Here is a 70,447-nt window from a genome sequence, read left to right on the forward strand (position 1 = left end):
ATGCCTCCATGCCTAATTACTGATTGAAAGGGAGCTCACTAACTTTTTGGCTGGGCTGGTGTTGAGCTATAATCTTCCTGATCTTTATCTTCCAAGTACGTGGAATTACAAATGTCATCCACCACTCTCAGCATATTTGTTGACCTAGGGTCTTACCTTTTGCTCCACTGACCTTGAATCACAGTCCTCTCCCCAAATCCCATCTTTGTACGAACTCCATCAGGTTTTGTCCTCTTTGAGCAGGGGTGGAAAGGCCCTTTGTCTGAACATGTCTGTGAGTGAGAGCATGTGCAATGGGAACCCTTTAGTCATGGCTCACCAAAGTACACCTAGTGGGTAGTTACTGTGTCTGAAATGTGTTTAACTTTCCAGGGCCTGTGGGGAGTGGAGTCCAGGGCTGTGGGATGGGGCTGAGCTTGGAGGGAGGAGGCAGAAGAGGCTCAATGGGACTAAGGGAGTTCCATCCACTTTAGAGGCAAATGGAGGAAGACAGGACAGTCACAGGTTGAGAGAAAGAACTTATTAAATACATAAGCATCAGAGACTGGGCCAAGGGCTCATGGTGTCATTTCATAGTCACAATTATGTCACCAATTAGTGTGTGTGTGTGTGTGTGTGTGTGTGTGTGTGTGTGTGTGTGTGTGTGTGTGTGTGTGTTGCTGGTCCTGGGCTTGAACTCAGGGCCTGGGCTCTGTCCCCGAGCTTTTCCTGTTCAAGGCTAGTGTTCTACCACTTGAGCTATAGCTCCACTTCTGGCTGGTGGTTAGTTGGAGATAAGAGTCTTATGGAGGGCTAGGAAGGTGGCTCAGTGGTAGAGTGCTTGTCTTGCATGTATGAGGCCCTGGGTTCAATTCCTCAGCATCACATAAGCAAAAAGAAAAAAAGCCGGACGTGGCGCTGTGGCTCAAGTGGTAGAGTGCTAGCCTTGAGCTGAAGAGCTGAGGGACAGCACCCAGGCTCAGAGTTCAAGCCCCACGACTGGACCAAAAAAAAAAAGAGTCTTATGGGTTTTGCTGCCTGGGCTGGCTCTGAACTGCAATCCTCAGATCTCAGCTTCCTAAGCAGCTAGGATTATAGGTGTACTCCATCAGTGCCCTGTTCCTCAGGAAGTTTTTATTGCACATGTTTTACAGAGAGGAACAGAAGGTCAGGAAGCATCAGCAGTTGGCCTGGGGTCCCATGGGTGGGAAACAGGGAGTTGGGTGCTGTTTTCAAAGCCTACTGGAATGGGTGCTATGAGTCTCTGAGCCAGTCCTTGGGAGGATATGAAGCCCCCCCCCCCAAACTAGATGGTGAGTCCTTGGAGATCACGGGTTGATGTCCCTCATTTTACCAATGAGGAGCTGAGGTTTTGTGAAGGGGTGTCTGCCTCACAGTCCTGCAAGATGATAAGCAAACCTTGTCCATAACCCTCTTTCCCAGGGCTGCAGGGGAGCTTGTACCCTGAAGGTTGGAACTGGATTGTGTCTCAGCTGAAGACTGGCCAGTCCTGTCAGAGCCTCTGGGGGTCTACTCATCATCAGAAGACAACCTCTTCCCTACCATTCCTCTCTCTAATGTTTTGGGGTGCCCTCCTGGGAACCAGCTCCCTGCCCTGGCTAGCCTGGGGTACAAGGACCTTCACTCTGGGGGTTCTGGGTCCCTGGGACTGTGATCCCATCTTTGCCCAAGCCCTTCCCAGCATGGCTGCCCAGCTGGCTGTGGAGCAAGTCAACCTGGACCCCTCACTGCTGCCTGGCTTGCGGCTGGCTTCTGTGGTCCTCCCCACGGGCTGTAACACCCCTCATGCTCTGGCCACCTTCCTGGCCCACAAAGAAGCTGTGGCTGCTTTTGTGGGCCCTGTTAATCCTGGTTACTGCCAAGCAGCAGCCCTGCTGGCCCAAGGGTGGGGCAAGACCCTCTTCTCCTGGGCATGCGGGGCTCCAGAGGGAGGGGGTGGACTGGTGCCCACCTTGCCTTCTGCTGCCCATGTGCTGCTGTCTGTCATGAGACACTTTGGCTGGGCTCGCTCGGCTATTGTATCTTCCCAGCAGGACATCTGGGTGGCCACAGCCAGGCAGCTGGCCACAACTTTCAGGACACATGGGCTGCCTGTGGAGCTTGTGACATCTCTGGGACCTGGAGAGCAAGGGGTCACCGATGTCTTAAAGCAGCTCCAAAGTGCGGATGGCCTGAAAAGTAAGTATATTTGAGCTCCTCTCTCCTGTGGGCAGCCCAAAATTCAGATGGCCAGGCTGGGTGAGCCTGGCCAGTTGTGTGGATCACTGCCCCCTTGTGGTCAGCTGCAGAACAGGGCTTCACATGGCTAAGGAAAAGAAGCCTGGCCGAGCAGACAAGACACTATCTTGGTTTTCTTTCAACATTGTCCTAATGGGTTTCTCTCTGAGGGTTCTCCTCAATATTCAAAGCCTGGAGAAGTGGCTGGTGGCCGCTGGCCTACACATCACAGTCACCACCCAGGGCCTCAGCTGAATCTGGGACTCCAGGTTCTGGCCTCTATGGGTCCAGCAAGGTCCCAACAAGGAGTCCCCTGATCTGTCATGGTGCCCTGTTTTCCTGGGTTTGGGGCCCCATGCAATCAAGTGGTCAGGTATAGGAGTGGGGAAAATAAATGGTACCAAGGGACTTGGATGTGGACCTTGCCTTAAGCCAGGTCCAACTGTCCTGGTGCCTAGAGGGAGGGGAAATTGGCTGCCTTATTATGAAGAGCCATGCATTAGTCAGACCTTTCCACCCCCCACCAATACAGAGACTTGAACTCAGGGCCTCATACTCTTGCTTTTTTGCTCAAGGCTGGAACACTACCATTTGAGCCACTCTCACTTCTGGTTGTTTTTTTTGGGGGGTGGGGGTGTGAGGCTGGTTAATTGGAGAGTCTCTCAGTTTTGTCTGCCCTGGTTGGATTCAAATTGGGATCTTCAGATCTCAGATTCTTGAATGGTTTGGAACACAGGCATGAGCCACTGGCACCTGGCTGAGTTAGACTTTTTAATCACAAGTATCTGAGGAAAACAACTTGACAGGAGGAAGATTTAATTTTGACTGAGGGATTCAGCATTTTTAGTCCAAAGTCAGAAGGATCCATTGCTTGGTGTCTGATAGGCAGCTGAACATGTGACAAAGGTCACTTACTTCATCACATAGCAGAGGGGCAGGAGAGACCAGAGACAAGATAAGATAGCCTTGGAAAGCATCCCTAGTGACCTTCTTCCAACCAGGCCCCACCTTCCTCATCTTTCATCAAAGTTGGAATCCTCCATTGGTAGGCTAATAATCCATTGATGGAGTCAGAACCCTTGTGGTCTAATCATTCACAGTGTTTTGTTTGTTTGTTTGTTTGTTTTGTTTTTTTTGCGGGGGTGGAAAACACTTCTCCAAACCATAACAGGCTGTTTCTATCTGCTTAGACCTTGAGCCAGCCAGCCAGCCAGGGCCACAGTTAAGGTTACAAGGTGATGATGAATGAATAAGCAAAATGTTATCAATCATTCTGTGGAATAATATGCAACTGTAAATGGAATGAAGTACTGACATTTCAACAAAGAAGGAAGGACCTGGAAAACTTCAAGTAAAAGAGACCAGACACAAGGGATCATGTATATGAGTACTTTTAGGTGGAATGTGAAGAATAGGAAGAGCCACAGAGACAGACAGTAGATTTGGGGATCTGAGGTTCATGGTTTAGAACTAGCCCAGTGGGCAGGAGAGTCCATGAGGCCCTTATCTCCAATTAAAACAACCAAAAAGCGGAGTTGTAGCTAAGGGAGTAGAGTGCTAAGGGATAGCACCAGGCCCTGAGTTTAAAGTCCACTACCAGCACACACACACACACACACACACACACACACACACACACACACACAATTAAAGGATGGTAATCTAGATTCAACCATGGGTTCAAACTTTGTCTCTACCACCTTAGTGAATATATATATCTTCTGGGGCAACTCCCTAACCTCGTAATGCCTTAGTTTCTCTTTCTGAAAAGGAAAGACCATGACAAATACATTCCTTTCTTTTTCTTTTTCCCTTCTTTCCTTCCTTCCTTCCTTCCTTTTTTTCTTCTTTTTTTTTTTTTTGGCCAGTCTTGGGACTTGAACTCAAGGCATAGACCCTGTCTCTGAGCTTCTTTTTACTCAAGGCTAGCACTCTATCACTTGAGCCACAGTACCACTTCTGGCTTTTTTCTGAGTAGTTTATTGGAGATAAAAAGTCTCACAGATTTTCCTGCCTGGGTTGGCTTCAAACTGAGATCCTCAGATCTTAGCCTCTACAGTAGCTAGGATTATAGGCGTGAGCCATTGGTGTCCGGCTTACAAATACTTTTCTTAGTGCTGTTGTAACACTAAATATTAGCAATGGCCATGGTCAATGGGTTAAGGCAAGTGGGAGTTGGACAACAGTTTTGGATGGTCATGTTGGGAGGGGAATGGTAGGTAGGCCAAGCCCATCCTTGGCTGGAGGGGAGAGGGTGTCACTAGATTGAAGCCAAGATTCAGTGGCCTGTCACAGCAAATAGATTCAGAATAAATTCTACAATTATCCAAATGGCCGGAGGAGGTAGGGCAGGGGTGTGGGGTGGTTATGGCCACAGAGTTCTGAACAGTTCTTCAGGGCCACAGGACTCTGGGCTTCAGATTTGTCCTCAATGGGGCTGGGCCTGCAAAGGTAACCCCACCTTTTCCACCCCCAGTTGTGGTGCTTTGTATGCATTCAGCGCTGCTGGGAGGCTCCGAGCAGAGAGCCCTGCTGAGCCACGCATGGGCTCAGGGCTTGGTGGACGGGAGGCTGGTCTTCCTGCCCTATGACACGCTGCACTTTGCACTGCCCTACCGAAACCGCTCCTATCCCGCCCTGGGTGACAGCCAGGCCCTGCGGGAGGCTTATGATGCCGTGCTCACTATCAGCCTGGAGTCCAGCCCTGAAGACAAGGCCTTTGCCACCACCAAGGCAGGGGCAGACGCAGCTGCCCACCTGGAGCTTAGCCAGGTAAATGTGTCAGAGTCTCAGATGCCACGGAGGGGGGGGCCCTGTGCAGGTGTGTGTCTCAGCTGCTTCAGGTCTTTCCTGGCTAGGGATCAATCTACAGTGGGTACAAGTGTCTGCTGCCTAGCCCCTCAGTGTAGTCGGTCAGTCACTCACTCAGTCTGTCTGTCCATCCATCTGTCTGTCTGTCTGTCCATCTGTCTGTCTGTCCATTTGTCTGTCTGTCATATTCTTCGCCTTCTGGCCAGTTTTCTTGTGCCTCATTTGCATTTATCCACCCAGCATTCCAGTTCCTTCCCTCATTGCTGGTCCTACTGCTCTTTCTGTTGCAACATCCCTCCTCTGCCAGTTAGCACCTCTCTAGCAAGTTGTGAAGGTCAGAAGAAAGTGTTAGGAATGTGTTGGGGTGGGATGGGGAGGGAGATTTTTCTGGTTTTGGTTGTAACTTCAAAGAGCACTCACTGTGGAGGATGTGGCTGCTAGCTTGGTGTAGACTCTAGGACTCAGCTTTACTCCCGTATCTCCAGTATCTCTGGGGATGTCTGCTTCTTAGTGATAATAAGACAGCAGTGGCTGAAAGTGGAGACAGGAGTATGGATGCTGACAAATTCATCAGCCATTTATCTAAGAAAATGTAGCTTGAGTTTCTCACATGCCATTAGTTCAGGGATCAAGGACCCTGAGATAAACAAGTCAAACGTGACCTTCAAGGAGCTTCTTTCTGTTGGATAGACACAGAAAACAAGTAACAAGACAACCAAGTTCAAATAGTGGCAGTGCCACTATCTGCCAAGAAAGTAGAAGAGGATCAAGTAACAAGAGGCCAGGATGGGGTATGCAGCCTCATGAGGCAGAATAGGCCAGGCAGCATTGACCCAATCCCTGAGTGACCAGGATGCTTCCTAATGAAGAGTAGTGAGGTAGAATTTGCTAGAACAAGGGCTTTAGAAAGTTTCAGCATTAGTGGTGGTCATGGTGGTGATCGCTGTAGAGACTGTGAAGTTGCTAAATGAAGCCTGGGGCAATGTATGTCAGAAGAGAGAATGATAAATCTCAGCAACTGCTATTGACATGGAGACTGGAACCCAGCGATGTCTGGGATCCTGTACCATGAGTTATGGAATTCTCTTCCATAGGTGTCCCCACTCTTTGGAACCATCTATGATGCTGTTGTCCTGCTGGCTCATGTCTTGAACCACTCTGAGAGCCATGGAACCTGGCTCTCAGGAGCTTTCATCGGGGATCACGTAGGAGCTCTTGAGGTGGCTGGGTTTGGCCAGAGGATCCGGACAGATGAGAAGGGCAGGAGGCTAGCCCACTATGTAATCCTGGACACAGATGGTCAAGGGAACCAGCTGGTCCCCACCCATCTTCTGGACACAGGCACATGGCAAGTACAGCCCCTGAGCAGAACCATACACTTCCCAGGAGGAGTCCCTCCAGCCCAGGATTCCAGCTGCTGGTTCGATCACAAGACACTGTGCATGAGAGGTAACCTATCATTCATTCTATCCTCCCTTTGCTATCCTGCCATCCATTTATTTACCCTTCCATCTCCTCATCTACACACAGCCACCCATCTGTCCATCCATCCATCCATCCTTTCATTCATCTACCATCAATCCATTCACCCATCCATCCTTTTACTCATCTACTGTCAATTGTTTAACCCTACTTACCATCTATCCAACCATTCACCCACCCATCTATCTATTCATCTGTCTATATCTACCACCTCATTACAGTTCTGCTTATGGACAGTCTTATGTGGGTATTGGGAACAGGTGCAAAGAAGGGGCCTGACTATGAGAAAACAGAACCAACAGGTAGGATGCTTCAGATGAGCAGGGCTCAAGCATTTACAGAGACATTCTTGTCGTTCGGGCCTTCTAAAATACATGATAGCCTTCTGATGAGCTCATTATCCACCTGGCCACCATAGGAGAACCACAGAAAGGGTTAATGACTTGCCCAAAGTCACAGAGGGAGCCAGTGGCGGAGCTCTTGCTGAGCTAAAGTCTGCTGGGGCCAAGCACAAGCTTTTGTTTTTCCTCATGACCACTGGGGAGTATGAGATCAGAATGGTGTGATACCATTCTGACTCCTGCAATTCATCCATCTCCAGGTGTCATCTACTGCTGTCCAGGTACCTAGATAGATAGGAAAGTGCATGCAGATGTATATGAACAGGTGTCTCCCCCCCCCCATGAACAGGTGTCTCCCCCCCCCCGTACCCCTCTCCCATCCTGTACCACCCCTCCCCCCCCCCCCCCGCCTTTCCTAATGTACATCCAGTCATCCAGTCAACCTTCTGCCACTAGGGGGAAGCTCAGGTTTGACCAGGCTTGTGTGTATCACTGCCCTGCTGAACCTTCTACCCTGGCCTCTCAGCCTGCTCTCTCAGCATCTCCAAGGCCATGGCTACTCCTGCATCTCTCTGAACACATGCCACCTTGCCCTTGGCTTTGCACTTTGTCTCATTGGGCTGCTCTTCCCCTCCCTCCACCCTCTCAAACCTTGCTTTGTCCTTCAAGACCAGCTCTGTGATTAAGTTGGGGCTCCATCCTTGGTGGTCACACAGAGTTTCTAGAGTGTGTGCTGTGCTGAGCAGGGCCACAGCTATCTGCCTCTTAGACTTGAAGTGAGCTCGAAGAAGTCTCTGTAGACAGGTCACAAAGCCTCCGCTTGTTTTTGTTTTTGTTTTTTCCTGCCTAGGTATTTGTTCAGTACCAGAGTATAGAAGAGAATGGAATAGTATCTCTCCATCCTTATGGGCTAGTGTGTGTGTGTGTGTGTGTGTGTGTGTGTGTGTGTGTGTGTGTGTGTGTGTGTGTATGTGTGTGTGTGTCCTGATACTAGGGCTTGAAGTCAAGGTCTCACAATCTCACTGGACTTCCTTGCTTATGGCTGATTCTCAACCACTTGATTTGTGCCTCCAGACCAGCTTTTGGCAGGTTAATAGTAGATGTATTCTATCGAACTCTTCTCCCTTGGGTGGTTTGGAACTGTGATCCTCCAGGTCTCAGCCTCCTGAGTAGCTAGATTACAGGTGTGAGCCACTAGTGCTTGTAACTTATATTCTTGAAGACCAACTCAGATCCCACCTCTGAGGTCATCAGACTGTGGCACAGCAAAGGACAGCATACAATGTGATCAGAAACTCATAGCAAGAATCACAGAGCCCAGAGGGAACCCTTACCAACTCTACCTTCATTTGGCATGTCTCACAGATGTCACCCACTCCCAAGCATTACACAATTCATTCAGCAGACCAGTCAGCAAACACTTTACAAACTTCATGCTAAGCACTGAGGAGACACAGGCAGATAAATCTCAGCTCACCACCTGCACCTCTAATGGAACTCACGGATAGAAGAAGACAGAAGGGTAAAGGCAAGGGGACTGGACAAGACTCTTGGAGGATTACCCAGGGGTGGGTAATCCTGGGCAGGAGTCTAGCCTGGCAATTTGATTCCCTCAGTGGTCCAATGATGGCCATGTGGATTCTAACTCAGACTCTAAACTCAGAATGAATTTAATTGATTGGGAGACCGGAGAACAGGGGCTTTGGGGACATGCTTAGGATGGTGGCTCAGCCCTGCTGCGGACTGCTCTGACTCCCATTGTCCCTGCTTCCTACAGGTACGCAGCTCCTGGGCAGCCTCTTCACTGTGGCGCTGGTCTGTGTCCTGGTGCTGGTTGGCGGGCTCCTCGCTTACTTCATCAGGTGAGACTGTCTGCAGAGCCTGCTCTGGCGTTCTGGGCCTCTGCTCTACAGGGTCTCCCTCAGCAATCTGCAGGGACCATCTCAAAATCTACCTCCTGGACCTCAGGGTCTGTATACTCCTTTCCATCCTGGTGGTGATCAGAATGCATTGAAGCCCCAGCTGCTTCCTGAGAAGGTCTGTGGGAGACCCAAGGCAGAATCAGGAGATGCGGGCTGAGGCTCTATCCTTTGAGTGTCAGACCCCTACACCTATACAATGAGGGATTGTTCAAGACCATCCACACAGGCCCTGAAGCTTCCAGAACAATTCTCCCTGGGACAGGGATTCCTCTGTGCTTTGAATCCAGATGTTCCCCAATTCTTCGTGGCTATCCCATGAGGCCTTGGGAACAACAAGCCTAATGATCAAGTGTTCCAGGCCAGGGAAGCTGCAGACTTGAAGCTGAGGCTGAAGGACCCATGGGCACAGTGCTCCGTGTCTTCCCAGACCATCTGAGACTGTGAAAATTAGCAATGAGAAGGAAAGCAAGTAGGAGAGGGCTGTAAGTTACAGGCAGCTCTGGGGACTGGGCTGGGCTGGAGGAGAACTTTGCAACCCTCTCCCATTGTCCTCTTACCTGCAGATTGGGTATCCAGCAGCTGTGGTTGATTCGGGGCTCCCAGCAGATCCTGCTGACAGCCCAGGAGCTCACCTTTCTCCATCAGCCCTGGAGCCGAAGGGTGAGTAGGCAAGGCAGGGCTGGATGGGCTGGCAATGGAAGACACCAGGTCTAGGCTCTTGACCCCATCTGACGCACCTCTCCAACAGAGGCTGCATGTGGACAGTGGAAGTGAATCCCAAAGTGCAGCAGAAGGTGAAATCCTGAGATTGATGGTCCAAGGGTCAGCAAGGAGTCCACCAGTGCCCCCAGAACCTACCAGTGTGGCCCTGTACCAGGTGAGAGCCTCTGCCACCCCTCAGACTATGCTTGGGGAACAGTAGTCACTTTCCTGTCTCAGAGGGAGAAAACGGCCTCCTGCCTAGGAGCAGGGGCTTTCCTGGGCCCCATGCAAGTTGAGGAAGGGTGGGTAATGGGAGTCAGAGCTCCCAGCTCCATTGGGAGAGGTTCACAGTTTGACCTGGGGAAACAACCAGTTCTTGTTGCTTGAGGCCTGGGTATTGCGTGGTTCATCTTCCTCTGCCTGCTCACGCCTAAGAGATCCCTGGTCCCTGAGGCCCCAGCGGGAGGGGCAGCATCCAGCCCTGCACAGCCTCCAGACAGAAGCTGGCCTCTTGCAAAGATGGAGGTGAGACCAGCACAACCTTAAGTCTGTGGAAAACAAAGCGCTTTCTTACATGCTATCAGTGGCAAGTTCTAGCTCACGATTTCCCTGCTGCTATGGGTCTCATGTTCTGTGACTTCCATGGGTGATGTACTGAGCTAATTGTTTCTATGAGAATCAACAAGAGACTCACCCACCTTGTCTGTCCCAGAGGAATTTCTTAATTTCCCCCCAATGCTGAAAAGCAGCTTTAATGATGCACAGAGCATGTTTTATTTGCTTTTGTGCGTTAGCCCATATGCTGCAGGTGAGGCCAAGGCACCAATCCACCAGAGAGATGGAAGGAAAGGGCTGAGCCTGTAGTTAGCCCAGGGCCTCCTTCCCTTACTCCCCTTCTAGAGTCCTAGGGCGAAGAGCCTGCCCACACCCCCACCAACCTCACAGGCTTGGGAGTGTCCTGGGGCCTGCAAGAGTAAGCTGACCTCACACTAGGGAAACTATGCTTCTTAGAGACTACGCCATCAGCCCTCAGCATGTAGGGGAAATGTTGCCTTTCTCACTGTGCAGATTTGGATCTTGAGATTCAGAGATCAGAAGTCACTGTCCCAGGTTATAGGGTTGAAGAAGGTAGAGTTAGGATTTGAACTTGGGTTCCACCAGCCATTGAGCTGACTCTATAGGCTTGGAACACAGAAACTGAGTCACATAGAAGTGGGAAGAATTTCTCCAAGGCTGGGGATCAGCAGTAGGTAAACTCTTATTCTTTCTCAAATAGGGAGACTGGGTGTGGTTGAAGAAGTTGGAAATGGGTACAATCCCTGAGCTGCGCCCAAGTTCCCTCAGCCTCCTGAAAAAGGTAGGTATGGGGAAGGCATGGAGGGGCTGGGATGAGGCGCTGCTGGGAAAATCCTTCCTGGTCTGGATTGACCCCTACTCCATGAGGAAGGTCTGGCCTTAGAGGGGGAGCCATTTTCCTGTGATCACTGCCAGCAGCTCTGCCATCTCACAACCAGCTTCCCTAAAGCCATGTCATCCTCCCAGCATGAGCTGGGCCTGGCAGTAGCATCATATAGCACTTCAGTATCACCAAGTAACTTCAGCCAGCACCTTCCCCACACCTACCTATCCATGTGTCTATCTGCTGTCTACTGGGCATCATTTATATGCCAGGCAGTGCTCTGAGTTTTATAGGAAAGAAGTTCTTTCGCTAGGGGAACTTTTGGTGACTTGTCATCAATAACCATGCACGCGCGCGCGCGCACACACACACACACACACACACACACACACACACACACACACACACACACACACACCTTCACCTGAGACTGTCACCAACTGAACAGCACTATGGGATGAAGGACAGAGGACAGGAAGATCCTAGAAGGAATCCTTTTTGCATAGAACACCTGTGTGTGTAATGGAGCCAGTAGTATGCAGCCTGGGCAAGCTGTGAAGGCAGGGAGCACAGGCTCATAGTATGCCTTCAACAAATGGCGCATCATATTCAACTGTTGCTTTAGTTACTTTTTATTGTCATTTGCAATATCATTATTGTGTGAAGTAAAGAGGTGAAGTGATGAGAGCTAAAGCTAAGCATTTACAGGGGCATCTACAACTAATGTAAGCTTGCTTGCTTGCTTTGTTTTTCTTTCTTTCTTCTTTCTTTCCTTCCTTCCTTCCTTCTTTCTTTCCTTCCTTCCTTCCTTCCTTCCTTCCTTCCTTCCTTCTTTTCTTTCTTTCTTTCTTTCTTTCTTTCTTTCTTTCTTTCTTTCTTTCTTTCTTTCTTTCTTTCTTTCTTTCTTTCTTTCTTTCTTTCTTTCTTTCTTTCTTTCTTTCTTTCTTTCTTTCTTTCTTTCTTTCTTTCTTTCTTTCTTTCTTTCTGTTGGTCATGGGGCTTGAACGCTGGGCCTGGGCACTGTTACTCAGCTCTTTAGCTCAAAGCTAGTGCTCTACCACTTGAGCCACAGTGCCACTTCTGGTTTTCTGGTGATTAACTTGAGATAAGAGTCTCATGGCCTTTCCTGCCCAGGCAGGCTTTGAACCTCGAGCCTCAGATCTCAGCCTCCTGAGTAGCTAGGATTACAAGCATGAGCCATTGATGCCCGGCAGCATTGTTTCTTTTCTTTTTAATGTTTTATTGTAAAAATACTGTACAAAGTGGTTACAGTTACATGAGTAAGGTAATGAGTACATTTTCTATCAAGCATTGTTACCTCCTCCTTTGTTTTTCCCTTACCATCCTTTTCCTCCTCACCTCCCCAACTCCTCCCCCCCCCCACCGCCAAATTGTAAAGTTCATTTTCAACATAGTATCTTGTACACCTCATTGTTTCTTAAAAGAGGTAGGTCCTGTGGTTCACACCTATCATCCTAGCTACTCAGATGATATAAATAGGAGGATCATAGTCCAGACTGGCCTAGGCAAAATATCTAAAGAGAAAAGGACTTGGATTGTGCCTTAAGTGGTAGAAAGCCTACCTAGCAAGTATGAGCCCTGGGTTTAAACCTCAGTAATTCTATAAAACAAACAAACAAATATAAAAGGTCCTGTATGTGGTCAGAGAAATTTGAAGACTACTTGGAATAGCTGTAGAACTACTTAGCACCTTTACTGTGCTGGTTTGCTTTGATTACTGCTTTGTAACAACATACCTCAAAATGCAGTGATTTAAACCAATGCTCAGTTTATCACTTACACATTTGTGGTGAGAAATTTCATCAGTGCTCAGCTGACCAATTACTCAGTGGTAGTTAGCTGGTAAATTATGGCCATTGGCCAAATCTGTCTTACTGCCTGCTTTTATTTATTTTTAGTTTTAGTTTTTTGTCGGTCGTGGGGCTTGAGCTCTGGGCTTGGGTGCTGTCCCTGTGCTCTTCAGCTCAAGGTGAGTGCTCTACTGCTTGAGCCACAGCACCACTTCCAACTGCCTGCTTTTAATAAATAAAGTTTTATTGGTACACAGCCATGCTATTTCCTTTATACATTGCCCATGGTTGATTTTGTGTTACAATATTCAAGGTGAAGACTTGTGATGGAGATGTGTAAAGCCTAAATGATTTGCTATCTGTATCTGAAAACTTTATTGATTCTTTGTCCAGAGAACCTAAATAATGACTTTCCTCACATTTGGTGTCTTGGCAAGGCAGTTGGAAAACTGGGCCCTATAGAACTCTATTTAGTAGGCTCAGGACCTCTCCATGGTATTTCTGTGTGGTGATTCTAGGTAGAAAGACTTCTTACCTGATGGCTCATTGCTCCAACAGAGCATTCCAAGAGACAGGAAAAGGCAGCTGCTGGTCTCCTAAGTCTGAATACACAAGGCCACTCCCACTGTATTTAGTCACAGCAGTCCCAGAGGCCCTCATGTTCAAGGAGAAGGAAGAGTTCTCCTCTTGGTGGCAGGAATGTCAAAGGACCTGAGGCCATTCTTAACTCTGCACAAGTATTAAAGTGCTCATGGTCTTTAAGGGAAGGGGAAGGGTGTTTGAAGCTCTCTCCACTTCATTGGATATGCCAGATGAGGAAGGCTCTGTCCTACTTTGGACAACACCAATGTTCCTGTTTGAGTTTGAGCTTTCTGGCATGCTCATCAGCCAGTGGAGAGTCTATTCTACTAATGCCAGATCCCTCCCGCTCCTCTTCCTCTCTTTACAATCAGTCTCTGGGGAGATAATGTAAAGTATGGAAATAAAGAGAATGTAAATTTTTAGGTCAGTGGTGTTACTTAGCTTGTGAAATGGGACAGAACCTGATTTTGTGGATGCAGCCCATCCACTATCCACTTTTGGTTTACTCACTACCATCCATCTTCCCACTCAACCATCCATCCATCTGCCCACACCCACTTACCCATTCATCCTTCCACCTACCACCTATCCCCCTACCACTCATCTATCCATCTTCTCACTCATCCTCTGTTCATTATCCCAGCAATCCACCACCCAGCCAACCATCCATCCATCCATCCATCCATCCATCTACCTACAATTTATCCACCCACCACCCATCCATCTATCTTTCTACTCATCCATCTATTCATCACCTATCTATCCACCCATCCAACCCTTCCATCAGTCTGATGGATACATGGATATATGAATGGAGGATAGGTGAGCACATAGATGAATAAATGGTGGGTGGGTCAATGAAAGGTTGGATGGATGAACTGACATTACATGGACAGGAGAATGAGTACATACATGAATAGATGGATGGATGGTGGTATATTGATTGATGGATGAACAGAGGGATGAGTGGAAAATGGATGAGTGGTAGGTGGATGGATGGATAGTTGAATGGATGGATGAGTAAGTGGGAAGATGGAAGGGTTGGATGGGTGATGAATGGATGGATGAGTAGAAAGATAGATGGATGGGTGGTGGGTGGATGAATGGTAGGTAGATGGGTGGATGGGTGAGTGGTGGATTGATGGGTTGATGAACAGAGGGATCAGTGAGAAGATGGATAGATAGGTGGTAGGGGGATAGGTGGTAGGTGGATGGATGAATGGGTAGGTGAGTGGTGGGCAGATGGATGGATGGGGAGATCCTCCCACCCACACACCACTTATCTACCCATCTACCTATTTCTGAGGCTCTTCTGTGATGATTGCTAGTCTAAATGTAGATTAGTAGGACTGACCTTGGAAAGGGGTCCTGGGTGCTGCTAAAGTGTCCATTGCCCCAGCAGATGCGGGAGATGCGGCATGAGAACGTTGCCACCTGCCTGGGCTTCTTTGTGGCCCCTGGGGTCAATGCTCTGGTGCTAGAGCACTGTACCCGGGGCAGCCTGGAGGACTTGCTGAGGAACGAGGCCCTGCGGCTGGACTGGACCTTCAAGGCATCTCTGTTGCTGGATTTGATCCAAGTGAGGAGCCTCCCGTGGAGCTGAGGGGTGATGGGTGGGACAGGGAGGAGAGATACGCTCAGCTTTTCCACTCTCTAATTGAAATATGAACAGCAAAAGAGGAAGTGAGGCAGAAAGGCCTTTGATGCCTGTGGGAATCCTGTGCTCCTTCTCACAGATCACAGATCCAACAGTCCCCCTCTATGTCCACCCAGGGCATGCGGTATCTGCATCATCGACATTTCCCCCACGGCCGTCTCAAGTCTCGGAACTGTGTGGTGGATGGACGTTTCGTGCTCAAGGTCACTGACCACGGTTACGCAGCACTCCTAGAGGCTCAGCGGTCTCCCTACCCCCAGCCAGCTCCAGAAGGTCAGCTTGGGGTGCTCAAGGGGCTGCCAGTTGGTTCTGAAGCCTCTGTTTAAACTGGTGTTTGTGAAACAGGGGATGAGGGACAGATCTTCAGTATGGTACTGTGAGCTTGAGCGGATGGCTTTTCTGCTCGGGAAGATCCTCAGGCCAAGGGAGAAGATGCCCCTCGGTCTCCTCAGGTACAGAGTGTGATGCAGCGTGGCTTTGCCCTGTGATTGCAGAGCTTCTGTGGACGGCTCCTGAGCTGCTGCGGGGGCCCGGGGGGCCTGGGCAAGGCACCCTCAAAGGGGATGTGTTCAGCATGGGCATTATCCTGCAGGAGGTGCTGACTCGAGGCCCACCCTACAGCTCCTCAGGGCTCTCAGCGGAAGGTACAGTGTCCTTGTCCCCCTGCTTGTCCTATCCCTGGCTGGAGTCTCCAAGTAGCTGGGGAGCTCTGTAACAACCATTCAACCTGGGCCTGAAAAGAACCATAAGTAAACTTTGTGGGACATCAGCCAAAGGTCAGCTCTGATTTACCTAAAGATGGTGAGTAAAGCCCTTTTAGCTCTAAGCCTCAGTTTCCTCATCTGTAAAATAGGGAGCACAATGCCTGCCTTGTAGAGTGACTGTGTGCACATCTTTTTTACTTGAGACAAAGAACCTGGCAAAGTCCCTTTATTGTTTACAAACATCATTCTGGGTAGTTTTAAGAGTGGAATAACGGGGAATCCCCTGATGATAGTTCGAGATCTGGGTGCATAGGGTCCTTTGTAGCTTCTAAAGCATGTTCTTATGCTGTACTCCTCCCTCCCCAGCCCCAGAAGGTGGGAGCCACCTCTTTCAGAGATGAGTTAACTGCATGAGAGGCAGGGAGTTCCCAGGAGGGAGGGGGCTAGGATCTGGACTGAGGTCCTCTCTTTCCAGCTTGGTGTTCTTAACCTAAAATTCCTTGAAACCATCCTGGCTCACTTCATCCCAGAGCCCACCAGGTCCACAGGGCTGAGTGAGCAGCTCCAATGAAGGGCAAAGATGTGGATCAAGTCCCTGGCCGGGGCTCCCCATAGCAGGGGGATACTCACACATCAGGATCCGTTTTAATGTCAAAAAGTCCAGAGTCTTAGATGCTACTATTCAACTTCTCCTGTTCATGGATGACAGAAATCTCAATGACACTTTGAAATGGATTTGTACTTTATTTGTCCCAAACTATCTGGCTGGTTTGGGGGGTAGGGATAGCTGTAGGCATGTGGGCGATGTTAAGAGAGTCCATCTGCATGCTCTTCATTTTGAGTACATGCAGCTTCCCTGAGCCTGGGGCCTATGGCCGGGGGGTCTGACGCCTGCAGGCCTTGGACACCCTGGGCAAGCTGGCTGAAAATGAGGCCCAGTCCTGATGGCTGTATTTTACCAGCTCTACTTGGATGATGGTGATATGAAGTACTCCTACAGACTTTCAATTTCCCTATTTTTTTTTTTTTTTTTTTGGTGCTGTTCCAGGAGTTTGAACTCAGGGTCTGGGCACTGTCCCTGAGCTTCTTTTGCTCAAGGCTAGCACTCTACTACCTGAGCCACAGAGCCACTTCTGACTTTTTTGGTAGTTTTTTGGAGATAAGAGTCTTACTGACTTTCCTACCCAGGTTGGCTTCAAACTGTGATCCTCAGATCTCAGCCTCCTCAGTAGCTAGGAATACAGGCATAAGCCACTGGCATGGGGGTGATGCCTCCTTTGCTATCCCAATAAGAAGGCCAAGGAAGGGATGAAAGGGTGACTGAAATCTAGATGCTTCTCCTCTGTGGCCCCAAGGCTCCCATTCCCACGAGAGTAGGTGAACCTGCTATGCCTCACAAGTCAATAGGCAGGTGATACTAGCTGTGCTCTTTATAGAGGAAGAAATTGAGAAGTAAAATAAAGCATCACAATGCTAATGAAGCTTAGAAGCCCCATGCTGGTCCTCTGCTTCCAGGGCCTGCGCTTGGTGCCCAGCCTTTCTTCCCAGTTGACTTGAGGCTCTTTGCACTCTCCCATATCCCCCACAGCTTCCAGAGGCAGGCCTCATTTCCATCCATTGTTGGGTGGAGAGTCTTTGGTGATGGCTAGTGATAGAGTCAGATGAGAACACCTGAGGGCCTGGCAGTGGCTTTGCTGGGTGGTCTTTACATAGAGAAGGGATGGATGGGGACAGCTATGGTGGGATTGTGTGAGAGTGACCATCGCGGGGATGGGAAGGAGCAGTCTTGAGAGTGTGGCCCCAGACTAGGTGGCAGGGATAGTGGCAAAAGCCAGGGAATCAGGGCTTCACGCTCACCAGTGGGTATTGCTGGCAATGGAACCCCAGCAGCGGAGGACAACTTGCCTTGCATCATTCCCTCCTCCCAGCACCCCTCTCTCATGAAGGCAAAATGTTTACAGATTGGGGAGACTGAGAGGTCACCATCTTCCCTACTATCTCAAAGCAAGATGGTGACAGAGCCAGAATTCAAACCCAGCACTTGGAGCTTCTGGTCTGAGACCCATTCCAGGGCTCTTATGTGGTAGGGCAGACCTGGGAAGGCAGGGAGGTATGTGCATCAGACAGCCACGGGACCTAGAACATCCTCAGGGCCTGATCCACACCACTTTAGGCCTCCCTTAACCTCCCTCAAAGCCCCTCCCATGAGCTCTTGGGTTTGTTGCAGAAATCATCCGGAAGGTGGTGTCTTCCTCTCCTCTCTACCGGCCACTAGTATCCCCTGACCATGGACCCCCTGAGTGCATCCGGCTGATGAAGGAGTGCTGGGAGGAGGCTCCAGATGACAGACCAAGCCTGGACCAGATCTACAGCCAGGTCAGCATTCCCAGAGGAACCTATCTATGGACCTTGCCTGGCCAGATGCCTGGCCACCCTGTGCCCAGAGCCTGGAAATGCCATGCAGCCAGGGGGCACAGCCAATAGAGAACCCTGGGGCCTTGGAAGAGAACAGTCCTGAATGTCCTGCCTTGGCTCAGATAGGTTCAAGGGACTTTCCCAAGCAAGTGAATGAGGCCAACCCTCGGTTGGTCTGTCTGTCTGCATGGGGAGCTCCACCCTTGACCAGGTCTCCTGGTGCCTGTTCCAAAAGGCTGTTAGTGGCAATGGAAACAGCACTGCTTCCCAAGTCAGGGGAGAGGGGCAGATGAGAGGAGCCATGGAGTCCTCCATTATGTCTTGGGATTGCAGCAGGTAGAGCGAGTTAAGTCCACACGAGTCCTGGGGTCTGGGCCTGATTGAGCATGCCAACTCCTTTAGGACCAGTCTACATCTTCAACTCTCTTTTTCACCTTTCACTCCCTGACCACCACAGTGACAGCTTGCCAAGGTGAGGTTTAGTGAGGTCCAGGCTGGACCAGGCATTCAGAAAGACCTTATCTCAAAAATGGCAAATGCAAAAAGGAGTCTGGGGCATGGTTCAAGTGGTAGAGTGCCTGCCCAGCAAGTGGGAGGGTTGGAGTTCAAACCCCAGTACCACCACCAAAAACAAAGTAGTTCTTTGAGAAGAAGGATAGGAGAAAGAGAACTACCTTCGAAGTTAAAGGCCTGGGTGTGCAAGCCAAAGCAATCTGACAAGAGGTGACTATGGGGAAGGTAGAAAATATTTGCAAGTTTCATAATTGTACTTCAAAGCACTCTAAGGGGAACAATGGAAAAAGCATTCCAAGTGATAACATCACTTTAAGCATGGTTGAAGATAAAATTAATATGTGAACGTCTTCAGGTTGTAAAGCAGTTACAACTGTGGGCTGACAAGTAATTTGTTTCTTCAATTATAAAATGGATTCTTGGCACAGAAGTGTCCTTGCTGGTATCTTAAACACCACTCTTATCTACCCTGGCTGACTATTACAGCTTGTGTCTCTGATTTTGATGGCCAATACGAGGTACACATACTTTGGCCTTAGACATACATTCATGCCTTGCAGACTTTTTTTTCCTATTTGTTCTAGTCCTGGAGCTTGAACTCAAATCCTCATGTTCTTGCTCAGCTTGCTTGCTCACAGCTGCTACTCTAGCACCTAAACGATGCCTCTAGCCCACTTTCGGCTGGTTATTTTGGAGATTCTCCTCAGGATTGGCATTGAACTATTATCCTCTGGATCTTATCCTTCTGAGCAGCTTGAATTTTGGGTGTGAGCCACCAGCACTTGGCATTGCTAGTTATTTTGGCAATATGATTCTCATTGACTTTTCTGCCTAGGGATGGTTTTGAGCTGTGATCTTCTGGAGCCACTGGCCCTCTGTCCCTTGCAGACTTTTTGAAAGAAGTGGTGTTGATGGAGTTTGGATGTGCACACTCACATTATACATACAAATACATATACATTGCAGCTGCTGGACTTAGCTAACAATAGACCCCCCCCCACACACACACACTTTGTCGATCACTGATCTACTTCTACTAGCTGTTCTTTGGGAAGGTTCTAGTAAGTCTCCTTAGGAAGCTTGGTGCCACATTTCCGACAAAGTCGTCCTTGAAAGTGCAGTTTATGAGCACACAGAATCCTCACAGGAAGGCTGGAACTCGTCTTTGATTGGCCTTAGCAGTTAGCTTAAAGCTCTGGTGCCTGATTCACTCTGCAGATTGTGTAATCTGTACTTCCCTGTTTGTTTTGTTGCTAGGAAGTTTATCTCTAAAACAGTGACCAATTTCTAGCAAACCCCATTCTTGGATTAACTTAAAAAAAAAATCTTTCCTTTAATTGTGTGTGTGTGTGTGTGTGTGTGTGTGTGTGTGTGTGTGTGTGTGTGTGTGTGTGTGTGTGTGTGTGATACTGGAGCTAGAACTCAAGGCCAGAGTGTTCTCCCTTAGCTTTTTCCGCTCAAGACTAGTGCTCTGCCACTTGAAACACAGCTCCATTTTCAGGTTTTTACTGGTTCATTAGGGAGAAGAGTTTCATGGACTTTTCTGCCCTGGCTGGCTTTGAACTGTGATCCTCAGATCTTAGCCTTCAGAATAGCTAGGATTATAGGCATGAGCCACCAGTGTCCAGCATTGTCTCTTTTGATTTAAACAGACTTATCTATTTAGGGAGGTCGAAATAGCAATATATTATACACAATATGTAAATATTATATATTTACTTTCTATATATATATAAAATAATTAAAATAAAATATAGTATATAAATATATAAAAATTAAAAATAAAATATATAGTATAAATAGATATAAACATATTAATATACTATATTATATATAAACTTTCTATTTGTCCATCTACTGATCATCTACCTCTCATATTCACCCATCCATCCGTCTGTCTGTCTGCCTGTCTGTGTATCTGTCTATCTACCTACCTACTACCTTGGTGAAGAACATGGAGTGCCTGTGTACGTTGTTGTGAAGCCCTTTGCAATGAGATTGTTTGTTAATGGTAATGCTCTGGTTTGCTGGACTAAGGCTCTTTTGTAAAGGCTCCTCTTCCTGCCTGCCTCACTCACACTGACTTGACCCTGTTTCCCTTCCAGCCCTCTGCATCTTTCCTTACTTACATATCTTCCACTGCCATCCATCTCCTCCAGGCAGGAACTCTGCTGAGCTCCTGTGGCCCCAGAATTCCTAGCTGACCTTCATGGATGAATTGGGATTCTTTTTTTCCATCCCCAGTTCAAAAGTATCAACCAAGGTAAAAAGAGCAGCGTTGCTGACTCCATGCTGAGGATGCTGGAGAAGTACTCCCAGAACCTGGAGGACCTGGTCCAGGAGAGGACAGAGGAGCTGGAGCTGGAGAGGCGGAAGACAGAGAGGCTGCTATCACAGATGCTCCCACCGTGAGTGGCCTGGGGCTGCCAGGGGTCTCCAGCAGGGGCCTGGAACTCAGCAGAGAATCTGGACTCCATCCAATCACTGCTGTTCATTTACCCCATACTCTCTCTTTTCGTCTCTTTCTTTTTGGTGGTGAGGAATTGGTTCAGGGCCTCACACTTGCTAGGCAGGTACTCTACCATATAAGGCATGCTTCCAAGTCCCCTTTGCCTTTGCTTTCTCTCTTCTTTCTTTCTTTCCCTTCCCTTCCTTTTTCCCCTCCCCCTCTCTCCCTTCTTCCCTCCTTCCCTCCCTCCCTCCCTCCCTTTCTTCCTTTCTTCCTTCCCTCCTTCCTTCTTATGCCAGAACCTCTTTTATTTAAGGCTGGAGCTCTACCACTGGAGCCACAGATCCATTTTTTGCTAGTTAATTGGAGATAAAAGTCGAATTTGTCTGTCTGGGATGGCTTCAAAACATGATTCTCAGATCTCAATTTCCTGAGTAGTTAGGATTACAGGCATGAGCCACTGGCACCTGGCTTGCCTTGGTTATTTTTGAGGTTTAATCTTGGTTTAAGCGTGGGCCAGCCTGGGCTTTGATCTTCCTACTTGTGATTCCCCACGTCTCTGGGGATGAGAGCCATGTACCACAGCACCCAGACATTGTGCTTTCCTTGAAGCTGGGATAACAGGTACACATGACCACATCCAGGCATTGGTTGAGTTTTTTTGGTGTGTGTGTGTGTGTGTGTGTGTGTGTGTGTGTGTGTGTGTGTGTGTGTGTGTGTTTTGGTTGGTCATGTGGCTTGAACTCTGGGCTCAAAGCTGGGTTCAGGCGCTGTCCCTCAGTTCTTCAGCTCAAAGCTAGCGCTCTACCACTTGAGCCACAGTACCACTTCTGGTTTTCTGGTAGTTAATTGGAGATAAGAATCTCATGGATCTTCCCGCCCAGGCTAGCTTTGAACCGTGATCCACAGCCTCCTGATGTCAGCCTCCTGAGTAGCTAGGATTACAGATGTGAGGAACCGGCACCTGATTCAGTCATTGGTTGAGATAAAGTGTCAAGAACTTCTATGCTTGAGCTGTCCTCAAATCTTGATCCCCTGATTGCTGCTTCCAAAGTAGCTAGGATTCCAAGCATGAGCCATAGCACCCAGCCCTGTCCAGCATATGGCCCTGTGTCATGTGCAAGGTACTGTCCTGAGCACATCAGTGTTGAGTTTCTGCTTTCCCTTGGGAGCAAGGAAGGGGCACAACAGTTCCATGTCACATGTCTCCTGACAAGGAGAATTTAGCTCCCACAGCAGATCTGACCCAGATCTCCCTGTGCTCCACTCAGGACTTCCTCCCACACCTCCCGTCCTGACCTCCAAACTGTAATAAAGGATCTCCCTACTTGTCTCTTCCATCCCTTCAGGCCTGTAGCTGAAGCTCTGAAAATGGGGGCCACTGTAGAGCCGGAGTACTTTGACCAGGTTACCATATACTTCAGCGACATTGTGGGGTTCACCACGATCTCAGCCCTGAGTGAGCCCATCGAGGTGGTGGGTTTACTCAATGATCTCTACACGTTGTTTGACGCCATCCTGGGCAGCCATGACGTGTATAAGGTGAGGATAGCAGGTGAGGGGCATTGGGTCTTTCTCTTTATTATTGCAAGTAGAAAATTTATTTCTGTTCACCCATTTTGTATCAGTTAGGTATTGCTATGTAACAAAGAAGCCCAACGTCCAGTGGTGTGAAATGCTAAGCATCTTTTACAACCCTAAGAGTCAGGTGGAAGTTTCTCCTTGGCTCATTCATATCTGTGAGCAGCCCTGTTTGTGGTGGGCAATTGTATTTGAGGTGGGCAGCTCTGTGAACTGAGCTGGGTTCTTCATATCTCGGGAGCCTTGGCTAGAACTACTCAGTTTCTGGCCCACACAGTCTCTCCTAGCTAGTCTTGGGGTGTTGACACAATGCCCTCTTGGGTTCTAACTTTGGATTGAGCACACTGCTATAGCTGACATACTCTATGGGTCAGAGCAAAAGACCCATCAAAGTCCACAAAGTGAGGAAGGAAGCTGTCCTTGCTGGCTTGTGGATGCAAAGAAGGGTGGACAGTGTGGTCATGTTGTGTGTGTGTGTGTGCTTCTTGACCACAGTATTCACTTGTTCATTGTCCATCTTTCTGTCTCTTTAACACTCTTATGGTCAAGCCCTCTGTGTCTGGCCCATGATTCAGCTCAGGTCCCCACCCTGAAGGAGTTTTCAGTCCAGTAGAGAAGAGTTGATGACAGCCACGCATACAGGGACTCTCAGGGAAGGCTGAGCCCCTGCCAGTGAGGAACACACAGGTGGTGGGAGGTGCCTCTCTTTGGTGTTGAAGAGAAGTGGCATTTCCAGCCCTGTCCTCTCCATTACTTGCTGGGTGCTGTCCGTGTACCAGATGCTGGTATTAAGTGCTTTATGCATATGGGCCCATTTTAATCAGTACGGCATGAACTCATGAGCTGGGAACCAACATCTCTCTCTTACAGATGGGAAACGTGAGGCAAGAAGGTGAAGTGACTTATGGTGACATATTTTGAAGCGGAGATCTGAACTTGGGTGTTGGATCTCAAAGCTTTTCATCAGGAAAGTTCAGCATCCATGTGATTTTCCCCCCACTTTACACATACTGTTCCCTTCTCCTGGAACACCAGCCTCCCTCTGGCCCATCGGCCTCTCCTGGCTCCCCACCATCTCTCGGGGCTCAGGTCTGACCTCTTGGATCCCAGACCTGGCGAGGTGTTCTGTGTGATGCTTTCCTAACACGCTTGGTCAGCACTTTGCAGTTCTATCCTGAGCCAATCTGTGCTAGCCCTTGACAGTGCCCAACACATAGTGGGTCCTCAGGGAATGGATGTTGACTGACTGAGGAAGACCCCAAGGTCCAGAGAGGGAAGTGGACCACATGAGGTCACACAGCTGGGAGACAGCATAGCCAGAACAGGAAATCACAACGTCTAGAGGATTCTATAAGTTTTCTCTCTATGACAGCAGCCACACTGGCCCTCAGAGACCTAACCCACTGATACTCAAGGCTGCAGCCCCCCTTCCTATTCTCTGCTTAAGACTCCACTTGGGTCCAGGTTCCAAGAAGCGTCTCACAGACTGGCTGTCTTCCCACTCTTCCTCCCCCACCCTGAGTCTTCATGGCTGTTCCTGTCTCTCCCCCCGAGGCCCAGGCAGAGATTCTTCACCCTCCTCACTGATCTCCATGGCTTTGATATACCCTGAGTCACCCCTGGCCCATCCCTTTCTCCTCTGCTAATCTTTTCTCACACATGTGTCCCCCAGCTCTGAATCACACACTCCACTCTGCTCTGTACTCTGGCCAAGAGGCCTGCATCTCTCTGGTGGAGGGAAATGAAATTGAACAAGGCCCGCACCCCCCTCCAGATGTGGGCACGAGAGGCCTCATCCCTATGATGTGTGATGTGTCTCTCATCACTCACACCATCCACCTCGGTTTCCCCTCCGTCCCCCACAGGGTCTGGTTACTGCTCTTTAATCCAGCCTGGGTTGGGAGGCAGCCAGGCTACATTTCCTGGTTCTGCCGAGATCTGGGATTCCTCCTGGAAAGCCTCATCGCTGAGTGAGCACTTCTAGAGGCAGAGCTCAGGGCTCACAAGCAGCTACTCGGCCTGAGCCTGAGGCCTGAGACAATTATGGTGCCATCTGCCCCTGGGCAAGCTGCCTCTCTGTGCCCGAAGCTCTTGTAAGTCATGTATAGAAGGGCCCATGGTGTCGTTTGGCTTGGCTGATCAAGAAAGGAGCTGCTGGGCTCCAGTGGCTCATGCCTGTTATCCTAGCTCTTCAGGAGGCTGAGATCTAAGGACTGTGGCTTGAAGCCAGCCTGAGCAAGGGAATCTATGAGACTCTTATCTCCCATTAACCACCTAAAAGCCATTTGTGGAGCTGTGGCTTAAGTGGTAGAGCACCAGCCTTGAGTAAAAAAGTTCAGGTACAACATCCAGGCCCTGAGTTCAGGCCCCAGGATTGGCACCCCTCTCCCCCAAAACAAAATTAGGGTAAGTGCAGTCGACCATGCAGACACCAACAGAGGAGTTCCTGCCCCTTGCCTTTGAAGTACCAGAGGGACGTGGCTTCTTAGGCCTTCAGTGTCTCCACAGATTAGCTTAGCTGGATGATTTGACCCTTTTTAATGCCCCTCCAATGGATAGCTTATTATCTGCGCTATAATGAGGACAGTAGAAAGTATATCCTGGGGCCCTCGAGGCTGGCCTGGAAACTTATAGAGCAGCACCCACCCCACAAAGCCCTGGCCAGAATAAGGTGTGGGTTAGAGTCTCTTCAAATTAGGAGATTCTGAGGGCTTATGGCCACAGTGGCTTCTGTGTCCCCAGCTTCTCCCTGGCTCTTCTCCATCTTCCTCTCCATGCATCCCACAGGAGGTGAAGGGAAGCTGGGGCTGCCCAGGTGAGCTGCTCTGCCAGGCAGAGCTCTGGCTGCTCAAGAGCCTACTTTCTTCTCTATTGGAAACCATCAGGGTTTGAAACATGGCTGGGGGTGGGGCATCTGGTCTATATGCATGCTCTTCAGACTAGGCCCTGATGTGCAGCTGTGGTCTCTTGCAGATGGCTCTCTGGGAACTTGTGGCCTGGGTTGGGGACACAAAATGCCTGGTTACCTATGATCAGACAGAGGCCACCTGACTGAAAGTGCAGCTCCAATCAGTGCAGAAGCACCTGTTGGCACCATATGCTAGAGACCCATGGGATGGGGCTGGGATTGCTGGGAGGTGTGGCTGGAGGTAGGTGTGGGCAGGTAGGAGTGTATGCTCCCATGTGAAGTGTGTGGCCCTGGGGATTCCAGGTGGAGACCATTGGTGATGCCTACATGGTAGCATCGGGGCTGCCTTGGCGCAACGGGAGGCGGCACGCAGGTGAGGTCGCCAACATGGCCCTGGACATCCTCAGCTCTGCAGGTGACTTCCGGATGAGGCATGTGCCAGACATGCCCATTCTCATCAGGGCTGGTCTGCACTCAGGTATGGCTGGGGCCTCATCATGATACCCAGGCACAAACTAGTTTTCCTAGGCCACGAAACCTTTGTTTCACTTCCTTTCTATTATTTCTGTGTGCGTGCATGCATGCACATGTGCATATACTAGTCCTGGGGCTTGAACTCAGGGGCCTGGGTGCTGTCTCTGAGCTTATTTGCTCATGGATAAGCACTCTGCTGCTTGAGCCACAGTTCCACTTCTGGCCTTTGGGTGGTTAGTTGGAGATATGAGTCTCATGGACTTTCCTGCCCAGGCTGGCTTCGAACCATGAGCCCCAAATCTCAGCCTCTTGAGTAGCTAGGATTACTAGTGTGAGCCATTGGTGCTTGGCTTTTCTATTATCTTAAGGGTGTAATATGTTATAAACCCATATTTCCAAGATGCTTACATTCAAATCTTTCTGGGGTTTTTTTCGTGGTGGGGGAGGATTTTCTTCTCCATATAATTCCACATAGAGGAGCAGATAGTCTGACAGAGGAGGCGGCACAAGTTTCCAGTGTCATCCAAAGAGTCCAATGTGGCTGTGGGAAAGACTACAGAGTCTCAATGTACCCTTCCCATGCCCCCCCACTCTCCCTGCTCTGTGGCTCCTATAGGATCATGTCCACAATGCCTGTACCTTGTAGACCCTCACTAACCTCTCTAACTCTCCTCCCACCACTCTTCCTCTCCTCCCTCTCCATCTCTACTTAGCTGCATTTCCCAAAGGCTTTCACACCTTTGCACCTGCTGTTCCTTGCCTACTCATTCACTAATTCTTCCAGACAGCTCAGGCCATTGCCTCCTCCTGCAAGTCCCCCTTTCTGGGTTTGGGGTCTTCTCCTGAGCTGTCATAGGCTCTCCATTATCCCAGCATTGATTGAAACATGCCCTTCCTATGGGCTGATTGCCTACTCAAGAGCCGGAGCAGGCTTTCATTTGTCTGAGTCCTCCTTTCCCACCCCAGTCCAGAGCTGAGCATGCGCATTGACTCCTCTCTTGGTGCTGTTGGAAACTTCAGCTTTATCCTCAGGACATGCAGAGAGGAATAGCGGGGGGGGGGGGGGGGGGGGGGAGGGGGAGAGCTGGTAGCAGGACCTCTGTCTGGCCCAGGACCTGCTAGAGCTCACCAGGCACATTTGGGGTTACAGGGCCCTGTGTGGCGGGCGTTGTGGGTCTCACCATGCCTCGGTATTGCCTCTTCGGTGACACTGTCAACACTGCCTCCAGGATGGAGTCCACAGGGCTACGTGAGTATCTCTTCTCTCCTGCCCAGGAAGGACTCATAGCTGGGCTATCTGAAACAGTGCCTAGTCACCACCTCACCACTTGGTGGCAGCGTGTCTTAGGCAGCCATCTAAGAGAGATGCTGTATGTCCTTTGAGCTTCCCCCAGGACTTCTGTGATCCGAGGAATTAGTGGAGAAAATAATGACTGGCTCAAGAGTGGGAAAATGGATCCTGGCCCAGGCTCTGCAATGGTTTGTCTAGTGTTGAGCACGGTGCTCTTCCTGTAGGTCCCATTGTGTAACAGAGACCCATTCCACATTGGGCTTTCTCTTGATTGTACCCCCAAGTTCCATGATGCAGGACATCTAAACACTACAATGTTAGCATCTCAACACTTTAGACCCTTGTAGGAGCAAGGGCTATTCTAAAAGTCTTGCTTAGAGCAGCCTCAAGATCACTGTTGTTTCTGGCTAAGTTGTTCAGTGCACACACTGAACAAACAGACTGGGTGATCTCCTCCCCCCCCCCCCCCCCAGGGAGTCCTGCTCTTAAAAGAAAGAAGAAATGGCTTGTTTTCTCTGGTGTGGCCTTAATAGAGTTCCCTCCGAGCAAAAATTAGTGTCTAGGGATTCTGGCTTCCTTTGACTTCTACTTAACACTTATTCTATACAATTTGGTTTTCTTTGGGGCCCCTTATAGTGACCAGCTATTGAAAGAAGAACAAGATAGCAGAGGGAGGTTATTACGCATGTCAGTATTGTGTGTGTGACTGGTTTTGTGTCACTGATTTTATTGAATGCTGTGGGCAGGTGGTAACTTATTTCTCCCTTCGCAGCATACAGAATTCACATCAGCCGAAGCACTGTCCAAGCCCTGCTCAGCCTCGACGAAGGCTACAAAATTGATGTCAGGGGTCAGACTGAGCTGAAGGTGAGAGAATTTCCTGGTTCTCAGAGTCCAGTTTTTGGGCACCCCCTCTTTTTTTTGATGCCATTACTGGAGCTTGAACTTAGGGCCTTGCACTCCCATTTGATCTTTTTGCTTAAGACTGGTGCTCTATCACTTAAGCCACAGCTCCACTTCTGGCTTTTAGCTGGTTAACTGGAGATGGACATAGACTTTTCTGCCTAGATGCACTCTGAACCTCAATCCTCAGATTTCAGTCTTTTGAGTATCTAGGATCACAGGCATGAGCCATGGCACCCAGCTCTATTCCCAGTTCTAGGTGGGAAGGTTTTCAGTGGAGAGAAATCTTTCAACATCTACCTTCCTGTTGGTTGCAGGGGAAGGGTGTAGAGGAGACCTACTGGCTGGTGGGGAAGGTGGGCTTCCACAGACCTCTGCCCACACCTCTGCACATCACATCTGGGTGAGTGAGGGCGATGCTCAGACTCTTTGATGTTTGGTTTGCTATGTGTCAGTTTTATAAAAAGTATTACTTGCCTAGTGTGGAATACAGAATCCTTCAGTGTCTAGCAGCCAGTACCTTTCTGCTGATGGTGACAACACTGGACCCCAACACAGCCCCTGTTGGCCTGGACATGACCTCTAACTTTCTCACTTGAGCTCAGCTCACTGTCCTGAGTATCATATTGTTATAGCATCTTTGTCACCTCGAAATTTCTACAGATGTGGAAATTTTAGATGTAAAGGTCTTCCTTTTTTTCCTTGATAGTTCCAGAATCTGAACTTGGGGCTTTGTGTTCAGTTGGTTTGCTTGCTCAGCTGGTATTTAGCCACTCACGTCATGCCTCCAGATCAGCTTTTTGCTGATTCACTGCAAATGGAGTCTCTCAGACTTTTCTGCCAGCTTTGAACTAGGACCCTCCAGATCTCAGCATCTTGAGTAGCTAAGATAACAGACATGAGTCACTGGTGACTAGCTAAGGCACTCACCTTTTAAAGGTCATGGAGTAGATTTTCAAGAGCTTGCTTGCCTAGAAATGTGCCTTCTACCATTATCTTTTAGGACCCCTTCATTGGGGGTCTCAAGGGAGAACTAATATTTTTACCCCAATGTGCTGCTGCTCACTCCCTTCCCCTGCCTCAATCTGTGAGAGGTCTACAGAAGGCTAAAAGGGTAAAGCTAAGGAGGTCTCCAGAACCACAGCGGTCAACAGGCTTGTTCCAGCATGAAGGATGGGCTGAGCTAAGCCCTTCCGAGTCCTGTGGCATGACCACTGCAGAGCTCCAGCCAGAGCCCAGGCTTGTCTCCCTGCCCAGAGTTTTCCCTTCAGTAGGACTTCTGATTGGCTACTTGTCACTCTTCCAGAGCTGCCCTCCCCCTCCTGTTGTGGGGGTCTCCACTCCAATGCTGCCTCAGCAGAGGGGGCTCTGGTCATACACTCTGGAGCCTTGCCATCTCCCTCCAGCCCATTCTCAGCATGCTAGTTCTCCATCACATCAGTTGCCACCTGCTGCTTCTTACTGACATGTGTACAGATCTTTCCCAGCCCTGTAAGCTCCTGAATGATGGATGCACCAGCACATCCACCCATTGGTGCCCATGCCTAGGTGATGTGAGCTCTGGACACCAGCCCTCCTCCTGCTCTGTCCATGCAGGACCTACAAGTGCAGCTCCCTGCCTCCCCCAGGCCTGGCCACCCTTCCCTGGGTCTGGGAACCTGGGAGTCTGGCAGCCATTTATCATTCCAAGCTCTCTCAGCTGATGACTTTTCCACTCCTAAACAGAAACTTTAGAAAGTGCCAGAGATGTTTTCATCTTCTGGCTCAGGGAAGGAGGGGAGTGGAGATTAGTTGCAGAGAGCATCACTCAGTTGGGAAGCCCTCCAGCCTACCCCCCTCCCCCAGGCAGGCAGAGGATACTCTACTTAAAACCTGCATGCACATATGTATACACAAAGCACATATCCATATAAACACCTGCATGCATGCACATATATACAGCATCATGTGCTCAGGCATACAATATAACACATGTATACACTTACAGCACATATGCACACAAACATGTGCCCATGGGTGTACATATATGCATATATGCATGCATGCACATAGACATAAGATTGCATTCATGCACACATGCAGTACACATGTATATACACAGAAATGTGTACTTATGCAGACAATATGCACATAAAGACTATGCACATTAATGTACATAAGGACAAATATGTGCATATATGCATGCAATACACATACATGCACATGTATAGAACACAAACATACATGTGTGCTCAGCATACACATTGGCACGTGCACACCATCTATGCATAAATATGCATAAAAGCCACACATATACATAAACTTGTGCAAACATGAAGCACACAAATACATTCACATATGCATACATGTTCAGATGAACAATGCACATATACAAACATACACAAGTTCACAGATGTGTATACAACATACAGGAAAACACACATGCACATAACATATAGAAACTCATGCAGGGCCTCTGAAGGGACACTACAGGCCCAGACCTTTGCTCTAGGTGGCTGATTCTCTCCGCCCCTGCGATCCTGGGGCTTAAACTCAGGGCCTGAGCTTTGTGCTTAAGGTTAGCACTCTGCCACTTGAGCCATAGCTCCACTTCTGGCTCCTTCCTTCCTTCCTTCCTTCCTTTCTTGCTTTCTTTTTGTGTGAGTTTGTGTGTGGTTAATTGGAGATAAGAGACTTTCCTGACCAGGCTGGCTTCCAACCAAGATCCTCAGATCTCAGCCTCCTGGGAAACTAGGATTACAGGTATGAACCACTAGCATTTGTAATTCTTGTTTCTTCTTTTGTCCTCAGAGACCGCTGGCAGGACCTCATAAACCAAGAAATCAGGGTGGCTTTTGCCAAAGCCCGCCAGGCCTCAGCTGGGCCTGGTTGCCAAGGGGAGGAGAGGGCCAGGCCCTGAGGAGAGGAGCAGCAGGCTGGTGACCAAGGCAACCAGGACTCTAGAACTAACCCCACCCTGTTCCATTTCCAGCAGAGGGCTTTCCCCTGCCAGCCTTGGTGACCCACTGAATGCTCATTAGTAAATGCCCAGCAGCGATTCCCGGGCATGTACATGCCTGTATGGACCCTAGTGGTAATTTTGTCTCGATACAAAAACGGTAAAAATAAAAATAATCTCTCATATTCTTACAGCGCTTCATTCTAGAAACATTTGACTCAGAATACTCATTAGTATGAGCTCATGAGTCCTCATGTGGAGGGTCTCTGTCCCCACTACACAGTGGAGGGGCTGAAGTCATCATGCCCTTGAGTGGCACAGCTGGTCTGGCAACAGCAGGCTGGGGGCATGGATCAATCAGGCAAGTGAGGACTCCGGTACACCTGTGGCACATGCTGGCATCACAGCATCCTCTGGATGCCACAGGGCATCTCTAAGGACACCAAGGGGATTGATTCCAGAAGCTTCTGATACAAAGCCAGCACGTTCTGACTCCTTTCCTTCAGCACTGGGCTTGGAGTCCAGCCTTGGGCCCTAGGATCTCCACGGTGGGATGAAGGAGGTAGGAACTGAACATTCCTTGACTCTCAGGACAATGGAGACTTCTATCTTCTAGAAGAAAACTAAACAAAACCCATGACCAATTCGTGAAACTGGCTTCTTTATCAGAAACTGCTCCCCAAATCTTGAGTAATTGCTGTGCTGTGGACTGATTTCAGGCACACATGAAACTAATTTCCCAGCTAAGGGGAAAGAGTACTGAGGTAGGCGGGAGGGGGCAGGAGGGCAGGTTAAGCCCTAAACAAACTCTTTCTTCAAAAGAACCCTAGGGGATAGGGAGCTGATACCCAACTTGGAACTGGGGGTCATTAGGAAAATGTTCTGCCCGAGGGCTGCCATGGCCAGACTTTGAGATACTTGTGTGTGTGTGTGTGTGTGTGTGTGTGTGTGTGTGTGTGTGTGTGTGTGAGAGAGAGAGAGAGAGAGAGAGAGAGAGAGAGAGAGAGAGAGAGAGAGAGAGAGACAGACAGACAGACAGACAGACAGACAGACAGACAGACAGACAGACAGACAGACAGACAGACAGACAGAGACAGAGAGACAGAGACAGCAATAGAGAGACAAAGCCAAGGACACAGAGCCAGGGACACAGAGAGAGTGACAGACATGGGAGGTATGTAAAGGACAGGGGACAAGGTTGATCTTGCTTTGGGAGATGTCCCACGCCTAGCTTCCCTGTACAATTTTCCAATTTGTACCTTTCCCTCCATATGAAGATCCCCTTCTATAACCTTTGCCATTAGCTAGGGTGAAGGAGACAGGCAGCATTCACAGAAGCCTGCAACACCCCTGCCTGACAGGCTCCATCCTTTTCCTCTTATCTGTGCTAGTGGTGGGCTACGCACATGCCAGGAACATATGGGTCACTCTCAATCCTGCCAGCAGTTACTGCTCACTTCACACATGGAATGGAGGCTGGAAGGGGTGCCTTGTCCCTGCCAGTGCATCTACCTCTTGATCTGAAGTGGTGACACTGAGCTACAAGAGCCCAGAGAAATAGCAATGATACCGGAAAGGCTCCCTGGGAAGCAGCCTTAGGGACATACAGCTTTCTCTTCTGCAGAGTAGGGGTGAGGCTGGGAGGTACTGGGCCTGACAACTCTGGAGTGAAGTCACCCCAGCACCTATATGGGCTATTACACGCATGCCTTGGTAGGACCCCAGAGATGGAGCCCTAGTTATGTCTTTTCTGAGCAATGAATGCCAGCTGGTGCAAAGGGTCCCACTCTGTCCTCCTTACTAGCCTCCAAGGGACAGGCCAATCTCTTGGAGATAGGGTCTCATGTTAGATGGGGCTCACAGGCCACCACAGGAATCATTTTGTTCCTGGTTCTTCAGGTAGGAGCCACTTGGGAGTTACTCTTTGGCTGAGCCCAAAGGCTCTAGCTGGCACGGAAGCCCTGCACATTACCATTCCCCAGGCACTGACTTTTCAGTTGTGGCACGTTCCTTACTCTGCCTGAGACCCCTTAGAGAGCCGTGGCTGTACTTCAGCTGTCTTCTCTACCTTGACGGCCTCATCCCTCTCCAACACACTCAATTCCACCTAAAGCCACCTCCTCCTGAAATCCCTTCCCTGCCACCCCCTGAATGAACCAGCAGTTGCTATACTGGCTTCACATTCTGTGGGGCGTTCACTCTTGTTGTCCAAAGTCCAGGAGGGGTGGGTGCTAGAGCTGAATGAACAAACAAATGAATGAATGAACAAACAAATGAATGCTCTGGTCGTCCCATCAAGAGAGGACAGGATTGGACAGTGGTCTGGTCCCTTTTTGAAGTGCTTCCGCGAGTCCAAGTGACTCTTCAGAAATCCACTAGGGGGCAGTCAAGTTGTTCTAAAGAGAGGGCCCAGCCAGCTCCTTGGGCTCCTGTCTAGTGGCCAGCATGGCTGTCCATCCTGGGGAGGGAAGATGGTCTGCACCTTGCTGGGGAGGCTCACACATGCAGGACATCAAGGCTCAGTGTCCTGGTGCTATCCAAAAGACCCGGGCCAAGTCCACACAAAGGGTTTGTGTAGCCTCCAGCTCTGCAGTTCCTACTAAGTCACGAGCAGGTGAGGAACACTGTCAGAGCACACTCTCCTGGGGCCACGTGGTCTGCCACACACCCCCAACATGCAGGTGTTGGCTCTCACTGCCAGGCCCCTTCCTCTGACGATTTAGATCTTCCTTCTGGGTTCCAGACCAGCAGCAGCATCTCTGTGTCATCTCCCTAGTGAGCCAGATTGTCCCACCCCACAATCACCCAGTCCCAGCCAGTCCCCATGGTGGTTTTAGCCTTTCCATCTTCCCTTCCTCCCTCCCTTCCTTCCTTCCCTTCCTTTCTTTCTTTGCTGTGCTTTTGCACACGCTAGGCAAATACCATACCGTTGTTCTATATACCTAGCCATAGACTCTGTCTTGCTCAGGCCTTAGTAGCTCAGTTCTCAGCAAGTCCCACCCTCCATTCCCATCTCAGAGCACCTGCAGCACAGGCCTCTCTCACCTAGCACATGCCCCATCCTACTGCTGACAGAAAAGTGCCTACCAACTGACCTCCCCAGCCTACCAGCCCTTCCCTACCCTGTACCCTAGCCCCATCCCGTCCCACTTCCGACTGAGAGGGTTTTCATTTTTTAAAAAAATACTCCTACTAAGAGTTGTAATAACCCCTGGAGACTTTCCTGTCACCCCTGTCCACAGCTGGGGAAGTTGGTGGCAGTGGAGATGGTGTGGGTGGATGTCTGTTCTCCCCATCTGTCTACCCCCACATCATCACTAAAACCAGATCTGACTTCCCAGGGTACTGGTGAGAAATGGGAACTTACTGAAGGTTGTCTGGAGCCCGAAAAAAGAGCCAGTTGCTCAGTGCTCCTGCCCAGAGCTCCCTCCCTGGCATCCACCTCTCCTTTCCCCATCCTCTCTTTCCAATACCCTCTTGTCCCCAAGCCCCTCTGCTCCCCAGCCCCAGCATTCTGCTCCTTTGGTGGTTACCTAAAGAGCCACTGCAGGGTAGATGGTGCCCAGGGATCCATAGAAAGCAGCTGCAGGCCTTCCTGGGCACTGGGCATGCTGTCTCGAAGGCTCCCTGTGGGCAGCCACTGGAGGGCTTTCATATCACTATAAAAAGGGAGCTGGTAGAGTACCAGTGGCTCACACCTGTAATCCTAGCTACTCAGGAGGCTGAGATGTGAGGGTCACTGTTTGAAGCCAGCCTGGGCAGGAATGTCCATGAGACTCTCATCTCCAATTAACCAGCAAAAAAATCTGAAAGTGGAGCTGTGGCTCAAGTGGTAAAGTGCTAGCCTTAAGTGAAAAAGATAATAGAAAATGCCTAGGTCCCGAGTTCAAGTCTTAGTACCAAAACACAGAGTGGGGGGGGGGGAAGAAACGAGTGAATATGATAGAGCCATCATTTAATCCCTGCTACAGTCACATTAGATAAGTAGGCTATGTCTTATTTAAGACTCTGATCAAGGTCACCTAGCAAGCTAGTGGCAGAACTGGACCTCAGCTTCCCAAGCTTCCCATCATCTGCCTCCCCACCCTCCTGCAGCCCCAAAGGCCACAACCATGCACTAGGGAAAAGGTGACACATAGTCACCCCTACAAAATGGGGCCCAGACATGGACACAGATGAGTTCTGGCTTAGGTCCAGAACAGTAGACAGGCAAGGCTGAGGCCAACAGCATCGTGGCTCACACCTATAATCCTAGCTACTCGAGATTGAGGTTTAAAGCCATCCCGGACAGGAAAGTCCATGAGATTCTTATTTCCAATTTACTGCCAAAAAGCCAGAAATGGTCCTGTGGTTCAAAATGGTAGAGCACTAGCCTTGAACACAAAAGCCCAGGGACAGTACCCAGGCTCTGAGTTCAAGCTCCACATCCAGCACAAAAAGGGGGTGGGCAGGGAGAAAGGGAGAGACAAGGGAACATTTAGTAGAGCTAATGGAGCAGGCTAGAGAGGGGGAAAGAGGTGGGCAAAGCATGTGTGTAGGTTCAAGCATGTGTGCGGGTTCAAGCATGTGTGCTGCTCCCCTTCCCGCCAGGGCCATCAAAGGCTGTGAAGCAGAAGACCTGCCTGGTCAGCTTGTGCTTTGGAGAGACTCACCTGGCTGCCACATGGAAAATGGTGCTGGGGGGTGGGGTCATGCCAAACAGGAAGCTGTGCCAAGAAGGATGCCAGAAGAGCACCAGAGGAGCCGGCACCAGCCATAAATGAACTGGGCAGATTACAGAAGGACACGGGAGGCAGCTGGGAAGTATGCAGCGGCCCTCGGTATCCGTTCACAGAGGTGCTGGCTGCGGGGTTACAAATGAGCTTGGTGGAATGAGGCAACTGGGGACAGCAGTGAGGAGAGAGGAGGCAACAAGAGTAGACAGCTCCCTCACAGGCCTGGCTAGCTGAGGGCCTGGAGGCCTGGATTCCCAGCCTTTTGGGTGCTAGGAGAGCCTGCAGGAGCAGGGGCTGCCTTGAAGGTCCCTGAACTAGCCCTTTCCAGCAGAGCACGCATCCAAGGCTGGCCCTGGTGTAAGCAGGGGCAAGTGTGGGGAGAAATGGAGTTCAGGCCTCAAATCCAGGTCACTAGCAGGGTGAGAGAGAACAGACAAGCATTCAGAAGCCACACAAACTGGCAGAGGACAGAGAGCCACAGTCCTAAAGGCCACAAAAACAGTTTCCAGACTTCTAGACCTGGGAGGTAGACTGACTTTTTCCTCCCGGTATCCTACTGGGAGAAGATGGGATCCAGAGCCTGGGCCCAACCCAGAAGACCGCCTGGGTTAGCTGTGGGATCTCCAGGGAGCTCTGGCAGACTGTTGGACTCATTAGATCAAACCATGTCCTTTCCCACTTTCCATTTTATACTCCAGGAAATCAGCCCTAGGGAAAATGACTTGACTCATGTGTGGTCTGCCCTGAGAATGTCAGGGTCATTCCCAATGGAGAGATACAGCAACCCAGTTCCCACGAGAGCATGTACATGCAGGCCCACCTGGCTGCATGCATGTACATCCATGCACACCAGGTGCGGTTCTGGCATGCGCATAAAGTTCTGCATGGGCTTGAAGAGCCTGGGCATTCCAAATCCTTGATGTACAAATGGGATTTGAGCAGTGCACACCTGTGTGTGTTAATGTGTAGTGTGTGTACTCAGTGTGTATGGTGTATTTTGCATGTGAGACAGTTGTTAACTAGACTTGTCCAGAGTGTGTCTGTATGTGGTGACTGTGACTTCAAACCCTACAGAGCCCACTGTCCTGGCTCTGCCACAGCCAGGTTCTTAGGGGACAAGCTGGGTCCCACCTGCAGCCTACTGAGCCAGGCCCCCTAAGGGAGAGTCCAAGAATGGGTTTTAGCCAGATGCTGGTGGTTCATCCCTGTAATCCTAGCTACTCATGAGGCTGAGACCTGATGATTGGAGCAGGAAAGGCCATGAGACTCTTCTCTCTAATTAACCACCAAAAAAGCCAGAAGTGGAGCTGTGACTCAGGTGGTAGAGTGCTAGCCTTGAACAAAAAAGCTCAGAGATAGCACTCAGGCCCCGAGTTTTTTTTTTTTTTTTGGGTCCGGTCGTGGGGCCTGAACTCTGGGCCTGGGCACTGTCCCTCAGCTCTTCAGCTCAAGGCTAGTGCTCTACCACTTGAGCCACAGCGCCACTTCCGGCTTTTTTCTTTTTGCTTATGTGGTGCTGAGGAATCGAACCCAGGGCCTTGAGCATGCAAGGCAAGCGCTCTACCACTGAGCCACCTTCCCAGCCCCGGCCCCGAGTTTTAAGCCTCAAGACTGGCACAACTTTCCAGGCACCCCTATTCCCCCCAGCAAAATAAACCACCGTTTTAAGCAGCCCCTCCGCAGTTTTGCAAAGCTCTGGGTTCTATCCCCTTAGAGACTGCTTTGTGCATCTGAGTCCCAAATGAGAGGCCTAAAAAGAAAATAGGATGGGGGAGAGGATTAGCCCCTCAGCTAATGCTCACCTTCTCTGGGCTTGGGTTCTGCCTTCCTTATTGGAATGGAAGCAGAAAAGGAAAGCAGCATTCTCCAAAATATCACTGTTAACTGTGATAATTACTTGGGCTCATGGGAGCCAGATTCTAGACGCTCTGCCAGGACCTGTGGCTTGATCACGCTGAAGAAGACGGAGGCTGCTGTTAGTGAGCTGGGAGTTCAGGCTGCCATGGAGTTCCACTGGTCCACAGTGCTCTCAGTGGTCTCACAGTGCCAAGAGCCTACAGGGGAGCCCTTGATGTAGAAATCCTAAAGCCAGGCCTCCCAGGACTCACTGGCATGGTCTCCATCACTGGCATTCTCTCTGTACCTGTTACCCACAGAACAAATGCTTTCTCACAAAGAAGATGGTATCACTAACTAGATCAACCCTCACTGCTTTTCCCAACAACATTGACTCTTTCCTTATTGTTCCTGTAGTGGGAAGAATGACAGCTCCATCTTACAAATGGGGAAGCAGAGGCTGCAGGAGAACTGTGCCCAAGGGGCTGGCAGGGCAGTTTCATGCAGCATGAAATCCTGTGTTGCATCCTGACCCATTACTACTGGCTTCAGAACTTGCATGCTGCCATCACCTGGCCCTGGACTCGGCAGCTCTTGGAGTTGGTGCTTTGCAGCCTCAGGGACAAAATAAGCAAAGTCTGTGCTGTTCCACTCAGCACCATCAAGAAACTAACCCATCGGGTTTGACATTCAAATGGTTAAAATGGGACAAAGCCTCTGTTCCCAGCATTCTCTGGGTGCAGAAGCTGTGGTTTCATGCTCCGTGGCCCAGCACAGACTCGGGCTGTGCAAACGCTTCTGGTCTTGCCCTGCCTGCTTCACTGGGTCTTAAATATTCTCACTTAGCCTTCCACACTTCCTAGGAGCCTCCATAGCCCCCAGCCACAGGGCTCACTGACGGGATTCTTAGCCAGGAGCCTCCTATATAGCTTTTGAGGCAACTGGGACACACTAGCACCTGCAACCCCTGCCTAGTGATTCTGAGTGCCACAAGGAGGGGGTGACTCATGTCCCACTGAGAACACAAAACAAAAGAAAACAAAACAGGCTGCATGCAAGGACCTCAAAGCCTGAGGATCTGGATGGTGCCTGCCCTGTCCTGTCTACTGTGTGCACCAGTCAGACAGCTCTAAGTCTTAGTCCCCTCTCCATAAAAGGGACAATAATATCTTGTCTAGTCTGGCAGCTGTGAGCAGGACATATTCTGGAAAAGCACCTGGCTCCAGGCCTGGTCCTATATAAGCCTTTGTCACAATGGCTGAGAGGACCAGCCACTTATCAGAGCAAGGGAGTCCTCAGTGTCTACCAGTGTTTGCTTTCCTGGTCCCCAGTGCTGACTCTGACACTCACCACACTGGTGGTTCTCTCCTCGGGTCTTGTCAGGAGGTGGTCTTAGCAGCTGGCATGATCTTTACCAGGTTGCCCTAGGGGACAAGAAAGGTAGGGCAGGGAAAGAATTGAAGAATCCAAGGCTTTGCCCCCAAATCAGAGTGCCATTATAGCTGATGGGGGAACTCCTCCACTCCCAGAACCTAAATGGGGCCTGCGAAGAGTGAGGACAGCCAATGTGCACTGAAATCTGGGAAGCAAGAGACTTGGGTTTGATTCCTGGTTCCAAAGTTGTATGACTGGGGCCAGTGATGTAACCTCTCTGAGCTTTTGGGAAGAAAAACATCAACGTAGAAGGCTGGCTACAGCTGTCTTGATTCGGATTCTGTATGAGAGCAACAACTGGGCCGCGGAGGGTGTTCAGTGGAGAGCAGTGGACACTGCACTCAGAGTCCAGGATGTCATGGTCCTATTCACTCTGGCTCTCCCATGGACAGCAAGGCTTGGTGAGGTTTAGCAACTTGTCCCAGATCACACAGGACACACAAACCATTGCCTTTCTGAGCCACTAGCTCCTCATAGACCCCTGAGGTTTTAATCTGCCTGAATGAACACTCCAAGGAGCCTTGAGCAGGAGAAGCACCGTCCCAGACTGGGAGTCCCAAGGACCCAGTTAAAAACAATGTCTTCACTAATAGATGCAAAAGGAATGAAAGCATTTCCACAAAAATACCAACACTGATGTCTAAGCTGCTACCTGAAGGCTGTCCCAAGGTGACCCCATTCTTGGAGAGTGCCCGAAGGAACTAAGTGGTATTGAATGGTAAGTTGGTTCCTTCTATGTGGATTTTGCCAAGTAAATCCGACCCTGCTCTGGCCCCATCGCTCCTCCTCCTCCTGCAGATTCAAGCTCAGGCTGGTAGACTTGGCCTTTGATGGCTCTGGATCAGTCATCCTCTATGTTCTCAGCAGCCTCCTGTGCGCTCTGAATGTTACAGAAGAGTAGATGTTAGATTTATTTTTTTATCTCAACCTCCTGGGGACCCACAAAGTAAAGGGGTTATGCTTACTGAGCAGTAACACTGGCCAGGCCCCTTAATAGGTACTTTACACACAGTATTACATGTGATCACCCCAGCAAGCCAGGGCATCAGTGACACTATTAGTCTCGCTCTGCAGAACAATAAGCAAAGGTCAGAAAGATCAAGCAAGTTTCACAAAGTCACACCATGTGACTGCAGAAGAAGGAAGGAGATGAAGGAGGGCTGAGGAGTTCCCAGCTTTTAGCCCTGAGTCTCAAGGGGTATCTGTAGCGGGTGGGCATGCTTGGCTGCCCATGTCTTCAACTCTTGGGAAGCCCTATCTGGCCCCTGAGTAAGGTGGAACCCCATGAACCAACTAACCATAACCACAGCCCAAGGTGGGGGCTGAAATGGCTGTTCCATCACTGGGCCAGGCCAGTGGTTTCTGCTTGGTTGCAGTTCTGGGAAGAGTGAGGCAGCACTGGCACTGGTCAGGTAGGAAAACCTGGGCTGCCTCAATTAGATTTATTCATGCTCTGCTCACACTACAGGGCACCTGTGATGGATGTTTCCAGACATGTGACTCCTAAAGAAAGGACTTGGTAAAGGAAGTCCTTGAGATATAGCAGAAGAGTTCAACAATCACCAAAATACCACTAACATCAGTGGGCAAAGGCCCCAGCCTGGAACCCTTACATTTAGTTCTGGCACCAATCACAGGAAGTACACAACTATTTCCCCCATTTTACAAAGGGAAACCTGACCAGAAGAGAGCACTAGAGTCTTAAGAAGGGTGGGATGGGTCAGCTGGAACTCTGGGAACACAGATCCATGGAGGCTGGAAGGGGAAGTTTGCTATCTTTCTCAGGTCTTAGGCGCCACCTCCTTCCATCTCCTCATGGCAGCTCAATCCTCCCCCAGGAAACCTTCCCTGACCCACTATCTACCTAAAGCTCTGCCAAGATTAGGCCAAAGCTAGGTCAAGGCCCACGGACCACTTGCTGTCAAGACGTGTCATCTCTGGGTTATCTTAGGGCCATTTCTACAGTGATTGTATGGGAGGAAGAAAAGACAGTCTCTAGTCTGCATCAGGGAACCCAGCTTCTACCCGGTCCACCTGAGTTTGCAATAGGCCCCGGATGCTCACTTGTCTCTTTGTAAAATGGTTCATTGCTGGTGATCATTGCCCAGAAGGCTGCCACAAAAGACCCCATCCTTGGAACCAGGGCCTGGACGGTCCCTGGTCCAGAAGCCCCAGAATTCTAAGTCACACCCAGCAGGGAGGAAACCAGCAATTTGGTTGGGCCTGATATCCAGAAATGGGGGGAAGTTTGGGAAGACCTGCTGCAACCCCCAAAGCAAAAGACACCTTACTTTTAGACAACTTAAAAAAGTGTCTATGATAGTGCCCAGATTAGCCCGGGCTTAATTTTGTGGGCAGAGTGAGCTCCAGCATGTCTCCTGGTTTTTGTTTTTTGTCTGTCATAGGGCTTGAACTATGGGCCAGGGCACTGTCCTTGAGCATTTTTGCTCATGGCTAGATTTGAGCCACAGCTCCACTTCTGATTTTCTGGTGGTTAACTAGACATCAGAGTCTCATGGGCTTTCCTGTAGGGCTTGCTTGGATCTGCGATCCTTGGGTCTCAGTTTCCTCAGGATTACAGGCATGAGCCATCAGCGCCCGGTTCAACCCCATTTGTTTGTTTGTATCAGCCATATCCCTTTGAATATACTTTTTTCTGTTTTTCTTTCTTTCATTTTTCTTTAAAAGTTGTGGGGCCTGAACTCTGGGCCTGGGCGCTGTCCCTCAGCTCTTCAGCTCAAGGCTAGCGCTCTACCACTTGAGCCACAGCACCACTTCCAGCCTTCTCTGCTTACGTGGTGCCGAGGAATCGAACCCAGGGCCTCAGGAGTGCAAGGCAAGCGCTCTACCACTGAGCCAACTTCCCGGCCCCTGAATATACCTTTTAACCTTCCTAAACCTCAGGTCCCCCATATAAGGGGGCGCCCGGTTAGACTAGGCCAGCTGGTTTTTACCTCTATTCCTAACCCTAGCTTCTCCATCTGATAACTGGGGTTTCGATAGTCAGGGCGAGGGGTGGTCGGCTGCGGGGAACTCCCCGTCCCCCCGCCCGCCCGCCCCCCGCAGCCGTCCCAGGGCCAAAGAAGGGTCATTTCCTTCCCGTCCCGCGGCCGTCAGTCACCTCCCGGGTCAGCCCCCGCCGGGGCGCGGAGTGCGGCGGCGCCAGGATTTCCTCCGCGGACCTGCGGCTTCGGGGCGCCCCCGCCTCGGGACCTCGCGGCACGTGCGGCGGTCCCAGGCCGCGCCCCGCCTCCTCGCGACCCTCTCCCGCGCGCGCGCGCGCCGTCTGGGCTCAGTCCAGGCGTCCCCAGCCGCGATTCCCGCGCCAGGAAGATGCAGCCTCCACCGCGGGCCCGCGGGGTCGCGTGGCCGTCAGCCGGGTCGGGCCCCCGGGGCAGAGGCGGGCGCTAGGACCCCGCGGCCGAGGGGGGCGTGGCCAGCGCGCGGCGCGAGAGGTATTTAAACCGCGGCGCCGCCCCCTCGCGGCCGGGGGCGGCCGGTGACCCCGGGACCAGGCGCGCGGGCGCGGGCGGACCCCGGCCAGGGCTGCGCAAAATGTACCGCGGCTGCCCCGGAGAGGAGCGGCGTGCGCGCTGAGCCAGGTAGGGGCCGTCGGCGAGGAGAGGCTGGCCGCCCGCGCCGGGGGTCCACGCTCCCCGCCCCACCCCGCGATCCACGGGGGGCGCCCCACGCTCCCTCCCCACCGCCCCTTCGCGCCCCCAGCGGGGCTCGACCCTCTCGGGTCCCCAGGAGTCCCCGACTCTCCGGGGTCTCCCCAGCCCCCCCTCACCACTCCTCCCCAGAAGGGCTCATGAGAGGGGTGCGCCCATTTGACAGCTGGGAGAGCAGAGTCCGCAGGGGGCCTGGGGCCCGGGGGTGGATCGGGATTTGAACTCACGACCCGACCCGCCTTCTGTTCCAGGCCAGTAGATCTCTCATCCCCCCCCGCACTAGCCAGCCTGCCCGTGTTCGTCTGTGGAGGGCACGCGCCCCCCCCCCCCCCGCGCGCTTTGGGGGAGCTGGAAGCCGGCCTTCTTTATGGGTGGTGAGACGTGAGGGACCCCCACCCCCACCCCGAGCTGCCTGACATTCCGCCCTCCCAGCCACATTCCTTTGGGTTAAGGTCTAATTCCCTCGTGGGATGCACCGAAGTCGGGTCTTGCCCTTAGTGATTCACTGCTCGCTGTGAAAATCCGCAGCGCTCCCAGGGACCCCACTCTGCCAGTTCTCAGAGCCAGCCTGGGAGCCGCGGGAGCACCCTGGGCCTGGACGGTGGCCTGGGCCCTGTGTGTGGGGTCCTTGGTGGCGGAGGGCGGAGGTCTTGGCTTCGAGGCAGAGGGACTAGATTTTCTGATCTTGACTCTGCTCTTGACTGCCTGGGTGACTTTGGGTAAGTCATTTTTCTGAGTCTCATTTTCCTCGTGGGATGTCGGCCTGGGTAAGTCCCAGCTCCAAACTCCTCAGGAAGTGGCTAGCCCTGGAGTAAATCGCCACCTGACTTCTTTGAGCCTCCACTTTCTCTTCTGTAAAATGGGAATCACAGTACTTGCTTACTGGGCTAACAGAATACTCGGATGATGTAGGTCAAGTGCTTCACTGTCCAACTTCTTTACACAGTAGGGGTGGGCTTGTTATGATTGTAGATATTGTCTTCCCCTCCTCAAACCCTCCCTTCTCTCCTCTTCTTCCACTCCTCCCCCTCTTCTCTTGTGTTCTTTTTCTTTTTTCTCCTTCCTCCTCTCTTTCTGTCTTGTCTGTCTCTCTCTGTCTCACACACACACACACACACACACACATCACACACATTACACACATGTCCACACATTTCATCTCATTCAGAGTCCTGTTGTGTCCCCTCCCATCATTCATGGGCAGGTCTGGAGCCTCCCACCTCTGCACACCCCACCTAGGACGTTCAGTCCTGTGGGTCCTTGTGGCAAGTCACAGAAGTGTCCCAGGCACCTCCATGGCCACCCTCACCTGAACTATAGCTGGGGTTTCTGGTGGCAGAATAGGAACCCAGCTGCTTGCCCTGGAGGTGGGTCACTGGGGCCGAGAGGTAAGAGAGCTTGGCCTTAGAGCAGGGCTGGTGAGCAGCAGATGGGAGCAGCCTGGGCTCCATGCCTGGTGCTCCCTTGTCCTGTATGGGAGAATAGCACTGCCACGCCACACACCATGTCTTAGGCCCTGCTGAGGAGTATCACAGCAGAGAGATCCCTTCCCGTTAAGAGTTCCCGTGGGCTGTGGGGACTGTCCCTTCTGGGTGTGCAGATGCTCACATCGGCTTGGGGGCAGAGGAGGGGGAAAACAAGGACTCCTTTAGGCTTCTCCGTCTTCAGCTCAGAACTGAACCGGGGCCCTTCCTTGCCCTTTCTCGGCTCTCATCATTCAGTTCACTGCGGCCGTTGTGCACAGGGTCCTTAGTAGGTACCTTCGCAGGCCCTGATTCCCACAGAAGAAGAAATCAGTGACAGTAATGGACAGCTCCTCCTGCAACCAGTTAGGAGAAGAGCATTCCTCATGCTCCTGTTGTCAGGAGCAAGACCCTGGGGCAGGCATGAACTCACCAGGTTTGAGGAACCCAGGCAAGCTAGAGTTTGGTGAGGAAATGAAGGGCAGATGGAAGAGGGAGACGGAGAGAAGATTGTGTAAACCTGGCTCTTTGGGAGGTTTTCAGAGTAAACAATCTGATGGATGATTTTTAACTATTTCTATTGCTGCCATGGGTTGGACAGGGTATCTGGGTTGGGGAAATAAGGAAACCAATAAATGGGTTGACTGTTGTAACAATCAAGGCCCAGGATCATGGTGCCACCTGTCTGTGGAGGTGACAATGGAGGAAGGTGAGCAGGCCTGGGGTCTGTTTTCCAGGGAGAGCAGTCATAGCTAGCTGCCGGCAAAGGGCAATGGCAGAGGAGGGTAGAAAATCAGTGTGAGGCAGAGAGGTGGGAGAGCTTGGCTCTGGAGCAGAGCTTGTGAGCAGTGGAGGCGTCCACACCCTGGGCTCCCTTGTCCCTTGTGTGGAGTCCCACAGAGCCTTCAGGTACACATCCTGTTAACCTGGCCTGCCTGAGGTGAGTCTCAGAGTAGAGAGGTTCCCTCCGCTCTTGGGGTACATCCCTTGTAAAGGATGTGGAGCAAAGCACAGAGTACTTAGAGCTGGGCTTTCTGAAGCTCAGAGGCTGTGGAGGACCAGAAGACAGAGCTCAGCCTTGGGGGAACCAGAGCAGGCTTCCTGAAGGAGGTGACAGCTCAGCCAAGCCCCTCATCATAAGCAGGAGTAAAAGAGAGGGGGAGAAAGTGAAGGCTCCGCAGTGGAAAGGTACTCAGAGAGCTGAAGGAAACAGAAGTATCAGGACTCAGAGCAGGAGAGGAGACAGTAAGAAGCCAGCCTAGAGACAAGCCCTGGCTGGGGAGGGCCCAAGGCCGGACGCGGGGTTTTCGCTAGAGCTCTGTATGCTAATGTTGAACCGGTGGAAGCCCATCTGCCTTTTAAACAACAGAGCCAAATTTCCTGTGAAAGCCCAGCCCACTGCAGGTGAGAGCTGAGGGCCAGACCTGGGCCTGAGGGAGTGGGCAGCAGGGCTGGATGGTCCCCACTGGTCCCTGCACATTCCAGCAAGTACGGACTTCTGAGCAGCCATCTAACTGCCTTTAAACTCCACCACCAATGCCTCTGACAACCCCAGCCCTCGAGGCCCTGCAAATGCCTTTTCTCCCAGAGCCTCCTTCAGGGTTACAACTTAACCTTCAGGTTAAGACCCAGGAGCCACACTAGCTTGAATTTGCCACTTAGCTGTGTGGCTTTAAGGGTACCGCTCAACCTCTCTAAGCCTTACTTTTCTTTTGTATAAAAATGAGAATGGTAATAATGAAGCTGGGTCAATGAGTTATTGTGAGGACTGAGTTAATCATTGTGAAGTACTGAGAAGAGTACTGGGGTGGAATGAGTGGTCTTTTCACGGACTCTGTGTCACTCATCCTCAACAACATTTGCATGGTTATCATTAACCCCAGAAAGGGAAACAAGCTTAGAGAGGAGAAATGACTTGTACAAGGTCACAAGGCAGGGAAGTAGAGATAGGAGCAGCTGTCAGATATGTTTTTGGAGGACCTGATCTGTCCGTGCTGCGACCATTTCTGTGCGTGGCTCTGTGCCCTTAGCACAGAGATGCGTGGGGGTGTTTGGCTAAGATGGTATTGAGTGAACAGATGAAGATCGGTTTGTGTGTCCCCAGTGGGGAGCCCCAGGGCTCAGGCCCTCAGGGAGGATCACTGAGATCTCACCCTGCTGAAGCCTCTGGGGTCCCCTCCATCCAACCCTGTGGGGCCTATACGGAACCCCTGGGGGAGGAGGACAGCAGGCCCTCAGGGTGGAAGTGCGCGGCTGGCAGCCTGCACAAGCGCGCAGAGGAGGCCTGGCCCCAGCGGGGCTTCCTGTTGAGGCCTGTGCTGTTCTTGAACAATGGGAAGGGCTGAGAATCAGAATCCAAAGAAAAAGGTCCAAATAAAGGGACAGAGAACGAAGAATTCTAGTTGTTTCTCTCACGCTTTCTTTAATTTTGACAAAACTAAAATTTGAACTGCCTGGCCCTTGCTAGGCAGGTGCTCTACCACTTGAGCCAGGCCCTAGCCCTTTTTTTTATCTTGGTTATTTTTCAAATGGAGTTTTGTATTTCTGTCCTGGGCAACCTGGACTGTGGTCCTCCTATTTACACTTCCCAGGTAGCTGGGATGACAGATGTCCACCACAATACTTAGCTTACTGGTTGAGATAGGATGCTTTAAACTTTGCCTTGGCTTGGCAAAGTTTAGACTTGAACCACAACTCCTTTCAGTACCTACTACCTCCTCGTGGGATTACAGGAGTGAGTTACTATAGATAAAAAATGAGGAATTCTATATGGGGCCTAAGGAACTAGAGTTGGGGGGACCTGCTTGTAGTCTTGATGGAAATGGAGTCAGAGGCATCTTTCTCTCTACCTTCAGCCCTGAGTCAGACCAGGGCAATCTGTAGAGTTCCTCTCCTCTTGCCTGAGGGTTCCTCTCCTCTTTTTTCAGGCTGTCTCCTATGGCTTTAAAACACTTGCTTCCCCTTGGCTATGGCTGGCTTCAAACATGAGAACCTCCTTCCTCAGCCTCCCAAGTGCTGGGATTGCAGGCATATACCTCCCACCTGGCTCTCTGAGGCCCTTTGTGCAGCCCTGTGTGACCTGCCTGCGTCCTTTGCAGTACCTTGATGCCAGCTCAGCTGTGGGCTTGGGTCCCTGAGGAAGTGCAGCACAGACAGGCAGGAGAGGTAGGGTTGGCAATGTGGCCTCACACTGTCCCCTCCCCTCTCCCCCCTACACAGAGCCATGAGCCACCGGATCCTGCTGCTCCTGGCCGCACTGACCCTAGGCCTGACCATCTCCCAACACCAAGACAAGGGGTCCTCCTGTAAGACGGTAAGCTGCCCTGCCCAGCCAGGGAGAAGGCCGCCCCACCCATCCTTGTCCAGCCCCAAGCCAGAGGTTAGAGTCATCAGGAGAGGAAAGGGATTGGTCTTTCGTTCATAAACAGCGACCAGACGGTTTAAAGACCAGACCAGGTAAGCGCCAGGATTCACAAGTCACTGAGGAGGAACCGTAGGCTCAGAGTGGCTGGGTGGCTTGACCAACAGCGTTGTGCTATGAATATTGGCTTCTGTTTCCCTAAGCTGTCCCTAGGGGGCCCTTGGCCCGGCTGGGGGAGAATATGTAGGAGTCCGTGTTGGGAGTGTGGGAAGGGCCAGCTGGGAGGGGTTCCTCTGTGCTAGTTTCTATGGGGGACCAATTTGCTTCCCTGGATGGGCTCCTTGACTCAGACCTAGAATGTCCTTTTCTCACTCCGGTCAGCTTACACGCCACTTCCTCCGGGAAGCCTTTCCTGACCTTTGTAGGCTGACCTCCAGTGGTTCCTTCCTGGGCACCCCCAGACTTTCCTCCACCTCCATACAAAATATGCTGAACATATGGGGTGCTTGGCGATGGGTCCGCAACCATTTTAGCTGCCAGGCCAAGAAATTCTTGAGTGCAGGGGGTCAGGTCTTATTTTTTTTTTTGCTCCTTTTTCCTGCCTGCTTCATATCAGGAAGATGATAATGTGACTGGGAGCCCGAGAGGCACAGGGAAGAGATTACCTCAGGACACTTGTAAGGCTGGGCAGTGGCTGAGGTCAAAGCCAGGGCTGGATTGGAGGAGGGACTGACCTACCAGAAGCTCCCCCACCCCCAGGTCAGAGAACAAGTAGCTGTCTCAGGAGGCCAGAAGTATGGGATGCTGCTTGCCAACAACCCAGCTCAGGGCCTGCCCAGGCCTGCAGTGTCCCGCCCTGGCCATCCACTCTTCTTGCCCCTCAGAGTCCTTCTGAGATTCTGAGAGCTCAAATAATAGGCAGAGAAGGCCTCAGATACCACTGAAAACCCAAGTTCCCTCGGAGGGCTGAGGTTCAGAGGTGAAAGATCTTGGTCTCCAGCAGGCAGAGGAGAAGCCATTTGGACTCAGGGTGGGGGAAGGGGGGGGGACAACAGATAGGAAGCTGTTTCTGAACCAACACGGACAACAACAGCCCTCCCTTAGGTCCCCACAAGTTGAAGTAACAGAGGCAGCATTTGAACCCAGCTCCCCTATGCCATCTATTGTCGGTTCCTCTTTTCATTCTTACTCTAGCCTATGTCCGGGTGGTGAAAGGAGTTGGGTGGCAAGTCCTCTCTCCTAAGAGGAAATGTGGGTGTGGCTGGCATTGCAGAGAACAGAGGGGAGGGGCCAAGCCCTGGCCAGGTCCTGTTCCCCCACCATCCTTCTAGCACTTCCCTGTAAAGTTTCTTGGTACTGGGAGTTTGAAGCTGAGGGTTGGGGGCAGCTAGCAGTGCAGGTCTGGGAGCCACGATCATCTTTAGGCTCTTTCCTGGCCTGAGCTGGAGAAGTGGGCATCCCAGCACCCCCCTCCAGGCCTCTACAGCAGGTGACCTGGCACGTAGGAGGGCAGCAAGTCTCAGGCTCTGGGCTAGGCTAGCCTTGTGTCCTGGCTCCTCTAGGGCTGGTGCCCCAGAGAGCCTTTGCCCATCCAGAGAGACCTGGGTGTGATTTGGCATGGGGGTGACATACACAACACAGCATAGAGCCCTATGCAGCAAGTGCTCAGTCAATGATACCTACCATTCTGTGGAATGAGCCCAGAGACCTGACCAGCCAAGGGCCAGGAGGTCAGGCTCAGCTTGCACCAGAAAGAGGAGCAACCTGCCATGTTGAGCTCCTGATACTGACTTAGGGCAGTGCATCGTGTTCATCTTGCCATTTCTTCTGAAATCAGGATAGTCCAGGTGGCTGAAGTGCTGGAGACAGGCATGCCCGGGGCTCCAGCAGGCAGAGAGGTGGGGAGGACTGGCAAGGTGCCATGGCAGGCTTCCCAGGGTAGCCAGCTGCAGGGGACTCCCTGGGTCCCCTGGGGCCTCAGGGAACTGTTTTTCCAGAGGTGCGGGCCAGCACTGCTACTGCCAGGTTTACTGGTCACACAAATGCCTGAACCCGAACAGTTAGACTCCTTACTAATGGCTCATCTTGGGGTGCTGGGGAGGAATGACCTCGTTGGACACCCCAAGGTAGTATGCCCTCCTGCTGGCTCAGCCACAGGCTCCCTACCACCCATGTAAGCAATAGCTGGCCTCAGCTGGTCCTGGTCATGTCCATCTGGGACATGGTGAGTTCACTTTCTGTTGCTCTAAAGGGCTCTGACTTCAATCGGAATATACCAAGAGTTCCTCTTCTCTCTCCTTAGTGGTCATTGTCTTCAAGTTTTAGCCCTTTACTAAACACTTTCATTCACTACTTTCTGTGGGCCAGGCCCAAGGTATCCACACCAATCAACCCAGTCTTTTCTTGCTCTTAGCTTGCCCTTCCCTCCTCCCTCCTTCCCTTCTTCCCTCCCTCTCTCTCTCCCTCCCTCCTTCCTTCCCTTCCCTTTCTTTTCCTTCCTTTCCCTTCCTTTCCTTTTCTTTTCCTTTCCTTCCCTTTCTTCCTTTCTTCCTTCCTCTTTCTTTCTTTCTTCCTTTCTTTTTTCTTTCTTTCTTTCTTTCTTTCTTTCTTTCTTTCTTTCTTTCTTTCTTTCTTTCTTTCTCTCTCCCTCCCCTCCTTCCTTCCTTCCTCCCTCCCATCCTCCCTCCTTCCCTTCCTCCCTCCCTCTTTCTCTCCCTCCCTCCCTCCCTCCTTCCTTCCCTTCCCTTTCTTTTCCTTTCTTTTCCTTCCTTTCCTTTCCTTCCTTCCTTCCTTCCTTCCTTCCTTCCTTCCTTCCTTCCTTCCTTCCTTCCTTCCTTTCTTCCTTTTTTTCTTTCTTTCTTTCTTTCTTTCTTTCTTTCTTTCTTTCTTTCTTTCTTTCTTTCTTTCTTTCTTTCTTTCTTTCTTTCTTTCTTTCTTTCTTTCTTTCTTTCTTTCTTGGCTTAAACTCAGAGCCCCACACTCTTGCTTAGGTTTTTTACTCAAGGCTGGTGTTCTATCATTTGAGCCACAACTCCATCTATGGCTTTTAACTGGTTTGGAGATAGAGTCACACAAACTTTGTGCTCTGGCTAGCTTCTGTGTTCGTCAGATCTCAGGCTTCTGAGTAGCTAAGATCACAGGTGTGAGACACAGCATCCATCTCTGAGCTCACTCTAGCAGGTCCGTACACACAGTCACAAAACTTGTAGTAGTCAGGGAAGGCTCCCTGATAGAGGTGATATTGGAGCTCTGGAGTGGCATAACCAGACCAAGGAGGAGAGCCAGAGGTAGATGTGGGAGGGTGTAGTGTCCATTTGGTGTTATTATATGTGGGCCTGAGTAGAGTTGGGTACAAGGCAAAGAGACAGGTGTCAGGAGACTTGAATGCTTTGTTCAGGGTCCTGGACTGCACCCTGGGTCTAAGCAGGGCAGCCTGGGAGAGCAGAGTTTGGAACAGTCCCCAGGAAGTTACTGAGTGGGTGGGTGAGTAGTATTCAATGGGGACAGAGGCTGGGAATAGGAGTGGCCCTGGGCCAGGTACTCGGTTAAGTCAGACCCTTGGTGGAAAAGACTGGGGTCCTGAGAACTTGGAGACCAAAGAGTTGGATTGAGAGTGGAGTCTTTGGTTGTTCGAAGACCTGGCTTTAAATTTCAGCTGGGTGATCTGAAGTCTCCCTTATATTATCTGAGCCAACCTTATATACAGGACTAAAAGGGCTAAGTAAAATATAAAATACCAAGTGGGAGCTAGAAAATGATGAGTTCATGTTTGCATAAACACCCAGAGTGGTAATGAAACTTGACAAGTCACACAGCAAAATCACAGTCTTGTCACCAAAGACTGTTGCTGGTGGGGACCTTGGCTGTCTTTTGCCGTGTTTTCTTACCTGTCCCTATTCCCAGAGTCCAATGCTGGACTAGGCCATGGGAAAGGAGGCCACTGATGGAACTGGGGATGGGTCAGTAGCCACTGCAGAAAGAAGGTCACATCTAGGAACTCGCACCGGAGCCCACCCCATTGTCCTGATCCCCTGAGCAAGACCCGAGAGTGGGAAACCAAAATAAAGGTGGTAACAGGTGGACAAAATGCCCATTTCCTCTGTGGGGACATCTTCCTCCTGTGTGGCTCCTGGCCAGTGCCAGAAATTTAACTCTGCAGGCCCTAGAATGGACCCACCATATTGGATTATTCTGAGGAGAACGTGGCATAGTTTCCTATAAAATGGAAATCCGTACAGGGATTTTCTGACTTCTTCTATCCTTCTGTCTGTCTACCCCTCGACTTCCTGCCCACCACTCTACTTACTAGCTGCTAGACACAGGGGGTCATCAGACAGTTGACTGGGTGGGGAAAAGTCAAATATTCTGGAATGCCATGGAAGAGTCTGCCTAAGCCTGGCAGCAGGTTAGGAGTCTTTTCTTAGGAAGCATTACCCTCATTCATGTTGGCTGTTCTCTTGCCCCTACCCCCGCCAGGTGGACAAGGAGGCCTTGTGCCAGGGCCTTGGTCTGCTCCAGGTCCCCTCAACACTCCCCTTGGACATCAAGACCCTCGACCTATCGGGAAACCAGTTGCAGAGTATCCTGACTTCCCCTCTGGGTGTCTATGTCGCTCTGCGTCACCTGGACCTGAGTAGCAACGAGATCAGCGTCCTCCAGCCCCAAGTCCTGCAGGCCCTGCCTCACCTCGAGCACCTCAACCTGGCTCACAACCGCCTGGCAGTAGGCACGGCGCTCAGTGCTGGTGGCCTGGGCTACCTGCCACACGTGATGTCCCTGGACTTATCTGGCAACAGCCTATATAGCGGCCTGGTGGAGAGGCTGCTGGGGGAGGCCCCCAGCCTGCGCACGCTGTCCCTGGCCGAAAACAGCCTGACCCGCCTCACCCGCCACACCTTCCGGGGCATGCCTGACCTGGAGCGGTTGGACCTCCACAGCAATGTGCTGATGGATATCGAGGATGGCACCTTTGAGACCCTGCCCCGCCTGGCCCACCTCAATCTCTCCAGGAACTCCCTCACCTGTATTTCAGACTTCAGCCTCCAGCAGCTGCGGGTGCTGGACCTGAGCCGGAACAGCATCGAGGCCTTCCAGACAGCCTCCGAGCCCCCGGCTGAGCTCCAGCTCACCTGGCTGGACTTGCGAGAGAACAAATTGCTCCACTTCCCTGACTTGACCGCACTCCCTAAACTCATCTACCTGAACGTGTCCAACAACCTCATCCGGCTCCCAGCGGGGCAGCCCCAGGGCAAGGAGGACCTCCAGGCACCATCTGAAGGCTGGTCAGCAGTGCCCCTCTCCAATCCCAGCTGGAATGCCAGTACTCATTCCCTCTCCCAACTCTTAAACCTGGATTTGAGCTACAACGAGATCGAGCTCATCCCTGACAGCTTTCTGGAGCATCTGACCTCCTTACGATTCCTAAACCTTAGTCGAAACTGCCTGCGGGCTTTTGCGGCCCGGCATGCTGGCACACTGCCTTGCCTGCTACTCTTGGACTTAAGCCACAATGCCCTGGTGGCACTAGAGATGGGCACCAGAGTCCTGGGGTCCTTGCGGACCCTGCTCCTACAGGGCAATGCTTTGCAGGACCTGCTGCCACACACCTTCACCAGCCTGGCCAGCCTGCAGAGGCTCAACCTGCAGGGAAACCGGATCACCCCCTGTGGGGGTCCCACTGAGCCCCACTCCCCCCACAGCTGTGTGACCTTCTCTGGCATCCCTACCCTCTGCGTTCTGAACATGGTGGGCAATGAGATAGAGACTCTCCCCCCAGGTGCCTTCCTCCACACCCCACTTACAGAGCTGGACCTCTCTGCCAACCCTGGTCTGGATGTGTCGGCTGGTGCCTTGGCAGGCCTGGAGGCCTCTTTGGAGGTGCTGGCCCTTCAGGGCAACGGGCTGACCGTCCTGCAGGTGGACCTGCCCTGCTTCCGCTGCCTCAAGCGGCTCAATTTGGCTGAGAACCACCTCAGCCAACTGCCTGCCTGGACGCAGGCTGTGTCCCTAGAGGTGCTGGACCTGCGGAACAACAGTTTCAGCCTCCTGCCAGGCAGTGCTATGGGCGGCCTAGAGACCAGCCTTCGCCGCCTTTACCTGCAGGGAAACCCGCTCAGCTGCTGCGGCAATGGCTGGCTGGCGGCTCAACTGCACCAGGGCCGCGTGGACGTGGATGCCACCCAGGACCTGACCTGCCGTTTTGGCTCCCAGGCCCAGGTGGCTCTGAGCCACGTGCGTCCTGAAGACTGTGACCAGGGGGGACTCAAGAATGTCAACCTCATCATCATCCTCACCTTCACGCTGGTCGCTGCCATCCTCCTCACCACACTTGCTACCTGTTGCTGTATCCGCCGGCAGAAGTTTAACCAACAATACAAAGCCTAATGGAGCCAGAAGCACAGAGATGGCGGCGATTGAGAGAACCTTGCTCTCTTAACCCCCAGGCAAGAGTTTCTTTCTCTGTACCTTCCTGCATTCTCAGGGGACCCCCTCCCAGGCTGCACATGGGGTCAGCTATGGCAACCAGAAGTTGCACAGGTGGTAGAGAATCAGCTTGACTCATCAGTTCAACAAATCTTTACCAAGCATCCACAGGCCACCCTCTGGTGGATGGTGGACAAGTGGCTATCTGTGGAGCAGGCAGTGACCACACAGTGTGCTGAGGCCAGAGGTGGGGGAAGCTCCAGGCTCTAAGGCTCTGCAGCCCCAGCCTGTTCAATATGGAGAGCTCTGCCCTGGCCATGGCACAGAAAGGGAGGGCCAAGCCCAAGGGGATTTGTCTGAGACATTTCCACACAGCCTGTTTGTCATATTTTCTGATAATGACTTTCAGCCTTTCTGGAAAAAAAAAACCCGAAGAGCTCGTGACCGGAAGAGAGACACCAGAGCCTCATGAGTTGTCTTGGATTCAGTACTTCTGGGAAGGCTGGTTAAGAGGTGGTCATCCTGAGCTCTGGCCATATTGGGCTATTCCATTTCCTGTTTTGTAGGCAGGCCTTAACCTCCCTGGCACTCTCCTGTTGCACACAGTGCCCCGCCATTCCTGCCGGGAATCCCCACCCCTCACCAGAACCCTTTCTCCAGGCCAGCCGCGCCCTGGCTGCTGAGCCAAGAGAGCTGTAGATCTCTGGCTCTGATTTGCAGCTGGAAACGCACAGCCAAGCCTTGTGTCTGCTTCTGTGTGACCACTCTCAAAAGTTGGTGGGGTTTGCCCCCCCCAATTGTATAAAAGAAGAAAACAAGTTTTTCAGAAGTCTCTCTAGAGAGTTTCCTAGCTACAAGCTGTCACATTGAGAGTCACACATCCTTCTGTCTCCAGAGCCTAAGCATTGCTACTGCAGGGGTGCAGTGACCTTCTGTGGCATTCCCACCCACCACACTGTTGGGGGACAGGAAGTGGCCCTATTGCCAGGAGCCTGACCAGGGTCTAAGCAGAGAAGACAGCTCTGCACACATTATGCTCCTTCTTTCTTGCCTTATGTTTCCTTCATTCCATCCTTTGCAGACTGGTGTGGGTCCTCCCTTTTCTTGCCTTTACATTCTCTTTCTCTCTCCTTCCATTGAGCCTAGCTTGGAGTTTGAGGCCATGGAGTGCAGAGAGGGAAATAAGGCTTAGAAAGAGAATGGTACTTGCCCAGAGCTACACATGTCAATGGCAGAACCTATAGAGAATGAAACAGCTGGGGATGTGGTTGGGTATTTGCCTAGCATGTCCAAGGTCCTGGGTTCAAGGCCAGAAGTAGATACCTGTGCTTTCCTTCGATCTCAGCTGTTACATCACAAAACAATGCCAGCTCCAAACATTCTTTTCATTTCTCATCCTGCAGGGGTTTTCCCCTCTAGGAAAATGATTAGAAAGACCTACTCATAAAATCCCTGTCACTCACACCAAGCGGTAGGAACCAGTCTGTGTCCCTGTGTCATTGTCTTCATTATTTTGGTTGTGCCTAGTCTAGGTCTACACATGCACTTGGTAACAAGTGAGAAATGGAGATGCTATTCATTCCCATTTCACAGATGAGAAAACTGAGGCCAGAAAGGATGATAGGATCAGAGAGTGGATGGGCAGAGCCAGAGTTAGGCCCTGGCTGGGGAAATCAGGTGGATTTAGTCCAGGCTGGGGTCAGGTGCTACCACACACACACACACAGCACTCTCCGCAGGCCTAGAGGTCAACACACTGGGCCCTGTGCCTGACTTTTGAAAACACTACACTATGCTGCTGTCACCTCCCAGGAGTCCTGGGACCAGCTCTTTGTATACCACATGAATGTATTAAAGTATAATTTTGGAGAAACAGTGCCTTGCCAGCCTTGTTCTTGCTGTGGATAAAGCATGTCATGGTGTCCACTTGAACTCTGACCTCCTTACTTCACTCAGGATCTTTTGATCCTTGTGGTGAGTCTCTGAGAGATACTGGGGCTTTGGACCATCACCACCCAGGACCTCAACTTCCATCAGGGTCCTGTTGCACCCCTGTTCTTTCGCCTCTAACACCTGACCCTCCTCACTGCAACACTGAGGGACTGGCAACTTCCATTTATAGCGATGTCACTCCCTGCCCCATCTCAGGGAGACTCGGGCCTTGTCCATCTTACACATAGTAAGAAGACCCTCGATATCACATTCCTCTCCTGTGGCTCACAGCCCACAGCCAGACTTTCAGCCCTTGGCAGCAGACCCTCCTGGGCCTCCATGACCCTGTACATCAAATTGTCTCTTCCTCTGGCCACCATTTCCATAGAAGGTGAGACCCCACCCTCCAGCCCATTGGCTGGGAGTTGGGGGGGAGGCGGTACTGGAAGGGTGAGTATGGAGCCTGGGGCTGGTGGGGGAGGGGAGATGGGAGCTGCTTCATCTGGGGTAGGGCAGGGCCGGGGGCAAAGTGAGTACTGGGGGGCAGAATCAAGGCACTACAGCAGAGTCTGGAGTGAGCCCCTGGCCTTTCATGTCATTGAATTGCATTTTGAGTCCCAGGAGTGTGTCCTCTAGTGGTCACCCCCCCCCCAGCCCCCGACACTTTCTTAGCAAGAGCTGGACACATTCACACACTCTGTCTCTATAGATGCCAAGCTTCTCTGACCTGGGATTCCCAGCAGCCCAACTCACTGATGCCTCCACTTCTGCTCCCCCTGTCCCCCAAGGCTCAGCTGCCACTGGGTCCTGGGGCCGCTCTGCCTCCTGGGTATTCATTACTCCAGCCAGCCTCCCTGGCCTGTGACTTTTCACCCCCAGTCCTGTTCCTGCTCCTGGTTCCTATGTTCCAGAGGAAAAATGTAAACACTTGCCTCTTTGAGGAAGTGCTGGGAAGCAGGGGGCACTCATGAGATGCCAGGTAAAAAGCAAGCTCCCGTGCCAGTGGGCTCCCAGCAGTGGGAGCACGTGGACCCCCTTTCCTGGCAAACAGGGGAGTTTGTTCACCTGGCCAAGGCCCCCCAGGGAGACCGAAATTCCTGTTTACAGCCCAAAGTGGACATAACTGCCAACTGGGTCATCGGAGCATCCGGCCTTACTTCAGGTTCCAGCAAGTTCCAGGGCAATTGCTCTCACAACCCATGTCACAGGCCTAAAGTACCATCGCGGGCTGACTAGCTCTTTCAATTCGGTGAGCTGTCCTGGCACTCCACTAGACACAGGTTCTGACCCACCCTGTCACCCCTATTCTGGCCACATCCCCAAGCCCCATGGCTTCCTGCACCCCTGCCCTTCCTTCAGGCAGCTCCCCAGCTCTCTCTGCCATTTCCCACCTTGGTTTCAGAGCTGTTGGCTCCATGCGAAGCATTTGGTGGATGTTGTTGTCTTTAATTCCAACCACCTTTGGAGCAATTTCTACGGTTAGCATCCTCATTTTAGAGAAAATGAAACTCCAGTGCTGAGACTTGAACCCAGATTTGTCCCACCCCCGGGGCTAATGATCTTAACCATTAGGTGGCACTGTGGCCTGAGCCTCCCCAACCCCCAGCTTTTCCCTCTTCCACTGGGACTGTCTCACCCACCCTGACCTCCAAATGCCTTCTGCTAACCCTCCAAAGTCTGCCTGGATTTCTTCTTCTAGCTGCCCAAAGGCCAGAGCATCAAGGGTCCTCCCAATCTGCCTCTAGGACCAAAATTCTGGTCTCCTATTCCAAGTCCTCTGTGTGTCCCCAGGGCCTGTGAGCTAACCCAGAAAATGAGCTCAGAAAACATTTCCTGAATGAATGACCTCTGCCCTCTAGGACTTACATCCCTCCGACAGAACCCAGGGGACCCAGTGAAGACACAGGGGGTGTGCGGTGTCCAGGAGCAGCAGGAGCCAATGGGGAAGCAAAAATAAGTATGTTCTCTGGCCCTCTGCACTTTCCTTGAGGACCCCATCTTATCATTGTCCTTCCCTTCCTTCTGTCCCCATCATCTCTTCTCCTGTTTCTTGACCATTTCCCTACCCCTATCTCACTGCAAACAGTGCTGAGAACCAGGAGGGGAGAAGGGAGGGAGGGAGGCCCAGCTGTTTATAGGAACTGGAGCGGCTCCATCCATCAGCTTTGTTTGGAGTTGCAGACCAAGCATAATAAATACCTTGGCTCCTCCCCAGCTGTGTTTTCCCTCAACTTGGCCATCTGAACTCCAAATCTCTCTGGCCTGCTGGTTCTCAGGACCCAGCTCCCACCCCACCCCAGCCTCTACCTCCTACCAGGCTGCCTTCCTTCTGGAACCAGAAAAATCCAAGCTGGGATTGGGCTTTGTTACTCCTTTGCTCTGGGAGCAAGGTCAAGTCATGCCACTTGATTGTGCCTCCACTTTCCCATCAGTAAAATGGGTTCATAATTGCTGTTGTGTCCCAACTCCCAACCTCCCAGCACTGCTCACTGGTCAGGCCAGAGCAGCTGGAGCATCTCTCCGGAGCTGGATTTTGGCTCAAGGATTACACAGGGACAACTAGGTAAACCCTGTGGGGTGGAGAGAGGAGAAGGAGCTACATTACTGCACAAGCCAGGAAGTGGTCACTGCTGAGGGAGGCCTGGATTTCATGCTCTGAGAGTTTGCTAGCCGCCAGGAGGGGCCTTTGCAGCTGGAGGAATGAGGGTGACTTGGAGAACATCTGAGTTGCCACAAGAAGGGCGGGATCTCAACACAGAGAGAATGAAGAGATTCCGGCAGAACCGCACTGAAGCACAGTCTGGGAGTGGAGTGGGGGAGCCACCTGAGAGGGAGAATAGAGAGGAGTCTATCTTCACCCTCCTCAGCCCATCAATTTCACCTTCTTTCTAGAATCTTCCCTCCTTGACTAAAGGACTTTCAACATGCCCAGCTCTACTTTTTCAAGTCCTAGATGCCTTCCCAGAGTTCTGCCGTCATGTGTCCACTCACCCCTTCTCCCAAATGCCCGCCCTTCTGGCCTCCCTGGCCCCGCCCCCCACAGCCTGGGGAGATGAGGAAAAGCTCTTGGCTTCTGGAATGGATAAGGGAATAAATGATTAAAGAAGTGAGCAAGAGTGAGAGTCAAGAACAAAGAGAGCAAGCGAGAGAGTAAATTGTTGAAAGCCACCAAGCTCTCTTGAGTCCTGCCCTACTGCCATTCACACTGAGTGCTTCACACACAAGCTCCCTCCCTCTGAGACACTTCTAGCTTAGTGAAGAAATAGGCATTAATCACACACACACACACACACACACACACACACACACACACACTCACACACAAAGTGTATGATAGAAAGTATAAGGGAGACAACTGAGATGGGCAGGACTCTCTGAGCCCTCATTGAGGGTACGGGGGGCACTGGGCAGAGATGCAGGAGGGTCCAGTCTGAGAGATCAGGTAGATCAGGTCATCCAGGGATCCTGAGGTTAAGGCCTTGCACTGAAGGTACACACACACACACACACACACACACACACACACACACACACACACACACACACACACACACACACACACACACACACACACACACACACACACACGGGCTCTCTGCCCTGCTTTGCCTCTTGATTTCAATTCTGGAATCATAGAGAAAACCATGGAGGACCACATACAGAGGTGGTGGGGGAGATGGCCAATGGGTAGGGCAGGGGTCCTAGGAAACACATGCATGAAGGGACAGGAAGCTAGCGAGGCTGCGAGGTGGGAGGGCCCAAATCCAAAGACCCCTGCTTTTTAATATTATTACTACTGCTATTATTGTTAGTATTAATCAATACTAACCAATATAATAATGTTATATATTGTTAATATTATTGTCACTAATAATATTAATATTAATATTTTACAGGAGATTGGACTGAGTTTTTCTTCCATCACACTGCCAGTGTCAACTTGTGCCACAGTCCCTTCCCCACACCCAGGAGACTTCATCACATTCTCATGTTAAACCCTCAGTATGCCTACTCCAGGATCAAGTGATTGTTGACAGACATGATGCACTGCATGCAAATTCACATGTGTATGTATTATAGATTCTTAGTAGTACTGAGGGTCTGAACTCAGGACTTTGTGCTTGCTAGACAGGCCTTCTTCTGCTGAGCCATGCCTCCAGCCCAGTCTTTCATTGGTTATTTTTAGGATAGGCCCTTGCTTCCAACCACTTTTAGACTTCCTGTTGTCATGGGACTACGTGTGCATGTCGCCGAGTTCAGTTTTTCTTCCATGATGAGTTTTGAGGACTTTTGTGCCTGACCTAGTGCTACAATCTTCCCAGTCTTATCTATCTCAGCCTCCTATGTTGCTTGGGATGACCGATGTGTACCACTGTGCCCAGCTATGAATTATGGGGGGTAGAGGGATGTCTTGAACTTTTCTGCTTAGGCTGACCTCAAACCATGATCACCCTGTTCCAAGAATTGCCCATTTTTTGTTGTTTGCCCATTTTTCTGTTGAGTTAACTTTTCCTTGTCAATCTGTAAAACCTCTTTTTATATTGTAGATATCAAACTTCGTCCAGCATAACAAATTTCTTGAGCATTTTTCTCTTTCTTTCTTCTTATCAGTTCTGGGGCTTGAACTCAGGACCTGGGTGATGTCCCTGAGCTCTTTTGATCAAGGCTAGAGCCTCTACCACTTTAAGCCACAGCGCCACTTCCAGTTTTTGAGTGGTTAATTGGAGATAAGAGTCTCACACGGACTTTTTGCCCTGTCTAGCTTTGAACCGTAATTCCCAAGTCTCAGCCTCCTGAGTAGCTAGGATTTCAGGCATGTGTCACTTCTGTCCCACTGAACATTTCTTTCTTTATGGGAGAGGGAAGCACTGGAGTTTGAACTCAATGCCTCACGCTTGCTTGGCTGGCACTCTAGCCCTTGAACCATACTGCCAGTATTAATAAATGATTTCCAATCTCTCATTTGCTGCTGACTTTTTAGATACTTTTTGCAGTGTTTTTCAGGTTCTCACATTTCTGTTAAAACTTCTTGATCTGATTCAATTTCATTCAGAATGCACTTATAATCTGTTTTCTTGTAAGATTTTTGTGTTTTTTTAATCTTTAAATCTTTAATCTTGAAAAAACTTATGGTTGTAAAGTTAGATAATTATCAATTTTTACTTGCTTAGGGATGACTAGCAGTTGTATCAGAATCATTTATTAGGTAATTAAAATGGAGGCCCCGAGTTAAATCCCCATTATCACTAAAAGTAAAAAAAAATTAAAAAGCTACTGTTAGATCCTGGCACTAGTGGCTTATACATATAATTTTGGCTACTCAGGAAACTGAAATCTGAAGATTGCAGTTCAAAACCAGACCAGGCAGAAAAGTCTGTGAAACACTTATCTCTAACTAACCAGAAAAATGTTGAACTGGAGATGTAGTTCAAGTGTAGAGTGCATGTCGTGAGTGAAAAAGTCAAGTAAAAGTATGAAGTCCTGAGTTTGAGCTCTGGTACTGAAAAAAGAACACATTGTCCTTTATTTGAAATTAATTTGAGGAAGTTTACAATTTCTCTGACATTAAGTATTCCCATCCAAGAGCATTATGTGTCTTTCCATTTGTCCTGCTCTTGTGTTCTATCCTTCCCCAATATTGTATAACTTTTTTCCATAGGGGCTTTAGGGTTTTTTTTGGTTAAAGTTATTTCTCCACATTTTACTTTATTTTCAATATTATAAATGGATTCACGAATGTACAGAGATTATAAATTTCCACTTATATATGTCTAGGGTCAAAAATGGCAAAGACAATGGATCATTGTGTATTTATTTTGTATCCAAGAATCTTCTCAATTTATTTCTGTTGTTTTGGTGTTACTGGAACTTGAACGGAGGGCCTTATGTTTGTCATGTTGGTGTGATACCACTGAATCATGCTTCCAGGGCTGTTTTCCACTGGTTCTTTTTAGAATAGAGTCTCACTTTTCAGCTGTGTGTGAATTTGAGGCACTATCTGCTTACTTCAGGCTTCCTATGGGGGCTGGATAACAGTGCACATCACCATATCCGCTTCCCTCCATGGAACAGGGATCTCATTAACTTTTCTGCTTAGGGTTGGCCTGGAACCTCAATCCTCCCAGTCCTTCCATGTAGCTAGGATTACTGGACTGAACCCTGGCCCCTCCTTCAACTTTTTCTCTCTTTTGTTTTGCATTTGCTTTTGTCTTTGAGTTTTGTAGATGTGAGATTATTTCATTGCTTCGCTGACATCTCATGTCTCTACTGACACTCACATTACAGGGACACCTGCCTCCAGCCTCACCTCTCCAGCCTGCAGCCAGGTTCCAGGGACCCCATTCCCACCCCCCACCCCCGGTCACCCATCTACCTTAGATCTGCTTCCCCCCTCCCATCTCTTTCATGTCTCCATCCTTTGCTGCTCTGGTGTTCAGGAACAAGTGGCAACCTCAGAATCCTTACTACTCTGTCCCATAGAGTGAACTTGTTCCACCCTGACTGGAATTCTCTTCTCCTCTTAGACCAAAGGTTGAAAGCGGGTGGCCTATGGGCCATATTTAGCCTTCAGACATGCTTTTTTTGGCCCACACAGCAGTTTCTTAAAGTTTTGATTTGTTTCCAACATTTAAACATTGGAAGAGTTGTTTTATATGGGAACACATAATGTTTCTTAAAACCTCGGGAAATCTGAGAAGCTGGGCCCTCAGCCCACAGGACAGTGAGAGGTAGGAGCTGTGAAATTATCTCCCATCTAGATTGCAAGGTCCACAGGGCAGGGGTCAGTCTGTCCCTTCTCAACCCCAGCACCTGACTTGGGGCCTGCCTCAGGCAGGAGTTCAGGAAAGTTTAGCTCTGTTCCCTCAGGATCATTAAAGTTTTAGCGGTGTGAGTGAACCTGCACAATCAGGGTTTGAAATTTGACTGTACTGTGGACCTGTTGGAAATCTGGGGAAGCCTATGAATAGCCCTCTTCTGAGAATAACCCCTTTAAACTCATTTAAAAACATGCAAGATTACAAAGGAATCAATTCTACTGAATGTAGTTATTGAAATATTAAAAGCATATTGTGATTTCATAATGTGTTTGTGTTTGGTTTGTGTGTGCTGCTACTAAGGCTTGAACTCATTCAGGGCCTTGTGCTCACACTTGGGTTTTTGCTCAAGGCTGGTACTCTACCACTTGAACCAACCTCCACTTCCAACTAGCTTCAATTTGTAATCCTCAGATCTCAGCCTCCTGAGTAGCTCAAATTACAGACATGAGCCACCAGCATTCAGCATCATAATTTATCATATGTGATCCAGCATCAGGCCTAATAACTCCTGTACTTTTGAAGCACTAGTAAAAATGAATGACAAATATCAGGTGCAAGTGGCTCATGCCTGTAATCCTAGCTACTCAGGAGGCTGAGATCTGAAGGTCATGGTTTGAAGCTAGCCTGGGCAGGAAAGTCTGTGAGACTCTTAGTTCTAATTAACTTCCAAAAAGCTGAAAGTGGAGTTGTGGTTCACATGGTAGAGTGCTAGCCTTGAGAAAAAAAAAAGCTCAGGGACAGTTTCCAGGCCCTGAGTTCAAGCACCAGGACTAGCATGCACGCTTACATACACACACATGTGCACGTACACACACACACACACACATACTAATGAATGACAAGATAGCTACCACAACTGTAAGACAACCTTTAAAGACCTGTGATTGTTGTTGGTGACCTACTCTTAAAGTCATGGTTACCACCAATACCACAAGGATTTGCAACCTACATCCAAGAGGGAAAGAATATTTCACTGTGAGGCTTCTGATAAAGTAGCCTGCGTAGCTTTCTTCAGGCCCAGTTCATATATCACAGAAATCTCCTTGAGTCCTGGAATCTCAGAACACAACCTGCACTTCAGGATGCTTGGCAGCTACCACCAACAGACAGAAAAATAGCCATCGTCCATACCCAGTGTTCTTGGGGTATAAATTAGATCACTGTTTCTGGAAGGCTCTTTGACAGTGTTTTCTAAGAATCTTAAAAATGTGCATTGTTTTAGCCCAGCAATTCTGTTTCTAGGAATTTATCCTAAGGAAATAAAGATACAGCCAAAAAGGGGGGAAAAAAGTGTAAGAACATTTATTACAGCCAAACAACACATCCAGCTTTTGTAGAGCTTGAAATTTATACAATTTCAAGGGAACCCTTATCCCAAAGAATACAATTACAAATATAAAGTTTCTGGATCCTTCTCTGGCATTTGACAAGGCCCTGTGAAAACAAGAGGCCTTTCACCAGCTCCACATAAACTCACCTTAAACATCTAAATTTAGAAATGACCGAAAACTGCCAAGAGTTATGTTTCAGAATATCTATACAGAGAAAGCTTAATCAGTCACTCACAACAATGTAAACACAGAATCTGTTTGGTGACTCCAAGAAAGGCTCAAAGCAGAGTATGATGTGAACAATGATGTGTACAGTATGACCTCCATTTTGTCCAACTGACCATTGGTTGAGAGTCATGCAATGACAAATGGGACTTCTGGTGTCAGAATTTTCTGAGCTTCAGAAGTGGTGCCAGACACAGTCGGGCAGGACCCAGTTTGTGTGAGCCCTCTCCTTCCATTGCTGGAGAAGTGGGGAGGGCTTGAAAAGGGAGACTGGGGAGGGCCTAGGAGGTGGGAGTGGGAGATAGGAAGTGGGGAAGGCAAGTGCTTAGACTTTCCTGGAAAAGTCTGGGGTTGCTGCTCCTGGTGTTTTAAGGGCTGTGTGGGCTGAAATGAGAGCTGTCTATGCATCCAGAGCTCACAGCAAAAAGACAAGGGGGAAGATGTGTGTTTTGGATGAAGGACCTGAAACACTGCAAGTGAACTATCATTACCCTCTTGCTCTACTCTGCCCTGCTATTTTGCCAGTGAGTCTGACCCAAGTGGCGGGGCACTCCTACAAAGCAGAGCATGGGGCACAGGTGGTCAGACAGGAATTGTGCTGCCCAAACTCATGCATTCCAAAAGTGTGGGGTTGTGTGTGTGTGTGTGTGTGTGTGTGTGTGTGTGTGTGTGTGTGTGCCCATCCTGGGGCTTGAACTCAGGGACTAGGTGCTGTCCCTGAGCTTTTATGCTCAAAGCTAGTGCTCTACTACTTGAGCCACAGCTCTACTTCTGACTTTTTTTGGTAGCTAGTTGGAGATAAGAGTCTCACAGACCTTCCTACCCAGGCTGGCCTTGAACCATGATCTTCTGATTTTGGTCTCCTCCTTGTAGCTAGGATTACATGTGTGAGCCACTGGTGCTTGGCTAAAATTGTTTGACCTTTGAGACCAGGGCCAGCGTTTTAGCATCTACCATCATTGTCATTGTCTATTTGCAGTGTTTCCATTCATGGGCTGGAATGATGTCTGTACTATCCTGGTGGGGGTGCTAATGGAAGAGACTATGCCTATATAAGAGTGGGAAGGGGGTGAGATTGGGGAGCAGTACAGGGAAGATACACAACTCTCTGCTGTCTGTTCAATTTCGCTGTGACCCTAAAGCTGCTCTTTATAGATAGATAGATAGATGATAGATAGATAGATATAGATACATACATACATACATACACACACATATACATATGTATAGTCTACTTTAAAAAGTTAAACAAAACAAAATTTTGTTTCCAAGACCTATTCAAAGAAGTGGAGCAGAAAAAGGTCTCTAATCCTGGGTCAGGCTGAGAGCTTCAGGAAGAAGAGGAGTTTGTTTAGATAAGGCATATACTCTAAAATTCACCTTTAATACTGTTTAATTCTGTGGGCTTTTGTTGTGTTATTTGTGTTTTCGAAAACATCTTGGCCTGAGATTTGTGTTTCTCCTCACTCTACTTCCTGAGGGATGTGATTCTAGGTACAATGCTACCATATTCAGCCACATCTCATGCAGGGATTGTTTTTGTTTTGGGGGTTTTAATTTTGTTTTGGTATTGGGACTTGAACTCGGGGCCTCTCATTCTTTCTCTGCTTTCTCATTCTAGGTTGACACACTACCCCTTGAGCTATCCCTCCCCCTTCAGCTTTTTGTGGTTAATTGAAGATAAGACTCTCATGGACTTCCCTACCTGGGCTAAGCTTTGCACCATGATCCTTAGCTCTCAAGCTCCTGAGTAGTTAGGTTTACAGGCATGAACTATCAACACCCAATTCCATTGCATATGTTTGAGAAACACAATTATAGATACCACCATAGTCAAGATTTTGAAATAGTCCATGACCTGAGAGAGGTCCCAGGTGTACCTTCATGGTCTCCTTTCTCCAGCCTCAGCCCCTGGCAGTCACAGATTTCTTTTCTCTTACAGTTTTGTCTTTTCTAGATGTTGTGCATAACAGGCAGCCTTTGGGGCCTGAGTGCTTCCTCTTAATGCAACGACCTTGAGATTTATCCATGTTTTGAAAAAAGTCCTTCTGTCTGAGCAACATTTCATTAAATGGATGTGTCACAGTTTGTTCATTCACCTACTGAAGAATATTTGGGTTGTTTCCAAGTTTGGACATTGATAAATAAAGCAGCTATGAACATTCACACTCGGTTTTTTGTCTGAACACAAGTTTTTGCTTCTCCCAAGCAAATATCTAGTGGCAGGATGACGTTGAACTTTTAAAGCCTGCCTGGCTGTGTTCCAAAGTAATTGTTCAATCTTTAGCCCATCAGCAAGACATGAGTCCCAGTTGCTCCACATTCTAAACCAGCAATTAAGATTATCAGGTTTTACTTTACCCCATTTAATGGCAGTGCGTAGGAGACCAAAGGGTCATTTTTTTTTTAATAAGAAAAAGTTATACTTTATTTCCGTGTCAACACTAAGTTAAAATGTGTTTCAAAATATGTAGCTGGGTCACCAATTCCAATCACTGCCTTAGCTCAAAGGTTCACCAATAAAACAGTCAAACAACAGAAATGCATCTTGAAACATCTTCTAGAGAGAACAGCTCCGTGGCTATCAATAATTTATTAACTTCATAGTTTAGTCTCAGTATTTGACAAGTTTGTTAGAAATTTATTCCCGTTGGTTTAGAATGACATTAATATGAGCTCATAATTTCAAAGTCAACATTGCTTTCACCGTAAACACAAAACTGCTAAAATGTGGGTTGTGGTACAGTAATAATGGTAGCTGATGGTGGCTTTTTTTGTCCAAAGCCAAAAAAGATAGGCAGTCTTGGAGAGGCATAAACTGTCCATACACCCTTTCAGCAGGCTGTCATTTCCCATATTTTTCTTTGTTTTTAATACAGAAGAAAATGGTTTCCTCAAATTTGAAAAACAAGATAAATACATTTGCATCTTCTTTTCGACGAAAAGAAATTCCCCATGTTTATCAAATCTGTCCAAGTGATGTTTTAAATACTGTCTATACTATATGTGCATATATTTTTCATCCTATTTTAGTGCCTAATGTTACAATTGGCTTAGTAATAAGACCTCCAATGCTTTATGGAAAACATTACCCAATAGATCATAATATAAACCTGCAGTGAAACTTTTCTGATGACACAAAACTATGACCAAGTCCACAAAACATGCAACCTTTCATCAACACCATTGGAACCCATGAGTTATTGCAAATGACCTCACAGGTGCATAGATTGCAAACAGAAACTTTTGAGGAGAGGACATAAAATAAATACTACCGTGTTTTTTCCATCTCCATTAAAGCTGCCTATTGTTAGATGAAAAGATTAACATTACTAACAGGAAGAGTCAAACTATATTAAGGATTATTTTCTAAGTAGTTAGAACAATATCCCCAAACAAAGATAAGCAAGAGTTTATGCCAACACAATTTTCCTGTAGTGTAATATAATTGGCAGTATAAGGAACAGTCTGTAAGCAATTAATACAAATATAAATTGGTATATGCCACCAATAAATCATAGACTGGCAAATAAACTCAACTAAAGAAGTCAGGTAATGGGGGCAGCTACTGGTGGCTCATGCATAGAATCCTAGCTACCCAAGAGGCTGAGATTTAAGGATCAAAGTTCAAAACCAGACTGGGCAGGAAAGTTTGTGAAACTCTTATCTCCAATTAACCAGCAAAAAGCCAGAATTGAAGGTATGGTTCAAGTGGTAGAGTGGAAAAAATGCAAGGAAGAGCTCAAGGTCTTGAGTTCAAGACCCAGTTTACTACCCACCCTCCTCCTCACCCCCGAAGTCTGGGAAAAGGACTAAAGAAAACTGGAAGGGGCAGGCAAGGAAGGTTCTAATGGGAACATCGTATACCAATCTTATCAATATCAGCATACATTTTACCCACATCTGCAAAATGATGAATCCTTTCTAAGCATGAGGGCCTGCAATATACTTTATGTAGTAGCATAGCAGGGCTATCTAAATATCGCTGATTCCTTTTGGTATTTTATTTACATAATCATACTATGCATATAAAAAACTACAAACAAAAATTTAAAAACTTTTATCTCATTTTGGAAAAGTTTACAGTTAAGATGTGGTTACAGAATTTTCTAAGCTATCAGACTTGACTGATACTAGCCTTTTCCTGAACTATCTGAATGTGAGTCACATGCTTCATTGCCCCAAATACTCCAACATATACTTCCTAAGCAAAAAAAAAAAGACATTATTGTACATAATCATAGTATAGTTGTCAAATTCAGGTCATTTAACTTTGATATAGTACTATTGCCTAATCCTTAGGCAGAATCTAAATTTCTCTAACCACTCTGATAATGTTCTTTATGGCATTTCCTACTTTGGTCAGGACCTAGTCTAAGGTCCATATTTGGTTCCTTCTTTTTACTCCAGAACAGTTTGTCAGTCTTTCACTGTCTTTTATGAAATGGAGGTTTTTGATGAGCCTGAACCAATTACTTTGTAGACAGGTACTTCAATGTGCATTGATGGGATATTTCCTCTGTCGGGTCTTTTCTTTTTGGTAGGAAAAGCACTTTGTAAGAGATAGGAAAAAAAAATCAAAGTGTTTTTCTGGCTCTCACACTCACCATGCTAAATACTAAGTATTTCTGCTCTAATCACCAGAACATGTGGGAAAGTCACCCTAGCAATGAGCAGTTCCCCAGAAGACATCAGGTGGTTTATTTTCTAATTCACTTCCCTTCTGACATTGTCTACTTAGAAATAGCATCAGTCCCCACAGGTGAGAATCTGGGACTCAACCCTCTTACTGTGAAGCCTGTCACAAGCCTCAAGGTATCACCTATGCTTCTGATGTGCCATATACTAGATTCCCATGACCCTAATTTACTAGATTAATTTGCTAGAGCAGCTCTCAGAGCTCAAAGAAACCACATCCTAATTGATTACAAAGGATATCACACCCATGCAAACAGGTAAAGCATGTAAAAGGGTGCAGGGAACTCTTCTTTGCTTTCTGGACATATTTCCAGCATGTACTCATGTCTCCAGGCTAGTATTTTGCTAATTATTTTGGAGATGGTATCTAGCAGATTTTTCAGTCAAGGCTGGCTTTCAATCACAATCCTCCAGATCTCAACATCCTGGGTTTTTATGAAAACTTGATTATGTAGGCCTGATGGAGTCTCTCACTAGTTGGTTGTGATCAGCTCAACCTTTAGCCTATCTCTCCTCCCTGGAACTCAAAGAAGAATCGGTGCCAAGAAAGTTCCAAGCCTCTAATTGTGCCTTGGCCTTTCCAGTGACCAGCCTACATTCTGAGGCCCCCAGTAGACTCCCCAAACCCTATTATTAGCACCCAAAAGATACTCTTATCACTCTGAATTTAGGAGCTCTGTGCCAGGAACTAGGGGAAGAGGCCAAATATGTATTTCTTATTATTTCTCAGCATCATACCACAGAAGTGTTGTGGTGTCTTTCTCAGGAGGCATTTCATGCTGGTCCCTTTGTTTTATAGATTAAAAAAAAACAAATATCTGAGAATGAGACTCTTCATTGGTATCTTAATATGCCCTCTCCAAAAAGCCATGAAAGCCACGCAAGATGCCATTATGGGTTTGAAGAAACACCCCTGGAATGGACCTGGAAGGGAATACTGCTGAAAAAATAGAGCCTAGCTTCTACTATACAAGACAGAGAGAGTAAAATGAGGATATTCACCAAAAAAAGTAAGGAGTAGGATTTCAAATGGTTTATTTTTGTGCCAGTCCTGGGCTTGAAGTCATGGCCTGGATGCTGCCCCTCAGCTTTTATGCTCAAGGCTAGCATTCTACCACTCAAGCCACATCTCCACTTCTGGCTTTTTAAGTGCTTAATTGGAGATAAAAGTCTCATGAAGGAGTGTCTTACCTGAGCTGGCTTCAAACCACGGTCCTCAGATCTCAGCCTCTTGAGTAGCTAGGATTACAGATGTGAGCCACCAGTATTTGGCTTTTAAATCATTTTTTTTCCTTTTACTTATCGTTATAGTGGACTCCATCTGCACACTTTGATATCATCCTACTTTGAACTTGACCTTGGCCTTGGTAAAGCAGGAAATTGAGGTCACAATCAAAAGGTAAAGAACATTATAAATGTAATCTTTTTCTTTGGAATGTC

The 70,447-nt window shown here is 49.6% G+C and overlaps 2 protein-coding genes across 4 annotated transcripts; both read left to right on the plus strand.

Moving 5' to 3' along the window:
* The first annotated feature begins 268 nt into the window (after window positions 1–268).
* On the plus strand, window positions 269–31,061 carry LOC138836566 (guanylate cyclase D-like). The gene is made up of 19 exons (XM_070035345.1): window positions 269–323; window positions 1,423–2,178; window positions 4,694–4,989; window positions 6,123–6,477; window positions 8,629–8,713; window positions 9,337–9,433; window positions 9,522–9,650; window positions 10,752–10,832; window positions 14,670–14,846; window positions 15,041–15,197; window positions 15,419–15,568; window positions 17,856–18,004; window positions 20,801–20,964; window positions 22,355–22,547; window positions 25,798–25,972; window positions 27,119–27,217; window positions 28,032–28,126; window positions 28,480–28,565; window positions 30,953–31,061. Exons 1-19 carry the CDS (start codon window positions 269–271, stop codon window positions 31,059–31,061), a joined length of 3,408 nt encoding a protein of 1,135 aa, XP_069891446.1.
* Window positions 31,062–42,587: 11,526 nt separating this feature from the next.
* Window positions 42,588–55,867, plus strand: Lrrc32 (leucine rich repeat containing 32). 3 transcript variants are annotated; one of them, XM_070034962.1, is made up of 3 exons: window positions 42,588–42,687; window positions 47,439–47,532; window positions 52,057–55,867. In XM_070034962.1, exons 2-3 carry the CDS (start codon window positions 47,443–47,445, stop codon window positions 53,962–53,964), a joined length of 1,998 nt encoding a protein of 665 aa, XP_069891063.1. In that variant the 5' UTR covers window positions 42,588–42,687; window positions 47,439–47,442; the 3' UTR covers window positions 53,965–55,867. The 3 variants fall into 3 exon arrangements, with proteins under 3 accessions (XP_069891063.1, XP_069891065.1, XP_069891064.1); XM_070034964.1 differs by lacking the exon at window positions 42,588–42,687 and adding an exon at window positions 43,418–43,475; XM_070034963.1 differs by lacking the exon at window positions 42,588–42,687 and adding an exon at window positions 44,022–44,144.
* Window positions 55,868–70,447: the final 14,580 nt, after the last annotated feature.

The sequence above is a fragment of the Dipodomys merriami genome, unplaced genomic scaffold (assembly GCF_024711535.1).
Source record: "Dipodomys merriami isolate MVZ:Mamm:240054 unplaced genomic scaffold, mDipMer1.0.p SCAF_25, whole genome shotgun sequence".
Classification (NCBI taxonomy): domain Eukaryota; kingdom Metazoa; phylum Chordata; class Mammalia; order Rodentia; family Heteromyidae; genus Dipodomys; species Dipodomys merriami.

Coding starts and splice junctions, on each gene's coding strand:
- LOC138836566 (XM_070035345.1), top strand. CDS start 269: ATGTCTGTGAGTGAGAGCATGTGCAATGGGAACCCTTTAGTCATGGCT. Junction 324..1,422: donor TTTAGTCATGGCTCACCAAA/GTACACCTAGTG, acceptor CCTCTTTCCCAG/GGCTGCAGGGGAGCTTGTAC. Junction 14,847..15,040: donor TGTTGCTGGATTTGATCCAA/GTGAGGAGCCTC, acceptor ATGTCCACCCAG/GGCATGCGGTATCTGCATCA.
- Lrrc32 (XM_070034962.1), top strand. CDS start 47,443: ATGAGCCACCGGATCCTGCTGCTCCTGGCCGCACTGACCCTAGGCCTG. Junction 47,533..52,056: donor AGGGGTCCTCCTGTAAGACG/GTAAGCTGCCCT, acceptor TACCCCCGCCAG/GTGGACAAGGAGGCCTTGTG.